The 72,089-nt window shown below is 37.0% G+C and overlaps 1 protein-coding gene across 1 annotated transcript; it reads right to left on the reverse strand.

Moving 5' to 3' along the window:
- Positions 1–19,914: 19,914 nt before the first annotated feature.
- On the reverse strand, positions 19,915–51,663 carry ELOVL4 (ELOVL fatty acid elongase 4). Its single transcript, XM_047734303.1, has 6 exons — positions 51,218–51,663; positions 29,734–29,921; positions 28,469–28,549; positions 26,997–27,168; positions 24,452–24,579; positions 19,915–21,986 (listed from the first exon to the last, which is right to left on the reverse strand). The coding sequence occupies exons 1-6, from the start codon at positions 51,315–51,317 to the stop codon at positions 21,711–21,713; spliced, it is 945 nt and encodes a 314-aa protein (XP_047590259.1). The 5' UTR covers positions 51,318–51,663; the 3' UTR covers positions 19,915–21,710.
- Between the last annotated feature and the right edge of the window lie 20,426 nt (positions 51,664–72,089).

Raw genomic sequence — 72,089 nt, forward strand, 5'->3', positions numbered from 1 at the left:
CATAATCTTATTTCCAGTAGATATGAAACAAGCTGACAAATTACCTGCTTCTTTGAGCTGATTTTATTCACCTCTTTCCCATGTAGTAATGGCCTCTAATTATTTAAGGTGACAGTACAGATCAGGAAAGAGGATTCTGAGATTCTGGCTGGCTGAAGAGCTTGGTCAAATTTTTCTCATTTGTACTGTATTTTTTTTAAACATAGCCAAAATAAGGTGATTCTTAAAAATTAAATGTCTTCCCAGATTCATGTTTCCATTAACAAGTTTCATTCAATGAATTCTTCAATTAATTTATAGAAAAGTAGCGTGTTTAATTAATGTTGCATCAACAGCTTCCATTATATCTGTCACATATGAGACTTCAATGGCTACCATAAATGTTAAATACAAATATCCTCGTGTCTAAGATATGAAAATATTATTCCCAATAGCTCTTCACAAATTGGAAACAATCTTTCCTGAAGTGGTTAAAACTCTCATCTTTGTCCAGACCTCTATCTTAGCACGTTTTATAATATAATTATTTGTTTCTTTGCCCATCTTCTCCACAAGTCTGTGGCTTCTTCATAAGCATGGGATGTATATTATTATCTCCCTCAGCCTAGTACAGTAATTGGTACATAAAATTTGTTTTAAAAAAGAACGAATTTGTTAAGTATTTGTGAAATGAATATATGCGACAATAATGTTAGTGTATAAAGTGAAATTACCATAGAAATGATAGTCAAAGTTCTCTTTATATATATATATTACAGGTTCTGACATAACCACACTACTTCTTGACAAGGAAATGTTTCCAGAATTACATTGTTGCCTCTGCCCAAATGTTTATATAAATTATGGTTATAATTTGGAAATCTCTGACTTAAATCTGAATATGAAAGGGTAAAATTTGCATTAATTGTTGCAATTTTAACCCTTAAACAACCTTTACAACTTTTTTAAGTTGTAATTTTTTAAAAAGATTGTATTTATTTATTTGTAGAGAGAGAGCACAAACGGAGAGCAGCAGGCAGAGCAGGCAGAAGGAATGCAGTCTCCCCACTGAGCAGGGAGCCCAATGTGGGGACTTGATCCCAGGACCCTGGGATCACGATCTGAGCCAAAGGCAGACACTTAACTGACTGAGCCACCCAGGCGTCCCTTAAATTGTAATTTTAATAATCTCTGAAGATGTTAAAAATTAAGTCTTTGAAAGATAGCTAATTTCAGGTGGTAATAGAATTCCATAGCCACACCTAGTTATCTTAAGAAGCACTTAACACCACAGTTTATCTATCTATCTATCTATATATATCACACATATATGTGACACTTCCAGATTAAAATTTTATATATAAATAAACTTCCAAAAACTAAAACAATATATTGTTTTATAGTAAATATTTAACAAATCTATGAGAAAAATATTAAATGACATGCATATCTGCTCTGCTTTTTTTACTCTTCCCCATGTTACTATCACCCCTTTCCCCTTATTATAAAATAGTTAACATTGTACACCTGCAATGGTAAGAAGTCCCATTAGGTCCCGGTGATCCACTTTATATAATTCCATGAATAGGAAGATCAAACTTTCCTCCATTTGCATATGATATGCTTATTAGTCATCCTTGAGGCTACTGCCTTAAACAGGCTCCCAATCTACGGTACGTTGAAGGCAATCCCTTTCCTGTACTGAGCTGGTCACATGGGGCTGTGAACTTTATAGCAGATGAGCACTGCTCCCCAAGGTGATTTATGTTGATATTTATTTATGTTTGTCCCAACTATAGTTATATTGATAAATATAAATCAAAATGAAACAAGTTATAAGTCAAAACACTTATTAAATAGGATTATAATTATATGACACTAATCATAAGGATTACTATGATAGCAATATTATGGAAACCCTATGATAAAATTGACTATTTTTTGAGCATTCTATATGTGCCAAGCCCTAAGCTAAATGCTTTTCAAACATCTCATGAATCCTCATCAAAACCAGAGCCACTCATGGGGTGCCTGGGTGGCTCAGTTGGTGGAGCCGCTGCCTTCGGCTCAGGTCATGATCCCAGGGTCCTGGGATCAAGCCCCACATTGGGATCTCTGCTCAGCCGGGAGCCTGCTTCCCCCTCTCTCTCTGCCTGCCTCTCTGCCTACTTGTGATCTCTGTCTGTCAAATAAATAAATAAAATCTTTGGGGAAAAAAAAAAAAAAACAGGGCCACTCAGTTATGATAGAGAAGTAGAAAAACTGGCATGAATTTTTAATACAGAAATGAAATATGAGGTGAACTCAATTTCTCATTGGAAAAAAGAATTCCTCTGTCCCCTTTCCCTATCCAGTCTATAACACACTGATGGCACAAAAAAAAATGATGATTCAATCAATAATATCTACATAAAACTAAAGGAGTAAACGAGGAACATAAATAATTAACTTTAAATGTCTGTGACTGTTTACTCAGAGAAGCAAGTGATATTGCTTAATAATAGTTTATGGTTATTATGACAATATATTTATAAAATCACGACTTGTCTCTACTAAGCAAGAATGACACAATTTTGGAATATATTTGCTCCAGGTCATGTCCCTTTAAAAATGATACCTTACTGAATCCAAAAAAATAGAACTTACCAAGGCTGAAGGAAGACAAGTCACAGACTGAGAGAAAAAAATTGCAAAAGAACACATCGGATAAAAAACTGTTGTCCAAAATATACAAAGCAAAACCCACAAGAAGAAAATGAACAACCCAGTTTTTTAAATGGGCAAAAGACCTGAACAGTCACCTCCCCCAAGAAAATGTACAGATAGCAAATAAGGATATCAAAAAAATAATCCACATCATCTGTCATTAGGAAATTGCAAACTAAAACAACAGGGAAACATCACTACACACCTATTTGCCCGGCCTGACAACACCAAATGCTGTGAGGAACTCTCATTCTTGGCTGTGGGAGTGTGAAATAAAACAGCCTCTTTGGAAGACGGTTTGGTGATTTCTTTTTTTTTTTTTTTAAGATTTTATTTATTTATTTGACCAGATAGAGATCACAAGTAGGCAGAGATGCAGGCAGAGAGAGAGAGGAGGAAGCAGGCTCCCTGCTGAGCAGAGAGCCCGATGTGGGGCTCGATCCCAGGACCCTGGGACCATGACCTGAGCCGAAGGCAGAGGCCTTAACCCACTGAGCCACCCAGGCGCCCAGTTTGGTGATTTCTTACAAAAGTGAATCTATTCCTACCACACAATCAAGCAGTTTGCTCCTGGGTATTTACCAAGGACTTGGAAACTTACCTCCACACAAACCCTACCTATGGATTTTATAGGAGCCTTATTCATAATTACACTTGCACTCAAACTGTAGGAGACTTATAGATGTATACGTCGATGGTCATGGTATTAGTAATGGTTCTTAATCCAGGGATCCATGGCAGGTCCCTCTGGATTTAAAGTCATTAATTTCTATTATTGTCACAGTGCCCAACCATGAGACCGTAATCTGATTATCTCTCCTGTTATTCTAACCATAGCTATTGCAGCACTGTATTATAACAAGCACAAATTAATTCCCAATATAAAACAATAAGAGCTAATATAGAAATTTATTACACTACTAAATAAACTTCAAAATGCTTCTGTATTTGATTAATAAATCATGCTCTTTCCTTTAATGATTTTCTTTGCCTGAATTCAAATTATAGTATACTAATTCACTATCAACAATGTCAGGACAGCAGAGGTACAATTAAAACCCCAATAACTCTTTAATTGGAAGGTCTCCCTCTGCACTAGAGATTTTATTATTTGCATCTCATTATAAACATTTTCCTAGGGGGCCCCAAATTCAGAGCATCACTGTAACTGGTTTATAATAAATCATAATAACTAGCTATGCTATGCAAATAACAATGCACTGAATTCTTTACTAAGCAGTTAATATACACAGTGTCTTATGTTATCTTAAAAAGGTTTAATACAATCAATTCATAAGAAAGGCTCTGCAATTTTCTAAATACAGCAAAGCCATTTGAGAAGTAGGTTTTAAGCTATAAATAGAAAACAAGAAGAAAATCATAAATTATCTTAAATAAATAATGACTAGTTTGTCTCTTTGAGGGGAGAAATAATCTTTTTTGGAGGTGAATATAAAAACAGATTGTGAATACTTCCAATTAAAGAAAGCCTAGGGTAGTAGTCTTTTTCCTTTTATAACTGTGGAAAGAATAACAGTTCTGAAAATGGCTAAATTCTCCCCATTACTGCCACAAAGTAAATTAAGAGATAAAATAAAACAATTCTTCCAGATCTGAGAATGAATGAACTTTCAAGGAGATGCCAAGAAAGATGCAAGGAATTCACATGAAGCAGTTTCTATGAGCAACGTACTGCACCAAATACTTTATATACATTTTTATATTTAGTTCTTATATATTTACTATCTGAGTTAGATATTGTTATCTCTGCTTTACAGATGAACAAACAGACCCAAAAATATTAAAGAACTCGTTCAAGGTTATATCAGTAACAAACCTTGGATTTGAAGTCCCATTTGCTCTAAGAATGTCTTCAAGAACGTTTTCTTCTTCAGAAACATTAAAAAGCCCTCTGACTCAAGACAACAGAGTGAGCTCACCTATTTATTCCACCTATTTTTTTAAACCTGTGTACCTGTTTTATAATTAATACCTACCATTTATCCCTCTCGAGGCTCTATTTAAAAGATAGTAGGGTGCCTGGGTGGCTCAGTGGGTTGGGCCTCTGCCTTTGGCTCGGGTTGTGATCTCAGGATCCTGGGATAGAGTCCCGCATCGGGCTCTCTGCTCAGCGGGGAGCCTGCTATCTCCTCTCTCTCTCTCTCTCTGCCTGCCTCTCTGCCTACTTGTGATCTCTGTCAAATAAATAAATAAAATCTTTAAAAAAATAAATAAAAGATATTAAAAGAGTAGTAAAATGTCTAAGCCTACAACAGGGAGAATATGAAGGGGCCATCGCAGGAGAGAGATTTCAATAATTTTCTGGAAGATGGAAAGCACGTAGTTGAATTATTGATGCACGAGGTAAGATAGAGGAAGCTGTTCCTGAGTCACATGCAGGGTTCGCTATCGTGAAGAAGGGACCCAACATTCCCTCACAAGGCCTGGAAAATGCCATCCCGATGGACACTGGGCATGAGAATTTGAGTTAAAGAGACAGGCTTGGAAAGCCTGTGTATGGCACAATGAAAACACCCATTCCTTTCTAGCACTTTCATCCAAAAAATTTATAGCACTACCACACCAACCTTTACTTCTTATGCCCTCCCTGAAAAAAGCAAAGTTCTTATCTTGGACAAAAAAAAATTATGGTGAGAACTGAGGCAGCTAGATAAGTATTGGCACTTTAAATTATAGTCACCCTCATTCTGGCAATGAGACCCGACCCCTGGGGTGACAGCCCTGTCCTTGCCCACTCACAGTAAAGTAGAGCTTACCAGACAACACACCCTGCCCTGAGCACACAACTCCAAATGAGCCTTGGTCTGGGGTCATGCTCAAATATGAATGACAGCATAGTATACAGCTCTGACATAGTAAGACCAAGATAGAAACACTGAAAATTTGACTTGAGAGGAAATGGGTAACTTGGGGAACAAGAATAATTTTGAAAAATGCTTTAAGAATGTTAGAAAGATTCCAGAATGTGTTGCACCTATAAAACAAAAATAAATGCTGTGGGGAAAATAAATAATCAGAGAATATAAATGTTGTTAGAAATTTTAAATGTGATTGATGAAACAATAGAAAGATGGGAATATACAATTAAGGAATGAAGAAGAAATAAAAGGCAAAAAATATATATTAGTGAAAACATAAGGTATTCAGAGGATCAATTCAGGTGCTCTAAAGTCCAAATAATAGTTTTTAAGAAAGACCAGAAAAAAGATGAAAGGGGAAGGAATTGTAGAAATGGTAGAGAATATTCATTTACTGAAAAGAAACATATTTGTCAAATTAAAAGAGACTTCTAGGTGTGTAACAGAATACATAAAAAAAATAAATAACCACACCAAGACAAATTACTGTGGAATTTCAGAAACCGAAGCATAAAGAAAGGCTTTCAGACAAGGGAAAACATGTCACTAACAAAGGAATAAAATTCAAACTGGCATTTGATTTTTCCTAAACAACATTAGTCACATGAAGACAATGAGTGTTTTCTTTCCAAATTCCCAAGGAAAAAATACTGATATTCAACTTAGAATTCTGCCCTTGGCTGAATTATTAAGCACATGAATAGACAATTTGAGGGATATAAGCACTCAGAAAATATACCACCCACATAACTTGTCTTAGGAAAGGACATGGTCCAGAAAAATGAGAGAATGAACCAGGGAAGGGAAGACATTGACACAAGAAACAGCAGTTTTAACCCCTGGGAACCATGAAGGGAATTACTAGAATGACAGCTGTATAAAAGGCCTAGGGAGGACATATTCTGCAAACAACAAGGTGTGAGACAGCTAGGGACAAAAGGGCTTCTGTAGATTTTGTAGTGCCCTTGAGACACTGGAAAACAAAGAGGAAATTCAAGAAAACAGAAAGGCAATCCGAAGGTCTAAGAATAACACAAAGCTATATAAAAAAGGAAGTGTGATCAGGACATAGTACTTGGTTTTAAAGACCACTGAATTTACATACTCTAAATAATGCAAATGGATTTTATTGATTTTTCAACTTCTAGAATAATCTTGAAGACAAAACATAGGAGACCTAATTATTAGCACCACGTTCTAACCAACTGAGCTAACCCGCCAGCTAGTAGGAGACCTAATTACGATAACAGAACAGAATGTAAACAGTATCACCGTTGACAATAGAAGCCAAAAAATACAGACACAGAATACAAACTGGGGAGGAACCGAGAGAAAGAAAATAGAGGGGCATTTATACTCACATCTTACAAAATGTGGGATCACAGACACTTTCTATAGCTCATGTAAAGAGAAGTAGAGGCGCAAGTATATCATTTGGACTTAAACAAGGTGGGTGTGATATAACGGAGCTCAATCCTCATCTATGTGAGTGGAACTCGGTATATAATCCCCTTGAGTTGGCAAATCTTGGAAAACTGTATTTATTATTTAGAAATATAAATATTAGACCACCAGAAGATAGGAGATCTTCAGAAACACAAATAAGGGGTGTCTGGCTTGGTTTCAGCTCAGGTCATGATCTCAGAGTTGTGGGTGGGATCCAGCCCAGGTTGGACTCTGTGCTTTGTGGGAGTCTGCTCAAGATTCTCTCTCCTCCTTAGCCTCTCCCCAGCTCGTGCGTGTTTTTTTTTCTCTCTCTCTCTCAAATAAATCTTTTTTTTTTTTTAAGATTTTATATATCTATTTCTCAGAGAGCGAGATAGCACAAGCACGGGGAGCAGCAGGCAGAAGGAGAAGCAGGCTCCCCACTGAGCAGGAAGCCCTATGCGGACTCAATCCCAGGAGCCTGGAATTATGACCTGACCGAAGGCAGAGGCTTATCTGACTGAGCTACCCAGGTGTCCCTCAAATAAATAAGTCTAAAAAAAAAAAAAAAAAAAAAGGAAAAGAAAGAAAGAAAAGAAAAAAGAAACACAAATAAAAGACCACAGAAGAAATCAAACAGAAAAGTCAAAAAGTGTTGCTTCTGTAACAGAACTGAGGCGGGAGAGGAAGGAAGTGAGGGACTATTAATTTAAAATTACAAGATTCAGGGGTGCCTGGGTGGCTAAGTGGGTTAAGCCTCTGCCTTCGGCTCAGGTCATGATCTCAGGGTCCTGGGATCGAGTCCCGCATCCGGCTCTCTGCTTGGCAGGGAGCCTACTTCCTCCTCTCTCTGCCTGCCTGTCTACCTACTTGTGATCTCTCTCTGTCAAATAAATAAATAAAATCTAAAAAAAATAAAAATAAAAAAAATAAAATTACAAGATTCTGTATATTTTTTAATTGTTATATACATAAAATTTATATCTTAGAAATTTTTAAGAAGTCAATCCTATCAGATGACTACTTGTGACAAGCAATGAATGAGAGTTATACAAATTCTCGAAGCAATTTGCTATCACAACACCTGTAATGACCCTTAAAAAGCACTATAAACTACACGATGACTTTAGAAGCAACTGCACATACTAAAAACTACACTATAAGCGAGTGAGAGTAACCTCTTTTTTTTTTTTAAAGGCAGCCTTCTTAAGAGTCAAGTCAGATATAGAAGAAGCATTTGTTGCTAGAACCACATTCCCTCAATCTCTCTCTAATTTCAGTTCCAGAAGGGACAGTTCCTTAAAAACAGGCAGTGTCCCACTTCAAGCTCATTTTGGTTGCTTTTCTTTGTTTCTGCCTCAGGGCGGTGACACTGAGAACAGACATGTTGCAGAAGTCAGGGGGAGGGGGGACAGGCACACAGAACACTCTCCAGTGTAATCAACGAGAGACAGAAATGGACAGATAGATGCCTGGGTCTCCCATTCTCCAGATAAAAAAATTCTAAGATTTCTTTATGGTTTGTCAGAGAATTCCCAGCAGAACTGTATTCCAGTCACCCGCCATGCTAACTAACCTATTTGGAGCCTTTATTGGTTTTTCCTCTGTGCCCATCTTACTTTCTTTACACGCTCACTCCAGCTTCTTGGAATCAACTCTCAAATTATCTGTATCTAAGACCTTGTCTTAGGCTTTTCAGGAACCTCCCCCCAACTGCAAAAAAAAAAAAAAAAAAAAAAAAGCAAGAGGTCTAGGAATCAAGACTGCTGAAACACACAGATGCCCAAGTTAGGCCAATTATTTGGCACCCCTTCAAATATAGAGAAACATTTCAGTACTTATTTTCCAGCACGCCTGGATGCAGCAAGGGAAAAGGTCATGTGGAAGATAAGAATGACCATTTTAGATGCTAGAGCCGTATGAAATTGTATTGCTGCTGCCTCCTTTGAGTGGTTCATATCATACTGTACTTAAAAATGTAAGTACTTGTGAAATTTCTCAGTACTCATTTGTACTATTTAGGGTTCTGTGCAGGAAACAGAAACTCGTGTTTTCAAGCAGAAAGTGTTTTAATAGAGGAAATCAGGTGCTCACAAAATGGTGGAAGTCTGGAAGGAGAGAAATTAAGAGGCCACCACTCTATTTTGTAATCCAAGGAACCACTCCTGTGACTGGGATTCAGGGTCAGGAAACTGCTTCTGCCATTGCTCCCACCAATGATGACATCACAGCGGCTCCACAGTAATGAAGCTGATGATGAATGAATGTACACGGGATCCAGCTGTTATCAATGTTAAGGTTTGGACTGCCTTCTCCCTCCAAAAAAGCACAGTCATTAAAGGGCATTTCATTGGCATAATATAAACCAGTTCCAGAACTCTAACTTCAGAGAAGTCTGGAAATGTGGCTTTTAGCACTCCAGCCCTTGCAATACGTGATGAGGGGAAGAGGAGGATGAAGGGATGGAAATGGATGCCATATATCACCAGGCAATATTGGGCACAGTCCACCCAGCATCCATAATCTTCTGCCCATGTTTAACTCCCAAACACCAGAGCAAAACCAACATGTTCTCAATCTTGCATAATACAAGTAGCCTGCATATAAACAAAAATGTTCTCACTGTATCCCAAAAGAGAAGATCTAAAGTCTGTTCATTGTACTCAACAATGTAATATTCATTTCTCTTCTTGGTCAGTTATAATCCCACCTTGATATCCTTTATAATAAAGAAAAAATTATACATTTTACCACCATTAATATGCCTTATTTCAAGTAGAAGTGAAAGAGAGCAGGAAATTTTTGGTTAGGATATACAAATATATACATCAAGCAAGAAAAAAATATGCAAAACAATCTCAGATCTTATTCCTGTAAGAACTGGTCATAAAACCATAAACAGTATGGTTAACTTAATTTTTCCACTGCTCCTTCCAATTGTGTTTTGTCTGGGCCATAACTTAAGTTGTACAGGGTCTTCTCATGGCAAGATAACCTGAACCTTTATCACTGAAAGGTTGGAGCACTTGATAGCCCTGTCACTTGGGATTGCTAAAGGAATCCATTAAATTTTGCCACTGGCCACGTGAATACTTGGATCCAACAAAGAGAGTCGGTTTCAGATATAATCCTCTTTTCTCCCTTTTGCAACAGCAATTAACCCAGCTGGTGCTATGTTCCCTTTTTTGCCTGCTTGCTCAATGCTCTAAGAATCCCTAAATTTCAGGTAGCAGTTTCAACTTCAAGTTCACTGAAATAGTAACTATATCCCTCAGTAAAGACGCTCCTTGTATGGAAACTCAGCTATCTAAACCAATACAGCACAAAGTTGCAAAGGTAAAAAAATTCTCAGTGTTGCATGTAGGTGTAATCATGAAAAGATCCACTTACAAACCTATGCCTTGGTTTCCAAACCCAAATATTCTGGCTAAGGGAGGAATATTGCCATACATTTGAGACTGGCTCAGAGCATATACTGCATTGAGTAGAAAAGCACTGATGTTCTCGAACTATTGTCTTCATCTATAGCTGTTATAGTCTTCAAGAGAATCTTTTACTGTTTTAAAGGTCACATGCTTCAGGGAACAGAGTATGAGTATATGGGATGTTGCAGATAATGGCTAGAAGCTCACAAACACAGCTCCTCCTAGAAACATACTTAGATTACACTTCTCGGTGTCCCTTGCTCTTAAGTGCTGTAATTGAATGAGTTCTTACCAATGGAGTATGAGTTGTATTTGATGACTGTCACCTCCAAACTAGTTCCAATTACAGGCCACTCCTTCCATAAAATCTTCTGAGCAATCTCTGTCTAATCCCATTTCTGTGACTGAATGCAGAAGGCTAGTGGAAGGCAGGAGACTTGGGGTCCCTGAACAATTGCATGGGGTCAGAGCCTTCCACCTCTACTGCCCTGCCCTGATGATTTCTTCTGGCTTGTGGAGTGCATGCGAAATAGAATTTTTTAAATTATCAATGTATTGTATTTATTATCCTCTCATTGGGTGTGTTTGTTTTAGTAGTTGCCTATCCTGAAGAATAAATGGAAGTATAATTGAAATCCCAGAGATGCAAGCCCATTACCCCAGTTCTTCTATTATATAATAATTTTCCAGATGAGAAGCAATGTATTGTGGCATACCATTGTGTTGAATAAAACACTCAAAAAGTTTGCAGCTGGATGGTGTTTCCTGGAAAATACACTTTAGAAAAAGTGTTATTCTAGTAAGAATTAATGGATGCCCTCTCCATAGTGGAGCCACCAAGTGGATGGCTAGTCCAGCCATGGTCCCATACCACAAGCACTGTGTTGGTCTCTGCTGTTGGCAGGTTGGACACTCAGTAGTCCTAGACACATCAGCCTTGCTGGGAAGTCCACACTGTTTGAGTCCCAGTATAACCTCCCTCCCTATATATATTAGTTTCCTGTGGCCACTTAACAAGTTCCCACACTACTGTCAGCTTAAACAACAGAAATTTATTTTCTCACAGTTTTAGAGGACAGAAGTCTGAAATCAAGGTGTCAGCAGGGCCACATTTCTTCTAGAGGCTCTAGAGGAGCATCTGTTCCTTATCTCTTCCACTTCTTGACCTGTATCACTCTAAACTCTGCCTCCATCTTCACATTACCCCTCCAACTTGTGTCATTTCTCTATTAGAGGAACAATTACAATGCATTTAGGGCCCACCTAGATAATCTAGGGTTATTGTCTCACCTCAAGTTCCTGACTTAATCACATCTATAAAGACCCCCCCCCCTTTTTTTTAAATCTAAACAGGGTAAACTTTTTAGGTCTTAGGCATAGGCCTTGATATCTTTGGGGCCACCATTCAGCCCATTACATTCCACCTGGCTTATTTTGTTCATGAACCCACTGAGCAAACATGGGGTGGCTCGGAAAATAGACTAACTGATATCCGTAGAGTCGGTCTCTCTGTCCCTCTGTTTGTTGAGAACCTCTTCTGTAGTGGGTGCCTTTGGTAAGCATTTACATGGGACACAAATAATGTTACATTCAGAGCTTCTCAGAACTTCTTATTACTAATCCTCAATTTTATCTCTTCTAAGCCCTTGAACCTTTGGCCAGACCATTGTCAACAATCCAAAAGCCAATGTATATTTATAACTCTGGTAATTCTTCCTTCTGGAAAAGTGGGCAACAAGATGTACTGCTCAAAGTCCTTTCATTGGGAGCGTTTTCCTTCCACGTATCTTTCAGGGTCACTCCTAACTAGAGCTGAAATGCCACCACAGTCCATTTCCAGCTTGTGCTTGTATATTATGTGGAATAGTTAGTAAACTGGGATCGATTATTTTCTTTTCCAGTTTCTCAATCAGGGTTCCAGCATAAATTAAAATTTATCTTCTGTGGTTTAAATGAGCTTTCAATGAAGAATTGCTTCTAGAGGTATAGGCAAGGTCAAAGGATCAAAGGATGGTGAGGTACCCAAATGCCATCAAGAGTGATATTATCATTTCTAGAACTGAAGAAACAAGAGAAGAAACGTGATCCTGGAGCTCAATGAGAATTAAAACTATGGCAGGGACTATGTTTGTGGAGGGAAATACCTAGAGTCAGAGATAAAACACGGAAGTAAGGAGACAGCATAGAAGAGATGTCCTACCTACTCTATCCATCTACCTATTGGTCTTCTATAGATTTCACCCAACTGGAAACCAGATGGCAAGGAAAACAAGGTGATACAGTGTCCATATGGGTCACTATCTTAGGACACAAAACAAGGGCAAAATGAATCAGAGGAGGTGTGCACACACAACCAGCCAACATTTCATAGCAACTTTCAAGAGGTCAAGCATGTGGGTTGAGGGAGAAGTGACAAAGTATCAGGAGTGATGCAATGGTACTTAGGCACTGATCCTGCCACTTACCTGTGCCTTCATAACCTTCCGCTTGATGAAAGAATGCTGCTGTGTATGCCCTAGTTTATTACATGATGGATCAGATAACACTCAATCCATGACATGCAACTCAGCTTACATGATCATTTGATATTCTGTGATCAGAAACGCAAATTTCTACCATGGTCCAGAATCAACCCAGGATCTGTTTCTTAAAAGAATCATTATCAGGAGAATAGGTCACAGCTTTGCTCTACAGTGTAATTCTAAATCAAGACTTTCTTTTCCCTAGAGGATTGCTTTCTGCCAGACACTTCAAGCACCATTTCATCTACTGGATCGTAAGGCTCAAATGAAGGACAACTTGCACTGCAGTCCACAGCAGTAATGAAGACTTCTCATAGTGTGGCCCTATGCAGAAGTGGCAGCCCTATGGGGTTACTTGACAAGTGAGTCATAGCAGTACCCTGAAATGTATATATGTTGTTTCAAAAGTCCAATGAGATTTACTAGTCTAAGAAATTCACTTCTTTAACAGTGATGGGTATACCAATCATCTTTCACTGAGGAAGAAAAGTCTCAATCTCCTATAGATCACAGGACTACCAAAAACTTTATTGATGTCATGACCCCTGAATTCATATTTTCCCTTCCTGCCCTCTGGTATACCAGAGGTATCCTTACCAGGGAATCTATGATACTTGCTACCTCCTACTCACCAAATGCAGTCAGCATGATGGACCAAAGCAGTGTCTTACCCCACAATGAGACAAACGAGGTTCCTAGATTATTAAAAAATACTGAATAATTGATACTGTCCTGAGGCAAGACCATGAAGGAATACAGGTTAAAGAAACTTGTGTAATCTCTTAATTGGAAAGGAGAAGAAAGCATTTAACAGATTGGTCACTGAGTATCAGGTGTCAAAGTCATGTTGATTTGTTTCAGTTAATTGAGTACATCAGGAACAGCTACTGAACTTGGAATTACGTGGTTAACTTAATGATAATCCACTGTTATTCTCCAACATTCTCCAATTTCTGTTCAAGTCAAGCAGAAGAGTTATTGGGTGTATGATTAATGACCATCTATTTCAGTCCTAGGAACATCATAATAAATTAGCCACCATCAGAACTACTCATATACTAAGCCATTCTAACAACCACTCTGACTCTGCTGCCCATTACTGTAACCATACCCCTTTCGTCTCTGGCATCTAAGTACGGCCATTTGGCCTCTAGTCTTCTGTAATACCATCATTGCTACTGAAGTCAAAGAGCCCAATTTAGAGACAGCATCCTCCCACCCTCATCATCCTGAAGGTGATCAGAATATGTCACCCTGCAATGTGCTGCTTTGACAAAAAGATTATTTTGAGCTGAAGGCAATTGAGAAAAAGCAGACAGAAGAAGAGCTCTTTGCCCTCCCTCTATATGCCTAACAGCAGGCCATAAATTTGTGAAGCTGTCCCCCTCTCCTGTATCAAGAAAAAGACAATAAGCCTTATCTCTGGAAACAATGATGGCACTGAGGAGAGTCTGCCCAAACAGAAGCTTATGAAATAACCCTTATCTACCATTAGTTCCCACCACATTCCCTCGTCACTTTCCCACAATTTATCAGACTCCCTTTCCACAATGGATTGCCTTTTGTTACAATGGTATGTAAGTCCATAAGGATAACGACTTCTTTGGGTTTTTCACTTTTTTTCCATGAAGCCCCCATACACATAAAATTAAAAATATTAGTATCAACAAAAGTGATAAATTTTTCCTCCTATTGTCTTTTGTCAGTTGAATTCACAAGTCTCAGTCACTAACCTAAGATTGTGGGGGAAGAGTTTTCCTCCTTATAGTCTCCAGCCTACAGGAAATAGCCACTAGAGAATTTTTCAAGCACCTATTACCAACGTACATTTGCCTATGTAATTCTCATAGGGAGGGAGTGGTCAAGTGTGTTGCACAGGATAAACCATCTCCAACATTCCTTACTCCCAAGCTTTACATTATTCCAATGAGTCTCTAGCATATATTTCATTTTAATGTAGGCCACCAAGGATTTCAAATTTCTGTTAAAAACTGCCAAGTCATTATAGCTACTTCTGTTCAGCTATATCCTCAAATTAAGAATTTCTGGTAAATATACCTATATTAATAATTTCAGTCCAATCTAAAGGTATGTTTCTTTCTTCTTTGTTTAGCACTCTTTGAATCTATTCCTATGCATTTCTGCAGATGAAAACTAGCCAAGTCCTATCATTCTAAGCCATCTCCTCCCGAGGTAGATTTTGTACTTGTCTCCCTGAGGCAGGCTATGTTCTAATTAAAGATCTGATGGCACTGAAAGAGTAGAAGGCAGGCATAAGGAAGATCGGTATCCCTTTGGTATACCTTGGTATACCTTGGTATACCTTGGTTGAAGCCATTACAGGATCTCAAGCAATAAAGAACTGAGGTTACCTGACAAGGGAGGATGGGCTGCTTTTCTTGGCCAGGGATATTTAATGGGATTTAGAGATTCAGATTCATCTCAGATGAATCAGATTCATCTCAGATTCATCTCAGTCTATCTAAGTGTCCCCATTCCAATTCTTCAGGTACCTACCCCCCCCCAACCCTTCCCAATTAGTGCCACAACTTTTGCATAGAAAACTTTTGAGGCTGTGAATTTAAGTTATAATTCTGCAGCCCACTTTGAATCATCACCCTTTGGATCTTGTCTTAAGATGTTTCAGAACTGTACCTACAAAATACAACAGGGCCTTGTAGGGCAGCCAAGAATTTAAGACACAAGCTAATTTTTTTTCTGTAAGCGCTGCAGGGCAATCAGAATCAACTATCTCACTCAAATCTCTATATTCCTCATTTCCATCACAATACTACAATGCAGCAGTCACTTGTTTGGCCAAAGGTTTTGCTTGCAATAATGATTTTTTTTTTTTTAAGATTTTATTTATTTACTTCCAGAGAGTGAGAGACTACAAGCAGGGGGAACTGCAGGCAGAGGGAGAAGCAGGCTCTCCACTGAGCAAGGAGCCTGGTGCATGACCTGAGCCACCCAGGCATCCCTGCAATAATGATTTCATTCCACAAGGTCACAGGTGAAAATCAGGTATTTGCTACGTGGAAAACAGTATCCCATTTCCCAGTGGTCATTAAGTTATCACTGTCTGTAAACTCAAGTAGGTCAATAACCAATTTCATAGTATCTTCAACAGTCTCTTTCCTGATCAAATTCTGGCACTGACTACTTAATTAGATAAGGGTCACTGTATAAAATAGATACCCCTCAGGTATTTCAAGCAGAGAGTACTTTAATTCAAAGGATTAGATTATTGGTGACTTGGAGGAGTGAGTCAGAAGGCCACCCTAGTCTTTGACTTCAAATTAGTATGACCACATCTGCCATGATCACTGTCACATTACCACCGCCTGATTTATAAAAGTGGTGTCAAGGGGGCGCCTGGGTGGCTCAGTGGGCTAAAGCCTCTGCCTTCAGCTCGGGTCATGATCCCAGGGTCCTGGGATCGAGCCCCACATCGGGCTCTCTGCTCGGCAGGGAGCCCGCTTCCTCCTCTCTCTCTCTCTGCCTGCCTCGCTGCCTACCTGTGATCTCTATCTGTCAAATAAAAAAAAAAAAAAGTGGTGTCAAGACAGTGGATCACGTAATTCAGGGCTGCCAACACCTATGTCTGTAAGGAGCCCATTTATATAATTGCATTACTACAGAAGGATGGCATCCACCTCCCTTATGCCTTCCAAAAATTTCACGAGTGCCTCTTGTTGACATAACCTAAGTCTGTGAGGGAATCTGAGAAATGTAATTTTTATTTCTTTAGACTCTGTAACACTGGGGGAGGGAAGAAGGGAGACATATTGAGGGGATAGAGATGGATTCATAAAACCAATTAACATCTAGCAAACTAACGTGGTGCTGGCTTTCTGAAGTAGTTAATATGTAGGATAGACACTCGTATGTAAACTCCAAATCTCTACTGCAATTATAAATTAGAAATGTGTTCCCCAAATTCTTCTGTCTTTTCTTTTTGCCTCACAGCCTCCCATAATCTTTTTCTTTCTGGAAAAAAGACCAGATGCCACGTTTACGTGGGCCGACAGTAATAATTCAAACATAATGAAAACACTTACATGTTCGCGAATAAATACAGCTTTTAAGAGTAGCTATTTGTTCTTTTGTGATCGTGTAAATCTTTATTAAATTTTCACTATGAGGACTGAACTAAAAACATATTTAAAATCCAACTGAAAAAAAATTTTTTAATTTAAAATCCAACTGTATTTGTACAGCTGATAAACCCCAACTATATAACATACTTATAAAAATGTAAACATTGTATTTGATTCCCAGAATAACTAAATTAGAACACAAGCCACTTTCAAAGGTGAGGTGTGAGTGTCACTAACATAATGCTACCTCCTGTGCCAGACACATAATCTACCACCCTCTCATTACCAAATAGCTAGGTAATCAGTATTCCTGAAAGACTGGTTCTTAGGATAGCTTCCTCACAGGGAGGAGAAACTCAGTTTAAATATGATGCATCAGGGATGACAAGGAAGGAATTTCAACTGGGCGCTTTCCTTTTTCCCAAAGGCAAATTCAAAGAAAAACTTTAAAACTGAGAAAAAGAGCAACCTAACTAGCTTCTCTCAAATTGCAGAGAAGGTATCCAGGGATTCCTGGAGAGAGACAGAATATATGGAATATGCATGTGGATTGACAAATTCTCTTTACAACTCAGTCTTATATTTAAATTGGGAAATACCCAATAATTTCCACACCCTTTTTAGAAATGGCTGTATTATTTAAACCTTCCAAGATAATTTAGTTTTCGAATGGCTTTTAATTTGGACATATTCTTTGTGTAGATGTTCAATTACAATGTGACCTTCTGGTAGCTGCATTAGATTATTATAATTAGGTAGATAGATATCAAATGGTGTGTTTCAGCATGTATTTATTCTCAAAGGAGATACTACTTTAAGGACACAAGCCCTGGGAGAACCTCATCTATGGGAGTGAGAAAAAGAGAAAAAATTCTGTTGAATTTCTATTTAAGACAGGACGGATCTCCAAGGAGTGAAAGTATGAAGGAAATCTGTTCACATGTGGACTTGTAAACATGCCTTCATCTGGTAAAATGAAGAAGACAAAAAGAAAAGGAGACCTAAGTTCTAGGTCTTTTTTTTCTGAACAGATAGAAAAAAGGTTAGTGACTTCAGGGTGGCTCAGTCAGTTAAGCGAACACTAAGACGTATTTACCTCAGATCATCCCTTCCAAACCTAAAATTCCCATTAATTAATCATCATCTAAAGACAGCTATTGACCACCTTCTTCGTAACTCACACACTCTTTTAACGAAATAGTCTAGAATCTCAGTCTTTATCTGAGTGGTTCTATACGTCAATTACAATTCTTAACTTATACCCCTGAATCCCCTTCAGATATGTAGAATCATGTTACATCCTCCTATTTTTAAAACATGAAAAAAAAATGTATGCCTTTCAATTTACAGCTGCGTCTTCCCTCCGTAGTTTAGGAAGGAAATTAGGAAATTCGGGAGAGAACTAGGAAAACCAACTTCTAATACTTTTATGATTTTGTTGTGTTTTGAAACAATGAAATCTGTTTATATTTCTCTGCCTCTTCATAACTGCTTTTCTGGTTCAGATGGCATCTGCCTAAAATACCTAAGGTTAAGCATGGATTCTAAAATATACTATTAAGGACTTGATTTCCAAGGTGACTTGTCAAAATCGCTTGCATGCTGAGGGGGGTGACCGGATCAGGAAGCAGGTGTTATGTTCCTGTGTGTGTAGCTCAGCACCTCAGCCCTGCAGCCCTATCGACCACCTAGCAGGATCCCAAGTTCACCTCACCCAGGTCTGTACCTAGCACTCCATTTGAGCTCCTACACAATCTGTGGCCATCTTTTTCTCGAGAAGGACGGTGTTAGGCATTCAGCTGGCTGAGCTTTAGGCTACAACAAGACATGAGCTGAGAGAGCAGGACAGCTCAGCATGATGTCACATTCTCACAAAGGTCCCAATCATCAGTATGAATGTAATGCCTGGATTGTCATATTATCAGATGGACAGGGCAGCAAAAATCACTTCCACCTCTATGTTCTCATTATTTATAGGATAACTGAGCTGCATATCTGAAACACATCTGTAAATTAAAATATTCCTAATAAACTACAAAACACTAGATTCTATGTTCTAAAATGTGAATATAAAAGTCCATATGAAAATATTTTTGAATACCCAGAAGTATGCAAAAAGAGAGAAAAAAAGAATGACTGAATTAATAATGCTAAAACTGAAACCAGTCATCATTCAGTATCCATCAGCAAAACAAAGTCAAGGGTAACACAGAAAAGAGAAAAAAGAAGATACAGAAATTGATGATTCTACTGGAAAATGTACTGTACATGCCTAAGGTATTTCTAGCCATTGAAAATATTTAATAAATTCCATTTTTCTGTGTAAGAAAACATTTCTTTAGTTAATGACAAAGTTTTACCAAAAGGAAGGATGCAGTCCACTTCTACTGATTTTTAGGTATGAGGCATGCAACTCAGTGTGATACCTGAGAAATTATGAAAGCTACCAGAACAGGTTGCATATCACAGCTTAGAGTCATCTTAGATAAAGAACCTAAAAAACTGTAGTAAGAGCTGAATGATCTAATGTAAGAACATAAGACATCCTCCACCTTATTTTTGGAACAAGAAAACCCCATAGCATTAAAAAGTGTTAAAGCTTACATTTGAAATGACAAATATAAGAGTAGTTTAGAAGAAAATTATATGTTTTATGTCTGGATCCAAAAGCTCTTCCAAAGGCAACTAATTTTTAAAGCAAAAATACGCCACCATAAAAAAAAAAAAAAAAAAGCTTTTCTCCAGGAATCTTCTAGTTACACTTCTTTTCTACAGTAGAAATTAGCAGCAGAAAAGATATTTGAATATTAACAACTGAATCAAATAAACATCTAGCAGATGATTTATGTAATAAACTGATTAACAAAAAAAAAATCATTTTTCCCACAGCAGTTGTATATTTATTGTGCTGAAATCAGGTAGCAAGGAATGAATAGGTCTGGGGAACCAGTACAGAATGTTCACAAAGATTTACAGATCTCTAGTCATTACACACCGAGCAGCAAAGACAAAGGGGTTGAAACCTTTCAGGTCAAACCATTTTAAGTGTTGCAAATATTCTGTATTTCTCATGACTGCATGCCTTCAGGGGGAAAAGTGTGTAATTTTAATGCACAATAAATATTTTATAGTTAACAAAATATTCTAAAATAGTTTGTCTGCACAAACAGCATACATCCTGCACATGCAGTTTTGACATGTTGAGATACTTAGAAATAGTCATGCTTTTTTTTTTTTTTTTTTTTTGTCACATGTTCTCTTCCTGTAATGATCCCTGGTCAACATCTCTTAACAATTTAACCTATGCAATAAGACAATGTACAAGTTCTCTTTGCTAGTATATTTCCAGTTGTTCATTTATATTACATGAAACACTTCATTTGTAAATAGTAAACTTCATTTTCTGGTTCTGACTACTCTCACTTTTATTCACTTTGCATCTTAACAATTAACACCTTGTAACAATCACACACTAAATTTAATGATCTTTAGCACCAAGGAGTCAAGAATATTGCACCAAAATGGGTTTACACTTCATGTCTAGTTAATAAATAAGATCTTGAACTTTGTCATAAGGAAAATAACACTTCAAAATTAAACACATTGAAAGAGAAGGATAGTTTCACAGGAAAGTTGGGTGTATGCTATTTGTAAAAAAAAGCAAAAAAATACTAGTGGATTTGAAAGTTAATATTAAAATTTACATTAAAGGACTCCTTGATTTTTTAATTAAAATTTATTTAATTTTCAATATTCTTTCCAACAGAAGAGGTAGGTATATTTCCACATATGAAAAATCGGTAACAGCCACAAATCAAAACAAGGAAAGCCTGATAAAAATCAACATACTCTCTTCTAACAGCACATAAATGTAACTCTTTTATGATGTTACTAATAAAGACATGAGTTGTTTCATGTTCCAATCAGACAATCTTAATTTTCATAATATATTTCTGATAGTAATAGGAGTATTGAAAGGCTGCCTTTTCATCACAAAAATTGTTTCCTACAGTGATTTGTGCCACAAGTCATGGTGACCTTTGGGTCGCTAGACAGGATTTTACTGTAATTCTTTCTTATTTTCACCAACACCATCATCATCAAGCCTCTAGGAATCTACAGAGATCATCAGATTTTTTTAAATTTAATTACAACCAAAAGGGTATATTCAGACTAGAGGTGGAGAGATTCGACCATTCCAGTCAGCAAATGAATTCAAATGTGCAAATTTTAAAGTATCTACAGTTTCAGCTTTGGACCAGAAAATATAAGGTAACTGATTGTAATCAGTAGGTAATAGTAATTTAGCCAAAAAATTCATACTGTGTTTCTGTGATCATCAGACTAAAGAATGACTGTATATAAGATCCATGAAAAAATTTCATGCATTAGACAAATGGATGTGAACAGAGGGAGAGCCTCCAAAGTCACATAATGATTGCTTTGGTCTGGACAACATCAAAGCTAATAAAAAAAAATGTTTAAAATAAAACTTCATAAATAAAACATTCGGGCATTGCATTTAACACTTTACTCTATCTAAAGATTACTAAGACATAGAGCACATTTGCCTTTTTCTCCCCACCCCCAAACCCTCATTTGCTTGTTTTCCCTGAAATTTCATATGAAATGGGAGCTTCCTCACTGTCAACAACAGTTAAGGCCCAGTTCAATTTACTCTCCTTTTGCTTTTCCGTTTTTCAGCTTTTTTCCATTTTCTATCACTAGTTGTTTCTCTGATTTGCTCACACCATTTGCTGAAATACCATTCACAGCTGTTTTTCCAGTTTTGGCTTTCTTAGGCTCTTTGTATGTCCGAACATAGAAGTTAAGAAAGAGAAATATGAAGCTGATCGCGTAAGCGATGAGGGCCCAGTGCATCCATTTGGGGAAGGGACAATCCGTGTAAAGAGATAGCGCTGTGTGGCCAATGGTCACATGGAACTGAACCTGAAAAACAACAATGTAGGAATAGTGAGTAACTTTTAACAAATCAGAATCTTCTATCTAGCTAAGATAGGCCTGAATCTTGCCACACTGTGCAAAGTTCAATAGACTCCAGCCCCCTCTCATCCATCAGGTGGCAGCTCAGATGTCATTCCCTCAGCAAAGGCTTCCTACCTACAAGGACCAAGCAACTGATCCACCTGGCCCTCTCAATCCCATTAATGTGGGCTTTTGTTTGGTGTGGGCTTTTTTCCTGAGAACAAAACCATCTGGACTTCTGAACTTTTTGACTGTCCATCATTCCAAGAGTATATAACTTCGGAGAGTATGATTCTGTGCTGTTCCCTGAGGAGTCCTTGGCACAGGGTCTGGATTCATAGAATATTTGTTGGATAATGTTAAATGATGTTATTAGTAAGAGGGAATATCAATCGCCTAAGAGAATAAACTAATAGTACCATATACTCTTGTTGTTATTTGCTTTCCTCCCATATTTTAGACTGACCTCTTTCCACAAAACTATCAGCAGAATGGTACATATGCTTTTAAAAATGAATCTATCAAAAAGATTCATTATTTATTTCTTACAAAATAGCACACAGGTAAAACTGTATTTGAGTTAACACGATCTTTGGGGCAACTGGGAGGCTCAGTCGGTTAAGCGTCCAACTCTTGATTTCAGCTCAGACCATGATCTCATGGCTCATGGGACTGAGCCCCATTTCCAGACTCTGTGCCTGAGTCTACCTGAGATTCTCTCCTTCTCCTCCCTCCCACCCACACCCCTGGCCCCAGGTACTCACTCTTTCTCCCTCTCTAAATGAATTAATGCTATCTACAAATTAAGATTTTTGGTAAAATTTAGTAGATATTTGAGAATAAGTGCAGAAAGACTCACTGTCCACTTTAGAAGTTTTTAAAAGAAGAAAAACCAAAATTAAGATGCTTTGTAGTTCAGATAAGGCAAATCAGTTGAAATTTTAATATATCAATAAATGAGTGGTTCTCAATACAGGAATTATGAATTCCACAGTGTTAAACAAGGGTAACTTTTTACAAGAATAAGTTACATGATTAACCGTTGTGGGAACTTCTGGCTTGGAAATATTCTACTCTTCATGAAACTAACATCCTATCTGGAATGGGCAACTGTGTTTTCTCTTTGAAGCATAGCATTATCCATATTAACTATTATATTAAATATGATTAAAATAATTTATTCTATGTAAGCCCCAAATTTAGATCAGACTAAAAAAACCTTAAATTCTCCATGGCAAAATCCAGATTTTAAGAACTTCTGCTTTCACAATGGTTCTTAGAATCTAAATCACCAAAAGGATTACGTATATAGATGTGACTAAGAATGGCCTCACTCAAGGAGACTCAAGTGAGGATTCCAACAAAGTAGACACAAAGAGTTCAGATGACTTTTGTCATCTCTTCATTTTCTTGTGCCCATTTTCTAATTACTGAGAGAAACGAATTACACAAACTATATAAACAGCTTACACAAAAACTGGAGGAAGCTTCCTGTAGCATTTTAGTTATAAATGAATCTTTCCCACCCAGCATTCCCCAAAAGTTGTGTTTCCTGTTCGGCCAGCCAGCTGTTTAGCAACTTAAAGCAGAGATGAATAATATTTCCAAATGTGATTCCACTGATAAATTGTGCACATGCTATGATTATAGCAAATTATAATAAATTCCAAGGCTTGAAGAATAGCTACCAGGTTGGTTTGGGATTTCCAGTTTGATGACTGGGCCAGTACCTTGCTTGAATATTTCACTGAGGTACCCAGATGCTACAAGAAGTCCCACTAGGGGTATGTGCTGAAAATTATCTGCTCTAAAGGTTAGCATTTAAAAATATCTAACTCTGTTCTCTAAGGACTATGTGTTAGAGAATTAAGAGGAGTTCCCTTGTCTCTGTTCCTTTCCTTTACCCCACCCCTTCCTCGGTTGTCTGGCTTCTCTTCAACTTTTATATCCTGAATGTATGGGATCTGTTAACAGGGGCTGAAATAGAATAGAAAACAAAATTCAAGCAAAAGCAGGATGAAGAGAGGTAATAATAACATTTTAAGTCTTAAAAAATCAGCTGAGAGAGAACTTCTATTATTTTTTTGGTTATATATGAGTCTATGTACTTTATGATGTACTTAGATCTTGACTCATCCATTTCACAGATATTTCTAAACAACATTTCTCTTAGATAAGAGTTGTGTTTAGTCTTTTAAGAACATTAAAAAAATTAATGGCAGTGACAACTAGGTCTATGAACAAGAAGCTCAGAGCCAAGAAGCCTCAACTTCCACAGCTGGAACACACAGAAAGTCAACTTTGTAAAAGAAAATTGTCAAGGATAACTTAGCCGTTTAAAATCAGCAAAATTCAAATATATGCAGTGTTTCACCAGAAGAAACCTTAGAGTGTTTCACCAGAAGAAACCTTAGAAGCATTTAACTCACCAGCTGCAACATGGTCAAGTATCTTTTCCACCAAAGATACTTCTGAATCCATGGGCCAAATGCAGTTAGCCCATAGTATGAGTACATAATCACGTGGATAAAGGAATTCAGCTGTGCTCCAAAAAATGCTTCAGAAAAACAGAGTTAGAAGATACAGAAACATTTAGTAGTCAATAAATCATCTGGACATAAAATAAATGAATTCACATTATTTTCTAAATTTTAATCTTGAGTACAGATTAGGGATAAAAATTGTAAAGTAGGGGGCGCCTGGGCGGCTCAGTGGGTTAAAGCCTCTGCCTTCGGCTCCGGTCATGATCTCAGGGTCCTTGGATCGAGCCCCGCATTGGGCTCTCTACTTAGCGGGGAGCCTGCTTCCCTCCCTCTCTGCCTGCCTCTCTGCCTACTTGTGATTTCTCTCTGTCAAATAAATAAATAAATTCTTTTTAAAAAATTGTAAAGTAGGAATAATGGAAAAGATTTCTCCTCAGATCAAGTTAGGTACTTTTACAGTTTAGACTCAGGCTTTTAGCATATGACTAAAAATGAGTGTTCTTCAAATGCAAAGGACCTTCACAGTGGCAAGTTTCCAAGTGGAGTACCCCAGTGATTTAAGCATGCCATAATACAGAACTATTGTCTTGTATTATTTTTCATGCTATTATTCTTGGGGAAAAAAATCATGGTACATATAATTGTTTAAATAGATATTTAATGGGGCAATGGGCTGGCTCAGTTGGAAGAGCATGGGACTCTTGATCTTGGTGTGGGTCATAAATTCAAGCCCCACGTGGGGTATAGAGATTACTTACAAAAATAATAATAAAGTAAAAAGGACCTTTTAAAAAAATGGATTTTTAAAGCCTCATTATTGCCTTCAGAGGGCATATCAACTTATCAACATACATATATCAACATAAACATATCAACAACAAAATATTATTTATTTCTTAGGTCTCTAAACAGTTTTAAACTTCTAAGAGTAGAAGGTAAACTGTACTACTATAATGACCTGTACCCTGGGTCCACAATAGAGAAATAATCTGTTTCCAGCTCAATCACATAAATCATCTTCAATTCAGGCATCTGAAAAGCTGCAGACTTATCTTGACCAAACTGTGAATTCAGATCCTCTTTCACAAAGCTATTTATAGTTTCCTTTAAGTAAGAACCAATAGGTTCATTTAAGGCCCATTTTAGAGCAAGAGTGGGCTCTGGGCTTGGACTGGTGATGGAGGCTTCAAACTGAGAAGTTAAAGTTTAGTATCCTTTGTCACTCTTTCTCTCTTTTTTTAAGTAGGCTCCATGCCCAGTTTGGAATCCAATGCGGGACCTGAACTCACGACCGTAAGATCAACACCTGAGCTAACCAAGAGTCAGCTTAACAGACTGAGTCACCCAGGTGCCCCTAGCTCAGTATCCTTTGACTCAAAACTACTACAACTGCTCCACATCAAAATATTATTTGCTACATTTTATAAGCTTAGTTTATGCTTATCTCTGAGGAAAATCTTTTGGTATTTAAGTACCCACAGATAAAAAGCCAAAACTTTACTTTCTTCAAATTTCTTTTTCTTCTTCATATTTCTTTAAAATGAAATTAACCCCAATGTTCATAGCAGCAATAGCCACAATCGCTAAACTGTGGAAAGAACGAAGATGCCCTTCAACGGACTAATGGATAAGGAAGATGTGGTCCATATATACTATGGAGTATTATACCTCCATCAGAAAGGATGAATACCCAACTTTTTTATCAACATGGATGGGACTGGAAGAGATTATGCTGAGTGAAATAAGTCAAGCAAAGAGAGTCAGTTATTATATGGTTTTGCTTATTTGTGGAGCATTAGGAATAACATGGAGGACATGGGAGATGGAGAGGAGAAGTGAACTGGGGAAAATTGGAGGGGGAGACGAACCATGAGAGACTGTGGACTCTGAGAAACAATCTGAGGGTTTTGGAGGGGAAGAGTATGGGAGGCTGGGTGAGCCTGGTGGTGGGTATTATGGAGGGCACATATTGCACGGAGCACTGGGTATGTTGTATAAACAATGAATTCTGGTACACTAAAAGGAAATTAAAAAAAATAAAATTTTTTTAAAAAGCTAGAAAAAAATAAAATAAAATTTTAAAAAATTTAGTCAGATTTCTTATAAAATTTTAGGCAAAATGATAGAAAATTCTGTGTTAAATGTACATTCTTGTTGCATCTATGCAATAATCAGACAGAATTAATCATGACCATACTTATTTAGTGATCCTAATGATCTTTTTTGAGATTATTTTGCTTCAGAAGAAAATTCTACATTGTCTGGTATCTAGAGGACACATTTCCAGATTTGCCACTGGATTACTATATAGCTTTAAATAAATTACTTCTCATCAAACAAATAAACAAACAAAAAAGAAAAAAATGAAATATAACAGAGAAACAATTACTCAAGAAAGCAAGTTAAAGACCAAGTCAAATTTCCAACTTCTCATTACTTTTCCACCCAACATATATACATAATGTATGCAGATATGTCCCAAAATGCTCACCTTGTCCCCCTGCGACCCACTTAATTCCAATCCACCACAATGTAAACATTGTACAGTGATGGTATACATGAAGGAAAGAGACTTGGTTGTTTTTCTTCCTCAGGATAAAAAACACCGTGTCCAAATACTCAACCCCTTTAGATACAAAGTACCACCACAGAGCAGCAGCTATCTGTAAAAAGAAAGGAAAAGCAGAGTGACACTATCATATGGTTTTCTATTTACTGTTAAGTTAGTCTAAGTAGTCTTTATTGCACAAAATGTAGAAGGCACAGAATCATTTTTGCCTAAGTGGGTGTGAAACCGAGGCATCTATCCATGGGGGGAAAATGGGAAAGAAGGAGTCCCAAATCCCAAGTGGCAATGATTTAGAGAAAATGTTTCGTCTTTTACATAGCTAGATGTCATGAAGTACAAAACTTCTGAACGTAGAGCTATAAACACCTTCACACTGCTGTTTTTCAGCATGGCAGAAAAACCGAGATATTTACTTTGTAAAGGTATTTCAGTTGTTCGTGCTTAGCCTACATTCTATCTCAGATATTCTTGCAAGCACGTTTGTGTAGCAACTGGCCTCTGTTGGCTTCTGTCTCTCACTTTAACACGTGCAATAAAGTAAATACCTCATCACAGTACTTTGTATTAGGCGGTAAAATCCTTAAAGTGGTAAATTAAAACACACACACAAACAATAACAAATATTTCCTAGGTCATAAATATAATCCTACTTACATGAATAAGTCTTTTCTTTTCCTGGGCTCTAATTAAGACACCAGATGGTACAGAAAGATTATGTTACAATGCTGAGAGATTAAGGATCCAAGGATCCAGTGAGAGGTGACCTCTATAAATGTTTTAAAATATTTTACAAGAACCCAATTATAAAAGTAACCTAAACTCAACATTTTTTATGTTAAGTACTTTTATGATGTATGTTCTATGTACAAACAACAAAGAAGACAGTATATAACTGAAATCTATAAATCTTTGTATGTTAAGGGTGACTAGAAAGTAAAATACAACATTATATTACCTAGTTTATTTTTCTGCAAACATAATAAAAACTGAGTTTATACCTGTACGTATAGTGCTATGCTTAACTTACTACACATTACATAGTTTATAGAACATTTGTTTATCCTCAGACTCTTAACAAGTGAATTAGACTCTCTTTATGAGTTTCTATTCTTGACCCAAAACACAAAAATCAAAAATATCATCTTTACATTAAACATGGAACTTTAAGTACTGCATTCTAGTAATCCAACACATACTCACTCTCACACAATCATATAGGACACTATAGCTATGAAAACATTTTTAATTATGTACTTTTAAAGAGAAGCATAGTTTTCCTGACTCAACACAATCTTATACACTTTTACACCATTTTACAGAAGCATGTTTTTCAGACTGGGGATTATAAAATTAAACCCATTTCTATTAATTAATGGTATCTTGAATGTACTTACCCTAACTTCATTAACATTATCAGAATAATCCACACTCTGGCAAATATAGCTGTATCCTGCATTATATGATCCCATGAATAACTGGAAAAAAGGGGAATAATATTTAAAATAAAGTTTTAGTAGATATGGAATATAAAACACTAAATATAATATGCAACCTTTCAAATTATTTTAAAGAGCAATCTTGTCTAAAAAAATTGAAATGCATTAAACATTTAATGTGTTGGAGTGTCTCAAATTTGCTCTGTGTCAATTTATTCCAAAGTTGAAATCTAAATTAAAAATCATATGTAACTCTTGGACTGAGACTTCAACTCTTATCTACTTTATAATATTAAGAGAAATTTTGATTAACCATGACTCAGATCTAACACTTGCATTGATTTCTATTCTTGATCCAGAGTGGTTTGCATCTAACAAACAAGGTCAAAGTATCCAAATAAATTAAAGTTTTTATGAAGTTGGGATTCTATAGACTAAGTTGTCAATTACAGATTTCTTTAAAGGAGAGTAGTGTTTATCTTCCTAGTATCACCAGTCCAGTTCTCTGGGTTCATACAGAATTTCAATGAGGAATCTCTTGGGAAACAACTTCCTTCCACTTGGGAAACAAATTCCTTCCACTCTTACAACTTAAAAAATGTCTATGTCAATCTAATCTTTAGGATTTCTTTTCAGAATGTCATAGAGAATTTGCTGGATTCCAGAAAAGAACAAGATGATTAGCAGCAACAGTGTATAACAGTGAACTCATTTTTGTTAAAATACAATGACATTATGTAGTAGGATTTAACTCAAAATCAGTATTTTACATCTGCAAATTTTGATCAGTTACCAAAGCTGAAACTGTTGAATAAGAATTATGAAAAAGAGCTACAACTATTTACCAGATACTTAATATGTTCCAAACACTATGAAAAAAAATCACTTCACTTATCTCTGATCTAGAAGGCAGGTTATTTATCCCCAGCTTACAGATGGGGAAAATAAGTCTCAGTAAAGTTAAATAACTTCTACTGTCAGTTAATAATGGTTATTTTGGAATCTAGTGTGTCTGCTTCAACATTCCATTTTAAACAACTGTCCTATACTTTCCATAGGCTTCATATTTTTGTTGTCCAAACATGAAAAGTTTCAATAAAGTGAAATTTACTTTCAGAGTAGCCAACAGTTATCTTGGGATACAATATACAATGATGGCTTTACCTATTCTAATTTCTTTTCAATAACCCTGAGGAATAATAAGGTGATTTTAGTAAACCTACCTCTCTGAAGATAAAAAGGTTAAGCAAAACCATTCCAAAATTATAGATAATGAGCACTAAACGCATCTGGAAAGGTTCTCGGTCCTTCATCCATTTTGGACCCAGCCACACGAACAGGAGATAAAGAGTACTTATACAAAGTGTAGGCAATGGAGACTGCATCAGAGGCCAATTCTCCACACGTTTATCTAGAGAGAACAAAATAACATTAAATTTATTAAACAATAAATTTGTTTGGAATGAACTTGTTAGGAATTAGAATACTTCAACTTAGCTTTTTTCCTAATTTTACCAAATGCAGGTCAGTTTTCCTTGAGTCACAACAAAAATACATGGCATTTAAACTAAAGAGTGAGACCAATTCTTGTGAGTAGCTTTTGAAAATAATGTTTTATTACATATAGCACACATTAAGTTTTATAGAGACCTAGAAAACAAAGCCCAGAAATAAAACCTGCTAGAAATATAGGACAAGCTGGGCATGAAAAGTTGATCAAAGACTTCATACACAGAAAATAAATACTGTAAGGAGAAACTTGTCTTTTCATATTAAACACGTGAAATATATCAGTACAATTTGGAAGCTGTGTCCTCCTTGCCAAAAGCAGGAAAAGAATAGTAAACTGAAGAGGTAGAGCAATGGAAGCTATTCCCTGGAATATTTTTTGGATACTGAGGACAAGAGTAGAGTTATATTTGGAGGAAAAAATTAGGGGGATTACAGTTCTATGATTTCTTTACATGGAAATCACCATATTCAAGACATTTTCTTTTTTCTTTGATAGCATGAGCCTATTTTGCTATGAATATAACCAACTTATGTGCTTTTCTTTAAAGCTATAAGCATTTACATCACATATGTGTAAATATTTCATTTAAAATGAGTCAACTGTCCCTGATATTCAAATATGCAACTCTGAATAAATTTTATAATTAGAGTTCTGCCACAAATAACATTTCTAAGAAAAGAGCGGTAATGAAATATACGGCTAACAAAAATTTATTTTCTAATACATTATAAAAAGATACTAAAATTTATATTTCTAAAACCTAAACAGAATTTTATAGGTTGTGAATCTAATATCTAGTTTATGCTTAGTAATACAAAAACATTTCTATGTTCTATGCTGAGGAAAAGAACGTATTTTTAAAACAGCAACAACAAAAGATCCTACCTTTCAGTTAGTTCCTAAGACCTAGCTAGCCTAAATGAATTAAACGAAATTGCTCATTATAATGTCCCAACATCTAAACTGTCAGTTTTACTAAAACTATATATGCAAAATAGCTCTGGATTAGATAACCAGGTTTCAAAATATCTTACTTAAAATTAGTCTGTTTCTATATACTACTGATAGAAAATAAAACAAAGGGAAGGAAACAAATGGAACAATGTGGAAGGAAACAAGAAGTGACATAACTATGGTTTCTATGAAATAAGAGTTGTTAGAAAGATGTGCTAGTGACTTGAAAGAAGAACACATATGAAAACAAGAAAAACAAAAACTAATTTTATTTTAGAGTTTACAGGAGAGGCTTACTATCTATATTTATGTAAATTATGGTTCTGTTACTCAAATCAAAACATATTCCAGAATTAAAAATAAATGAAGGGGCGCCTGGGTGGCTCAGTGGTTAAAGCCTCTGCCTTCGGCTCGGGTCATGGTCCCAGGGCCCTGGGATCGAGTCCCACATCGGGCTCTCTGCTCAGCAGGGAGCCTGCTTTCCTCCTCTCTTTCTGCCTGCCTCTTGGCCTACTTGTGATCTCTGTCTGTCAAATAAATAAATAAAATCTTTAAAAAAAAATAAAGTAAATGAAAACACAAGACAAGAGAGAATAATCCTCTTATGAGAGGGTGTGGCTTAAAAGATGAGTGGCTGACTTCTATTGAAAGCATTGTATCACTATGGTCTTACTAATGATTGTTTGCTTTTCTTCATTATCATATTATCCTGCTATGTACCTCTCTATGACAAAGCCTCCCTTAAAACATGGAGTATTTATCTACTTACATATTTACTTTCTATAGGAAAAATACTTAAGACAAACTCCTAAATCCTAAAGGCCTGCTCTACTTACTTCAGGAACTAGAGAAGGAGTAGCTGTGGCTTCTTATTCCTATCCAGAAACTAGAGGGTAGACACTGTTTTTTCCATGCTCTTTGATACAAAGAGCAAAGGAATCTGTTATAGGATAATCCCATGTAACAAAGAAAGGAATACAAATTTAACGGTAAGGAGATTCTAATTTCTAATATCACGGATTAGATCACACTTTTTTTTAAAAGAAAAGATTTATTTAGGGGCACCTGGGTGGCTTAGTCATTAAGCGTCTGCCTTTGGCTCAGGTCATGATCCCAGAGTCCTGGGATTGAGCCTGGCATCAGGCTCCCTGCTTGGCAGGAAGCCTGCTTCTTCCTCTCCCACTCCCCCTGCTTGTGTTCCCTCTCTTACTTTGTCTCTCTTTGTCCAATAAAAAAATAAAATCTTTTTTAAAAATTTATTTATTTTAGAGAGAAAGGAGAGAGCACGTGCATGAGTGAGGGAAGAGGCAGAGAGAGAATCCTCAAGCAGATGCCCCACTGAGCACAGAGCCCAACGAGGGGCTCGATCCCAGGACCTTGTGATCATGACTTGAGCCAAAATCAAGAGTTGACTGCCCAACCCACTGAGCTGCCCACCCAGGTGCCCCAATTCTATCACTCTTAATCACACACAGGATTCCTGCTGACTTCAAAGTAAGTTCTGAACAAGTAGAAAAAAATTGAGAGAAACAGGTCCAAAAATTTTCCCAAAATCAAGAATAAATAAAAATGCTCATTCTTTTTGATGTATAGTGTGGTTAACCCATGCCATTCTCTCCTTCAACAGAGAAGTTTAGAGAGAGAACTAAGAAAGACAGTGAGAGGAAGAGAGATGAGTAAGAAGCTGAAGATCTGACACTGTGAAACACTAACAGAGGCCAACAGAAGAATAAAAAGGTAGAGGGAAGTAGATAAGAAATAACAGAGATATTAGAAAAGGCATTCTAGACTCCATGAGTAAACAGATGGCCTGAGTTTTACTATCAGCTCTGCTAGTGCACATAGGGCTTAAAGGGCACAATCTGTCTTAGATCCCTTTACCTGTAAAACCTGCTCAAGAGAAGGGGAATGAGTTAGTGTTTCTCCAACTTGCATGACAAAAGGAATCACAGGGGAGAGGGGTATAGTCAAAATGCAGGTTCTGACTCAGTAGGTCTGGGGTGAAGCCCATTTTTAGGAAGATTCTGCATTTTCTAGGAAGCTCCAACTGATGCTATGTCAATATTCCATGGACCACCCTCTAAGTAGCAAGAAACTAGATAACCCTTTAGGATTTTAACTTCTGAAAATCATTACTTTTAAACATGATAATTAGGAGGAAGAATGGAATTGAAGATGAGGAAAACTGGATCCAAAAAATGGTAATTTTCATTGGGCAAGGGGCCCATTGTGCTCACAAGTTCCTGCACATTTCTGTTCCACTACAGCACTCATCACACATTATATACTTGAAAATGTAATCTCCCTGAAGGCAGGGACTGGGTCTCTTGTTCATGTACTGCAAGGCTTAGCAGGGTGCCTAAACAACATGTATTTGATGAATAAATAATGAGTGAATAATTTTTTTCATATTAGTCCTTTATTCTTTATCCCTTCAAATAAAATCCAACAGTACATTTATTGATAGTCCAGGTTTCTTCGTGCAGCAACCTTTTCCTACAGCTCTTCCCAGATCCTTCTTTATGCTGGCATACAACTTGAACCTGCTGTCACCAACACTTCAGTCCAGTTTTTAGGGGTACAGGCACAGTGTGTTTACTTCATTGCTTTCTCCAGGGAAAAAAAGCAAAGCTCCCATTTCTTTACCCAACAGCCCAAGTCATGCATTCAGTCAGCAACCACTTAACAAAACCCTATCTCCAGCTTATAAAAGGCCTGGTTCACACCATCTCTTTCTCAGATTAGCCCTTCCAGTTCACCAGGGTCAGAAGGCTCTTAAAAATTCCACCTCCAATGAACACTATGGACACTGCAGTAACCGTCAGCTACCTGAACCACAGCATCACAATCCCATCCCATGATAATATTTGCATGATATTTCTCCATGTCTTTGCTGTTATGTGTGTCTTTCTAAATTTGCACAATTTTTTCTTTAGTACTTCTGACAAAATTCAAATATCCATGCTTCTTTTTACTTGTTCCCTTTTCCACTTAAAATGACTGAGTGAGTCACTGTAGTGCCATACAATGATATGAAAATTTACCATTAATAACAGATACACCACAAGTCTTGAACCAAAAAAAAAAAGGAGAAAAAAAGATGTGGAACTGAGGAATTAGAACAGTAAAGGAATATCATGAGTACTGAAGCTTTATGTATTTTATATAACCTTAAAATAATGAATTATCCAGCCTTTCATGAACTCAAATGATTCAGTAACATATTTTTAAGATTTTATTTATTTATGTGACAGAGAGAGATCACAAGTAGGCAGAGAGGCAGGCAGAGAGAGAGGAAGGGAAGCAGGCTCCCTGCTGAGCAGAGAGCCCGATGCGGGACTCGATCCCAGGACCCTGAGATCATGACCCGAGCCAAAGGCAGCGGCTCAACCCACTGAGCCACCCAGGCGCCCCAGATTCAGTAACATATTTTTATATGTTGCCTTTCTTCAAGATGAATTTGCTTAGATTCCTCTCCCCAGTTTTTTTTTTTTAAAGATTTTATTTATTTATTTCACAGAGAGAGATCACAAGTAGGCAGAGAGGCAGGCAGAGAGAGAGATAGAGGAGGAAGCAGGTTCTCTGCTGAGCAGAGAGCCTGATGCGGGACTCGATCCCAGGACCCTGAGATCATGACCTGAGCTGAAGACAGAGGCTTAACCCACTGAGCGACCCAGGTGCCCCCCTCTCCCCAGTTTTATTGAGATATAATTGACAAACTTTACTGTGTGAGTGTAAGGCATGCAGCATGATGGTCTGATTTACACATATTGTGAATGATGACCACAATAGGTTCAGCTAACATCTATCTTCTCATATAGTTACAAGAGGAAGAAAAGAAAGAAGAAAAAAAATACAGAAAAAAATAATTTCCTTGTAATGAGAACTCTTAGGACTTACTCTCAACAACCTTCCTGTGTGCCATCCAGCAGTGCTCTAGTCATCATGTTGTACAGTACATTCCTAGTGCTTCTTTAGTTCATAACTGGATGTTTGTACCTTTTGACCACCTTCCTCCAACACTATCCTCTCCCTTCCACATCTAGTAAAGACAAATCTGATCTCTTTTTCTATGAGTTTTGTCTGTTTATTTATTTCAAATAACATATTTCAATGGTAAATTTTCTATTCATTTCAGTTAAACTGAATCCGAATATAGATTATGCACATTAGAGTAAAAAGAAGACATATTTCCAGTATACTGTCACTATCCGAATTCTACACAGTTATTTTTTAAAGATTTTTTAACTTATTTATTTTTGAGAGAGCAAAAGAGAGTACGCACAAGTGGTGGGGAGGAGCAGAGGGAGAAAGAGATTCCCCGGTGAGCAGGGGGCATGATGATGTGGGATTAGATCCCAAGACCCGAAGGCAGATGTTTAATTGACTGAGCCACCCAAGCGCCCTCCATGCATTTATGAATAGGATTCCATTTATTAGGGGAATGAATTTATCAGGGGGAAAAAAGAGAGAGAAAACAATTCAATGAAATGCTATTCTTCCTACCACCACTGAAGTCAAACTCTGTCATCAAGAAATACCAAGACTCAAATAGGTTTTATATAACATTCTTAGGAATTCTCTATTTGTAAAGCTTTGGGTGGACAGAGAAGGGAACAATATGTGGCACAAATATAAATTGACTCTAGTTGATTTGTCAAATTGTCCTATATTTTATAACTATTAATATGTTTATTAACATGCTTATGCCTTCATGTGTTAGTGATTTTGCCATTATTTTGAGCTTATTAACAATTTTAGGCCATTACATGTAAACCTTTACCTAACCTGGGGCTGCAGAATTTTAGATTTAGATATGATCTCTTTATCTTAACAATGAGATTCAGAGAAGTCAAGAGCCTCATGCATCCCACCAGCTCTTCTAGTACCACTCAGTCTTTAATTTTAAGGGAGATAATTTCCATCAATTTCTTTCTCAATCATTGGTATAAGTGATATTTTAAGATAGAACTATGACTACCAATCATGTTTCTTCAAAGGAAAGAAAAAAAGAGAGACCTACAAAAGTTCTCTTAGTAGAAAGAAGGACAAGAGATACACTTCCTTAGGTGCTGCATCTGACAGAGCTGGTCTAGGATCATGAATGCTTTGGAGGCCATGCCACAAAGAAAGTTGGGAAAAAAACTAAGGATCTCTAGCCTGGAGAAAAGAAAGAGGCCTCATCAATTGCTAAAAGATCTAAAGAGAGCTCAGATTTATTCTCTGTTTCTAGAGTGTAGAATTAGAAACAATGAGAAGTTGTTTTAGGAAGCTGAATTATACCTAAATTCAGAAAATTTATAAGCAGTGGGCCTTTCTGTAAGTAGAAAGAGCTGTCTTCTTTGGCAATGAATTCCTTATCTTAGTTATAAATTAAATTTAAACAAACCTCAAGCAAAGTTTTATAGGAAACAAGTTCAGGAGCAAGAAACTATATTTTAATAATAAGAATTACTAAGACACATTACCTTAACCCTTCTGGATCCTTAAGGTGTATTCCATTTAGAACATTTTTATTATTTCATAAAGTTCATGCCAAATAGGATTGATTTACTTGCAAACATTAGTTAGATCACAAATCAAACTATTTTATCCCGTATGATAAAGGTCATATAATGCTTACACAACTGTATGTAATGGTCATGTAATGGTTACATGGTTACAACATACAGTGGTGTTTGTCAAAACTCACAAACTTGTTAACTAAAAAAGATTTAGTTTTATTATGTATAAATTATACCTTTATACAAGTGGGAGGAAAAATGGTATATCTGACGTGGGGCTTCCTTCAAATACCCTCCACCAACAGGTTTTTATTTTCAACCTGATCTGCATCTTAAAATCACACAGCATGACAGATGGATAGAACAGACTTTCAGGTCAAACTCTCTACCCCTTCTAAGCTAGGTGATTTGGGGCAGGTTATTTGGTTCTTGACCTTTCAAAACTCATAGGTTTTGACAAACATAAAAGGAGAGAGACATAGAAAATCTACTGCTTTGCAGGATGGTAAGTGTAGGTCTTAAGAACAAGGGATCAGGGGCGCCTGGGTGGCTCAGTGAGTTAAAGCCTCTGCCTTCAGCTCAGGTCATGGACTCAGGGTCCTGGGATGGAGCCCCACACTGGGCTCTCTGCTCAGCAGGGAGTCTGCTTCCCCTTCTCTCTCTGCCTGCCTCTCTGCCTACTTGTGATCTCTGTCTGTCAAATAAATAAATAAAATCTTTAAAAAAATAAAAAAGAACAACAAGGGATCAGTGTTAAGAATAATGGAAGGGCAGGTGAGAGGGGACAAGATGGACTTCAAAAACAGACATTTGAATTGTTTCTTGAAGAGAGAACCATATATATAAAATAGCCCCAAAGCAGGAAATAACACACTTATTCTGGAAACTAAGCAGGCCTGAGGTAGAGGATATTTACAAAGGAAGATGACTGGAGCCTTATGGGTAGAGCAGACCTGGGAGAGTCTTACAAGCTATGCTGAAGAGGTTAGAATCTGTCTGGTAGCTAACAGGGAGATGCTTAATTGCTTAAAAATAGGGGATCACATTTAGCTTTTGAAAGATAATAGCAGAAGCAATGGGAGATGGACTAAAGGGGAATAGGAGATATCACAAGGTGGGGAAACCAGTTGGATCAGTGGTTCTCAAACACCTCTATGTTGCTGGGCCACCCACATAAGAACCGTCTGCTTGTTAAAAGTGAAGATTGTTGGGCCCCACCCCAGATCTACTAAATCAAAATCTCTGTGGACAGGGCCCAGGACTGTGATCTCAAAGTTCCTCTGGTGATTCTGGTGGGCAACACGAATGCTGCAGAGTTGTTCCTTCTGTTGTAACCCATCCCCTATCCATACCACATTTTCACACAGGTGTGATCTTTCACACAGGTCAGAAATAATCTGAGCCCCTTCCATTAAAAGTCAAGTCCTTTGATGTCTTCTAGGCCTTTTCTTCCTGATCTAGAGAAGTTATCTAGGTTCCAAATATTGACTCTCAAGTCAGTCTACCAACATTAGAATCCTAGCTTTCTTTTACTAGGTAAATACACTGAGTGAATTACATTAACTCTCTTTGGCTTTATGGATGTTAACAGGGTTGTTGGAAGGAATAAGATATTGCTAAATGTATGGTGCCTGACACAGAATAAGAGCTCAGTAAATGTTGGCACTGGTATTATCATTGATAATAATCAAACCACTAAATCCTCTTTTCCAAGAGAAGAGTTTAACCAATTAAAGAGAAAGTACCATTCATAATTATAAGAGTTTAAACTGAGAAAACAGAACATTTTATAACTTATATACTGAGAAGACAGAACATCCTATAATTTATGCAAGAGAACAATACATAACAAGTCTAAATCTGAATTTTGAATTAGAGAGGCTGTTTTAAAAAAACTCTTTTTTAAGAAAATGTAAACCAAATTTTAATAAATAATATTTGTACTCCAGTAGTTTTGAAGTAGTTCAAGTCTTTTAGAAATACATACTTATATACAAACAACTGTAATTAATTCTTACAACAAATTATCCCTATGTATATTAAAAGAACTTTCTTAAAAATCTCTAATAGGTTGGGGTGCCTTGGTGGCTCCAACAGTTGAGGGTCCAACTACTGATTTTGGTTCAGGTCATGATCTTGGGGTCCTGGGATAGAGCCCTGCATAGGGCTCTATGATCAGCAGGGAGTCTGCTTGAGGTTTCTCTCTCCCTCGTCCTCTGCCCCTCCCCCCACTCATGCTCTCTTTGTTGGTCTCAAATTTAAAAAAAAATCTGTAATAGGGCTCCTTTTTGTTTTGGAAAGGCTGATTTTCTGAAAGCTTTTTAAAATTCAGGGTATCTGCCAGTCAGAATGAACTTTATCCCCTAAGTAGTCTAAGCTAGTTATCATTTCCCAAAAGAAAAATCAGTAAAATTTTTAATTTTTAGGACACCAAATTCTTAGAATTAACAAGAGTAAGCACAAGAATAGGAAGTAAATCAAGTCAGTGATGACTTAAGACACAAAGAACAGAGGGAGTGTCGTAGAGGGGCAAGAGATAAGACTTAAACTAAGAACAACCGGATTCCAGGTCTATCCATCATGTGCTAGTCCCACGACTTGGACCTGAAACTCTTGGAGCCAAAAATCCTGCTATGTAAAATGGGAGTAATAATAAGATTATTCCAATCACAGTCTTGCTTTGAGGTTCAAATTGATAGCCCTCTGTAAGAAGCCTCTCCAACATTAACTCTTTTTTGCACTTGAAAGTACTGAATATGTATTTTCTTTGTAACCTTGAAAGCACACTATGATTACCTCTATCATACCATGCAGCTGCCCTTTTAGTCTGTTTGAGTGTGTCCCACACAGCTGCGCAGGGGCCTTATTGTTATTTCTATAGCCACAAAGGCTTGCAATACTGGATGTACCCAGCAAATGGCTGAGGACTAGCAGACCAAATGAAGGCAACAAAGGATCTAGAAAATAAATATTTTGGCAACTACCACTGTGAGAATACATACTGGAGACATTTCTCAACTGTCCTTTTGATTCAGGTAAAACTAGCAAGAGTTATTGATCAATATGGTTCTAAAAGATACACAAAGTTCCTGTGGGGGTAAAAAAAAAAACAAAAACCTAAATGCTCTATAGAAATGTATCCCATTTTTTGGTTTTCTTAAATATATTTTTAAATCTATAGCTTAAGAACATTTTTAATTCTTCTTTTCCCGTATTAGTACATAGTAGTAGATTATCAAAGAAATTAAGAATCCTCTATTCCCTTCCTATTCAAAGTGTGGTAGCCCAGCAAAAAAGTATGTCTACTAGAAATGCAGAATCTCAGGCCTCACTCCAGACCTAAGCCAGAATCTGTGTTTTAGTAAGATTCCCAGGAGATTTACACATTAAAATCTAAGAAGAACCACTCTAGTCTACTCATAAATGTGAGCCTGTTTTATATATTTGTTTTATTTATTTGTTCCTAGAGTCTACCTGAATGAATCAGTCACTTATTTTTTTTAACAATATCTACATCTATTTAACCTGCCATAACCAAAAGAAAAACACATGCCTAACAACCAACTAGAGATACTAAGTAGCTTCTTCTAGGTTTTAGTCTAAAATGTGATGCATAATTCTCCAACCCAGTAAGATCCTAGGTATCAGTGAGGGAAAGAAGGCAGAAGTAGAGGAGTAAGGGTCTTCATACAACTGGGTACAATGGACATGTAACGACCTGAGATATACGCTAGAACTAAAGCACAGATTCTGAAGAACCACTGATCCAACTGGTTTCCCCACCTTGTGATATCTCCTATTCCCCTTTAGTCCATCTCCCATTGCTTCTGCTATTATCTTTCAAAAGCTAAATATGATCCCCTATTTTTAAGCAATTAAGCATCTCCCTGTTAGCTATCAGACAGATTCTAACCTCTTCAGCATAGCTTGTAAGACTCTCCCAGGTCTGCTCTACCCATAAGGCTCCAGTCATCTTCCTTTGTAAATATCCTCTACCTCAGCCTGCTTAGTTTCCAGAATAAGTGTGTTATTTCCTGCTTTAGGGATGCTATGAACATGCTATGAACATTAAATAAAGTGTATAAAATGCACACTACAGCATGTCATAGTCCATAAGGGTCCCATACTAGAAGCTCAATAAATAGCAGTGAGTTTCACCATGTGCAGAAGATATCTAAATCCATGGTAAAAAAAACAAACAATAAAAAACACAACATATATATAAGGGATCTATATATACATATTTTGGACCCTTGAACATGGGTTTAAACCACAGGGAGCCACTTAAATACCTGAATTTTTTTCAATAAATACAATACTATAAATGTATTTTATGTTTTTCTTAATAACATTTCTTTTCTTTAGCTTACTTTATCATTATGAATACAGCATATAATACTATAAGAATGTATGTTAATCAACTGTTATGGTAAAGTTTCTGGTCAACAGTAGGCTATTAGTAGTTAAATTCTGAGGGAGTCAAAGGTTACACACAGATTTTTGATGATGCAGGGGATCAGCATCCCTTAACTCCTGCATTATTCAAGAGTCAATTATATATTTTTTCCTCAGACCTATTATTTGCCCCAGATTCCCCTGCCTTTTGGAACTGTTTTCCTTTTCCCTATGAATGGGATTTTATGAGTATATCATACATACATATGTGTGTTTGATATAAAAAAATGATGCCTCACATCCTGGAAGCCAAGATAAAAATGCAGATAAGTGGTTTCCTTCTCACCCCACTTTCATATTTTGTTTGACTTCTCAGAAAAAGCAGTCATAAAACTTCCTCCCTTTGTTAATCTGGGAGTTCAAAGTCCAAACATTCCCCTTAGTGCCACTTAATGACCTTACAGATTTAAGAAAACTGAAATGGGAGGTGCCTGGGTGGCTCAGTGGGTTAAGGCCTCTGCCTTTGGCTCAGGTCATGGTCCCAGAGTCCTGGGATTGAGCCCACATCAGGCTCTCTGCTCAGTGGGGAGCCTGCTTCCTCTTCTCTTTCTGCCTGCCTCTCTGCCTACTTGTGATCTCTGTCTGTCAAATAAATAAATAAAATCTTAAAAAAAAAAAAAAAGAAAAGAAAGAAAGAAAGAAGAGAAAAGAAAACTGAAATGGTGTTTCCTTTTAGCAATAAATAAATAAATAATAAAAAAGATTGAAGCTACCATTGGAGCGTGTGTATATGTATATATATATCGGAACTGTGGCCATAGTCTTCTCTTGCTTACAGTTCTATAGGCTGAATATCCAATGGGTAAAGTATTATTTTACCTGAATTTATTCCTTTTCACTAATTACCAATAGTTTCAGGTTCTTACCCTGTGAAATTTAGCAAACATCTCCATAACTCTCTTTGAATATACTTTCCTTGTCCTAGCCAATCCATAATATAGAAGTCAACTTCATCTCAGGCTAAATACCATTTTTTATACTTTGTATATGTATATCCATGTATATGATTCAAATAAATAAATAAGTTTCACTTTTTAGTTTAATTGAATACAACAGCCCTTAACAGTACCTTTGAGTATTTCAGTTGTTTTTCTTTAGTTTACCTCTGGTGGTAATTGTTCAGATTTAATATTCTAAGTAGTGATACTATATAGATAAGATAGCACTATAAGACAAGGTAAAGTAAGAGAAAATATATAGGTCAGAGGATTGATTATTGCTTTCCTGCTTGGCTAGTGTGATGGGGAGACAAGAGCGCTGAGCTAAGAGACAAAACAATTTGTTAAGCCCATTTTCACTACAGTGTTCATCCACAAGTGACTTAATCTCTGTGATTCTCAGACTTCTAAAAATATGAAAATAATAATGCCTTCCAGGCCTATCTTCCAGGGTTGTGAAGTTCTTGGTAAAATTGTCCAGCAAAAAAATAACAAATGTTATTTGCTACTTTTTAGCCATTGGGTACTTTTTTTTTAGGCAACAGTTATACATTCTCTTTATAAAGCCATTTTACTGTAAGCTGAAAAAACAATAAAAGACTGTCAACAAAAATAAACTAGCCAGTTTATCAGCAAAATGAGTTTATGTGAGGATAGCAGAGGAATTACAATTTTGGACATGCAAACCATGGTGAAACATCAGCAAGCCCTGAGAAGAAAGGAGGAGAGCATCCTTTTAATAGAGGGAAAAACAAGTTGGGAGGTGTTGGTTAGAATGATCCATTGGAAGAAGGTGAGAGTTCAGGGTTGTGGCAACTTCTCATGGGCTGGGTAGTTACTGGGCAAGGGGAAAATCTTCCTCCTGCTGAGGAGTTAAAGTAAGCCTCTTCCTGTGGGTTAGAGTATGTAAAGTAGGCCGTGACAAGTGGCACTTGCCTGAGAGTTCTCCCTTCAGAACTTCCCAACTCCATTTTTAAAATTGTTATTTGTTTTTTTATTTTTAGTAATCTCTGCACCAAACATGGGGCTCAAACTCACAATCCCAAGATCAAGAGTTGCATGCTTTTCTTGTTTTTTTTTTTTTTAAAGATTTTATTTATTTATTTGACAGAGAGATCACAAGCAGGCAGAGAGGCAGGCAGAGAGAGAGGAGGAAGCAGGCTCCCTGCTGAGCAGAGAGCCCGATTCGGGGCTCGATCCCAGGACTCTGAGATCATGACCTGAGCCGAAGGCAGCGGCTTAACCCACTGAGCCACCCAGGCGCCCGGAGTTGCATGCTTTTCTGACTGAGCCAGCCAGGTGTCTCCCAATTCCATTCTGAATGGCTTTTCCTTTACTCATTTTCATAGAATCAATGGTTTTACAACTGAACACTGAAGAAAGATCATATCTAGAGGTACTATATTAATTTTATATGAAATGTTTTAAAAAATTATGGTAAAAAAGACATAATGTAAAATGTACTTAACCATTTTTAAGTATACAGTTCAATGACATTAAGTTTATCACATTGTTGTACAACCAATTTCCAGAACTTTCTCATCTGATAAAACTGAAACTCTATACCCACTGAACAACTCCCCATCTCCCCCTTCCTATAAACCCTGGCAATCAACACTCTACTTTCTGTTTCTGTGAATAACACTACTTTAGAGACCTTATATAAGTGGTATCATCAAGGCTCACCCATATTGTGGCATGTGTCAGAATTTCCTTCCATTTTAAAGCTAAATAACATTCCATCGTCTGTATATACTACATTTTGCTTATCCATTCATTCACCGAGGGATATTTTCCACCTCTTGGCTACTGTGAATGCTTCTATGAACACTGGTGTGCAAAACTACATGAAACTCTTTAACAATATCTATCTGTGCTTAAGTTTTCATTTGATAAGTAAAAATGAAAACAAAGCTTACTCCTTTGAATACTCGAGTTCAAAAATCACAAATGCCTTTCTGAGTACATCTAACAGGGAGTAGATGATTCCTTCAGTGGACTAATGCATTTGCGTTTCAAATTCCAAGACTTATATTCTAAGTAAAATGCAATCACAAAATATATTGAGAGCTATTTAAGAATAACAATATTCCATAAAGAAAAATATATGACAAAAACAAGATTTTTTAAATTAACATTTGGTTAAGGAACATACTTATACCAAAATTATTTAATTTCTTTTGTCTCCACATATGCTACAACCTATATATTTGCAGCAATTTTACAAGAATTTTAAGCCACACTTCCAAATATTAGAAATGCTCAAGTGCCTATAACTGAAAATCTTTTGTAATGACATAGGACAAAATTTTGCATTTCTTGTAGAAAAAAATATAAAGTAAGATTAAGGAGACACTATAGGAGACGTTATAAGGACTCAATAAAGTGGCCATAAGAGATGATATAGTTTCAACTACCTCAGGGGACAGGTAGCAATATGAAACCCAAAGGATCAAGAATAACTTGCCCCAAACCACATAACAAGCCATCCTTAGAAGTGGTATGTTACATAATAAATATAATGTATAATAATATATATTACATAAATAATATATATTAACCTAATTATTTAAAGTTATTGCTATTATTTTTTACAAAATAGATAATGCTTGGTTTTTCAAGAAATATCTAGATAATTAAATAGATACAGTATTATGGCAACAAACAGTGCTATGTCAAAGCAGATACTTAAATATCTGTTTCCCTTGTTTTTCTATTCCTTTACCTATTTCTTATAGAGCAGATAAGAAAGTAAAAAGGATTAAATATGAATCTTTTATTTGTTCTATCTTAGCAAACTAGTAACAGGTTTGTTGGGAAAGACTGGAATTATTGCACAGAGTGAGGTTTTAAAATCACAATCAATGTACGTTTACTTGAAATTGCTTGACCTATGTAAATTTTTTTTTAATTTCACATATACCCAGAATTTAAGAGCCAGCTGAGACCTTAGAAATTACCTAATTCAACTCTCTCAATTTATAGATGAAAAAAGTTGAGTTTGGAAAAACAAAAGGACCTGTCCAAACTCTCAGAGCTAATTAGTGAGACTAAAGCCTAGGACTAAAGCCTAGGACATATAAATTCCAGTCCAGTTTTCCTTCCATTCTTTATTTCATGCCGCCCTCTTCACTTCCACACCCATCACAATATTTCTGCATAGACAAGGAAGACAGAATTACATCTAATTTTATGTCTCTTGAAAGTAACTATTTTGTGCTAATAAATGATTTAATAGTTTGATTCCTTCATTAAATATATCAACATCAGCTGAATTTATTGCTAATTTATGACAAAGATCCTTAAAAGGAAAAAAAAAACACTCCTTACAACTTAGTGTGGCACCAAACCTTGTTAGTGTTTAGCAACCAGAATATATCACTATTTGAAATTATGCTAGATTATGGGTGCTATCTCTTGATACATATTAAAGCAACAAATACAAGAGTACCCCCTAGTGTTGGGGAGTAAAATACAAAGCTAAAAGGCAAATAATAAAACAAAGTTAAAATAGTTCAAGACAATAGAGTTACAAAAGGAATGGCACAAGGAAGTGCACTTGTAGTTGCTGAAGGGAAAGGGATCCAATGAAGAAATGAACTGCTCTAGGGTACCATGGCCAAGAAAGGCTTTGTGAAGGAGGGTTCCTGGAAAGATGGAGAGGAGAAAGGGCAATGAAGGCAAAGGGAACAGTGTGACAAGAAAAACAAAGATAGACACGTGCATGTTTTACTCAGTAGGGAGGTATCCAAGTTGCCTGGAACTGCATGTCAATGGGCAAGGATACACTGGCTGACCAGGTTAAGAAGGAATTTGTAAACTTGGTTTGAAAGGCCATGTGTTTCCTCCCTTCTCTTTTTTTAAATTCAAAACCCTGATGAGTCTTAAAACGTATTTGAATTCATTCTCATTCCAAGGGAAAATAAAACAATAGCATCTTGATTTTTAAAAGGGGAAATGTCCTGATCACGAAAAGGAAAAAAAAAAAAAGAGCCATCTACAGTGAGAAAAGACAGATTCTGACACAACACTTCTCTATGTTCTTATATGTCTAATTTGAAATAATAAATGACTCAGTTAATCCTAAAATAATACTTAGGTTAATAATATTAAATCACTCACTAATGACATTATCATGTGACTTGAGAAAAAAATCTAACAAGTTCAATTTTAAAAGGATGACCATGTCTTTGTGGCTCAGAAAGCCATCGTCTGATATAATCACATATGTAATTCTTAAAACCCTGTCTTCCTAAGCCAAAAAATCTAACTTTATAAAACTGTGTCCTGACACCAGTTTTAGAATTTGCATTGTTTTACCCTTCTGTAATTTCATCTGTGATTGGACATTCTATGATGAGGCTGCTGAGGAACAGACAAGAGTATCAGATATTAAAGTCTAAGAGTCTGCCATCAAAAATAAAAACCAACCAAACAAACAAAAAGTCCTAAAATGGTATGGACCTCCTAGAGGTTTCAGGGAGGTAATGAAAGAGAAGGATAACTCTAGAACCTCATTGAAAACATGGGTAAGGGAGATCCTAGGTTAGGAGCTGATGTTCCACATATTTCTCTCTCTCTTTTTTTTTTTTTAAAGATTTTTTTTTTAATTTATTTGACAGAGAGAGATCACAAGTAGACAGAGAGGCAGGCAGAGAAAGAGAGAGAGAGAGAGAGGGAAGCAGGCTCCCTGCTGAGCAGAGAGCCCAATGCGGGACTCGATCCCAGGACCCTGAGATCATGACCTGAGCCAAAGGCAGCGGCTTAACCCACTGAGCCACCCAGGGGCCCCACATATTTCTCTTTAATTAGCTGCCTAGAATTTAGAATTTCTTTTCTCAAAGAAACATTAAAAATAGTAACTAGGTTTCCAGACTAGGCTAAACAAACAAACAAAACATAATTTAGACAATAACAGATTAAAGACTATACATTGACTGTGACAAATACTAATACTAATATAAATATACTGTAAGACACATGTTCCTCTGGGACCTCGAACTCCCTGGGACAGACCTTTTACCCCAGCTTATTTGAGCTGAGTTAAATGTCCCTTCCCACAAGCCCCCAGTTTCACCAAGCAAGGGTGACTCACTGACTATTAAAAACATTCCCAGTTTCCATGAATTTTTTGTCTTTGATGCCCTTCTCCTTAGTCCATCTATCCAAATACTCTCTGACAATATACACATCAACTCCACATGGTGACAGTTAAAATATTCTAATAGAATCTTACAACTCAAGACTGTGGTGCAGGTAAAAGTGAGGATAAGAATAGTAAAGAAGGACTCTTCTGTCTTCCCTATGTGCCAGCAAGGCCTGATTCTGAGATATCACAGATCATGCCTTCAGACCATGATACCAAGCAAGGTGGAATAGCCATGACTTCATAAGTGCATGGGTGGCAGTGACCAAGTGTGCTCATTCTCTCCCCAGAGCCCACAACTATTCCACACATAGTAAGTGATGAGGAAAGAATAAATTATTACATAAGCCTTGCTTCCAAATTTCATCATCATCCTACAGCAGTCCTCCTCCTTCCTATACTACTCATCCCCTTCTGCCCCTCCAAAGTGAATTTATGGCCAGCTTAGTTGGCCTTCTATTCTCTAAGTTCAAATCCCAAGTAGACACAAATTTTGCATCAAAATATGGGCTACTATATCTGTGAACAGAGAGTAATGCCAAGCACCATCCCATACACACACACACACACACACACACATATATACACACGCATATGTGTGTAAATATTTCATGAACAATGGCTGTTTAAAAACATGTGGTCAAAAAGAAATACGGCAGCTCAGGAGATATCTGGCCTTATTGTAGGCAGCCTGACTATTAACTTTGCAGGATGCTTCTTAGCTAATTTCAGTTACACAAAAGGCTACTAATAAGCATTTATTAAAATAAATACAATGGATAATGTAGATAACTTGGGTATTTATAAATTGGAGAATATTAAGATTCACCAGTTTTAAAAATTTACATACAACTTTGAATATATATATAGAAAGAGAGCATAGAATCCCAGTCCTAATAATTTTAATGTACTCATAAAGTAAAGGAATAGAAGAATAAAATACAATGAGATCAGAGTTCCTACTCCCATGCCACTAGCAGGTATAAAGTTCTACATCAGTCTATACTTTCCTATTAATATAAACTGAGATTAACTTACTTGTTCAAAATATCTAAAAATACATGGAAGTAGAAAATTATTTTTCTTGTTTTTCTAAAAGTACAGCTTTTTCAGAGTTTTAGTATCATTGTATAAAGTATTAACAATTACAGTAAAAGTAAATTTTCTGTATTAATACTCTATGGGTCATATTGTATACTTGCTAGAGATGCACTTTTGAAAAGCCCACTTTTTTATACTTTGCTTTGAACATTGTTTTGTGTTTTATTAAACAGCACCATTTGATTAGGATAGCACAAAATGGTATTTTCCTAGAAACTGTTTGCCCTAGGTCATAAATCTCTGGAATCACCAAATATACTCTACAAAATCTATAACTATTCTTATCATGACAGTCCAAAGTAGATATATACTCCTTTACACTTAGGTAGAAACTTCAGTGAAGAGACATAGTTAATGAACAAATAAAACAAAGGCAGAAGCATGGAACTACATTCTAGGCATGAAAGCACTCAAGGGCACAGAGCCTAGTTCATATCTTGTTCTCTGAATAATCTGTATTCTTTTGCCACAGTAAGATTTCTCAAGACCATCTTTCTCTCCACCCATCTTTATTTCCCCCTCTTTCCAAACATCTGACTCATCAACTTTTTATTCAGCCTCATGTAATAAGGCTTCGAAATTCATTCACTCAGATTTTTGTGAAATTACAGCAAGAGGAGATCCTTGTGGAATCAGAGCATTGTGAATGAGTCAAAGAAAGGGAACATGGAGAGCATGGGATAGGGATGAAAGGAAATGGGAAACCACAGGGTACAGGTCCATTCTGCCTGAATCAATAAATATTCCTCTTTTCACTTTTTCACAGTAGCAAGGCAGAACAAACTATATCCCATTAAGCCTCTAAGTTGTTTTAAGAAATACCATCTACCAACATGGGGGGTTAAGGGGGTAGGAGAAGAATAAATGTAACAAGATGGGATTGGGAGGGAGACAAACCATAAGTGACTCTTAATCTCACAAAACAGACTGAGGGTTGATGGGGGGAGGGGGGTTGGGAGAGGGGAGGTGGGGTTATGGATATTGGGGAGGGTATGTGCTATGGTGAGTGCTGTGAAGTGTGTAAACCTGGTGATTCACAGACCTGTACCCCTGGGGATAAAAATATATGTTTATAGACTCAACAATCAAAAAAATAAATAAATAAATAAATAAAATCTTAAAAAAAAAAAAAAAGAAATACCATCTACCTACACTAGGTAGCTCATTACAGAAAGCACGGAAGCAGTCTCAGGTTTCGTAAGTGGATAGCCAGAGCATGGGTGAATACCTCCTTCCCTGTGACTTACTAGTGAGAGGTCACTTGTGTTCCAGTGGCCACTCTCATTTCTCAGGCTTAGCCTACAGTTATTATTTTATATACCCTTCCCAGGGTAATAGCAAGTTTTCACATGAAGCAACTACATAAAATTTCCTATTTCATTCGTGATATTTTTTACACCAGCACCATTAGGAAGGAATTAACCAACACAGAAAGGTGTGTTCTACCTTTGTGCTAAGTTTGTTTCTTTCTGAGACACAAGAGGTAGAAAAGCTCTGAGATAGGAAGGGAATGATAGACAGGAACTTTGGGGTGTGGCTCTGACTGCATGGAGATTGGAGAACTTTGACAATGTCTGAACTCTGAAGTATGCAAAGTGCAATTATCTGCCAAAGCTGATGTTCAGCTCCGCACAGTTGTGTAATGGGAAACCCTGATGCAATGCCTAAATAACCAAAATCACAGAGATGAAGGGAAGGGTATATCCTACCCAGTTTTTGTAGGTGCAGCATAACTTCAGTGTAACAGCACACAGAAGAAAGATTAAGGGAAGATTCCATTAAAAACTGCCTTTTAACCACTTTCAATTGCAATGTCTAATTAAATAGCTTATTTCTCAGTGCCAAACTTGAGATTCCTACTAACGAAGTTAAAGCCACATCAATGTCAAAGAACAAATTTTGTCACATACAGAAATAATTCCAGCACACATTTTCTCCACAATACAAATCCCACATATGGTAATCATGCTGTAACCACTGCTCCATTTACACTAACAACAAATACAAAACTACAAGGATATATTTTCACTTCTAGGGAAGGGAGGCAGAGTCACAACATGTAACATTAGTCTCTTCGGCTACTGGGAGGCAGTGCAATACTGCAAAAGGACTAGGTAATTTTAAATCATAAGAGCATTTCTAAAATCCTGTTGGGCTAACTTTTTATTTCAAAGGCCTTTAGATGCTTTAAAACCAAAAGCAATTGAAGCAAATTAAGAAAATAAATGGTAAAGTGTAAAAATAACATAATAGCACAACTACTTCCACTAGAAGAAATCAACCAACTGAGGATCCCTATCAAACTCCAGCCGCTAAAGGGAAAAGTTTGCTAATACAAGAAAACTATATATATGTAGGCTGCTGGACAACCTCTAGATGCTGCTGTAGAGACCCCCTTCCTAAAGACTTATTTCTTCCCCTCTATTTTAGCCTCCCCCTCCCCCTAACCGCACTGCACTGCGCAAAGCCATTACAATCACTTCAAACATATTTGCTGTTGAAAAGGCCTCAGAAACTGACATTCTTCAAGGTTCAAGAAACCATGGCTTTTTACTTTTTACTCCAAATTACACTATAGATGGATGAGCTAGACAAAATACCAGCCAGTTAGCAGGCTGTGTCAAAGCAACGAGGAGGCCGAAGAAGCAAAAACACAGCTACCACCAAAGCCCTCCTCCTTCCCCGAACGCCCCCCTCCCCCCGGCCATCTCGCTAAATGGACTATTACTAAATGTTAAAAATCAATCCTGTGCCTAAGTTAAAACTGTCAGATGAGACTGGGAGATGTGGGAGTAGGGCGGAGTGGTTCCTGCGACGAGCTCTCAGCAGCACAGACTCCATCTGATATGTCAGCTCCAGCATCCGAGAAGCTGAAGAGAGATGGAAGCTCAGAGGAAAACCGTGCAAACGTCGCGGGGGGAGGGGGAGGCCTTAACGTTCGGATCAGATTAACCAGTGCCGGATCGCGGGCCCCGCGCCCCGGCATCTCCTCTGATCCGCAGCATCCCAACAGCCGCAGGGAGCGAGGGACTGCAGGGCCCGGGACAGGTGTCTCCCCGCAGGGCCGGACGAAGACAGGGAAGGCAGCCGCTTTACCTGCGATGGACCAGGTCCAGCGGTAGAACTCCACGGTGTCGTTTAGCGCCGTGGACACCGCGTTGAGGACACTGCCCGGCTCCGAGTCCAGGAGCCCCATCCCGGCGGTAAGCGGGCGCCGGCGGCAGCGGGAGGAGAAAGCGGAGACACCGTGGGAGGGTTGACCTCGGAGGCGACGGCCGACCGAGTGAGCGGCAGCCGGGGACCCCTCTAACGGCGGCGGCCCAGTTGCGTCTCCTCCTCCTCCTCGGGGTGCCGCGGCGACAGGGATGCGGCGGCCGCGTCGACTAGCCGGGCGGAGTAGACGGTACCGTCCAGACTCTTAGGAGAAAGCGGAGGAGGAGGAGATCCCGCCGTGAGCGCCAGGCGCTGCACCAGTCTGTCGCCTCGCGCGGCCGCCGCTCCAATCGCCTCGGCCCAAGTCACGTGGCCGAGCGCGAGGCGGAGGGGCTACAGCCCCTCCTCCCGCCCGCGCGCTAGGACTCTGGCGCAGGGATGCGGCTGTCGTGGGACCGCGAGAGTCAGGTCCGCGCAGGCGCGTGCCGTCCCACACCTCTCGTCTCTCACCCTTTCCCCGGTCGCGCCGGAGCAAGACACTCGGGCCCCTCTTGGTTACCTACAACAGCCAGTCTCTCCAACCCTCTCCTTCTCCGCCCACAGGAGGAGGGTACGCCGCCCCTGCGGAGGGGTATGCTGCCTTCCCACGGGTGACCTCGCATCCGCCCCTGATACATCTTAGGAAACAGGACGGGGAAGAATGGGCGTTTTGTGGGCAAGGATGAGGTAGGCGAGGTGCTTTGGTCCTTACCTGTCATTCACTTCTATCTCCTTTGGGTTCTTTTTTTTTTTTTTCACCCCCACCGGCACATGCCTATCATGACAGGAGAAATGCACAAGTTACCCCTCTAAGTTAGCCAAGTGATATTTGTCTTCCAAGCAGCCGTGGTGGAGAATGATGGACTGTGGGGTCTACTCATTAACCAGTTTACAAATAATTTGACTGAATGCTTGCTTGTGTTTTGTAAACTCTTTTAATATACATGGAATAATCAAAGCAATATAGTTGTATTAAATAATGTCGTTACAGCTTCAGAGAAGAAGTAGGACCGAGAGGGGATTTAGGATTAGAGAAGTCCTCTTGGACCTGAAGGATTTGAGATGAATGTAAAAGGATCATTGCTTAGGAGACAAAGGACAATCTAGGTGAAAGTGGAAAAAAATTTTTTTTAATTTAAAAAAATGTTTAGATGGTAAGGTGGGAGTCAACAGGATAATCTACCCCTGAAAAGTGAACCTCCTGAAAAGTAGCAAATATACACTACATACAGTTCTTAATTTGATAGTTTTTGACATCAAACAAGACCTAGGAGAATAGTTTGGTAAACTTCTCACCTATTTCTTGCTTAAATACTTGACCTACTCTCTGTTTAACCTTTTGTCCAATTGTTGGTTTAGTATGCTCCCTTTAGAGGCCACGGAGTCAGGTGTGTGATTGCGTCTGCTCTTTGACACTGTTAAAATAATGTGAATACTGTTTTTTATCACATTTATTTGTTTTCCAGTTGATTTGGTTGTATATCCTTCGACTTTATTTTATATTGGAAACATCCTAGAGAATAAGAATTATTTTCGGTTCTTCGTTGAGGACTTAACCCAGTGCTATAAATAATAATATTTATGATTATGTCAAATTTATAACATGCTTATTTCAGAACTTGAAGACTGTTATAGGTGAGAGGAGCTTTAGGAAGAGAAAAGGTAATTAAATGTAATTGATTTATTGTCTCAAGCAACCACAATCTTCTTTAATGCTCTGTTCCTGAAATTAACCAAATAAAATGTAATTTATCAAATATATTTACCAGATTAAAGTTTTTGGATTGAATTATGGTTTCTCAAGTCTCAACCCCAAGTTTTGTGTATCATACTGATTCTAGTAGATATATATAGGTATAGATATATAGATATGTAAATATCTCTCTGTATATACATACATTTTTTTAAAATCCAGTCAAGTCGTAATACCTGGAGAGTAGATAAAGATCAGGGCTCTACTCATGTACTTTGATGACCTAGCATAGTTCAGTTTAGTTTGGCCTGCTTCTAGAAAATTGATTACTACTTTTATATTGTGAAATCCTGGATGCTTTTTATGGAGAACAGATCCCCACCCTCACCTGCATTCACACGCACAAAACATTAGCATCTTTTTTCCCCAAGTTTTTAAATTTAAATTCTGATTAGTTAACATGTATGGTAAAATTGGTTTCAGGTGTAGAATTTAGTGATTCATCGCTTACATATAACATCCAGTGCTCATCACAAGTGCCCCCTCTATTCTCTGTAGTTAAGAGTCTATTATGGGTTGCTTCACTGTCTCTTTTACTTGTTTAATACAGTGTGAACTTGTTAAAACAGCTTCAGACATTTTTCTAGCCTCTTTGTAGTAGAGGCCAACTTAAGTCCCTTTATTCACTAGGGGGCGCCTGTCACATATAAGAAACTCCTAGGCAAGTAATGACCAATCTAAGTTAGGGGTGGCACTTAACATTTCCTCCACACTACCTGGAAGAGTAGTAGGTTTATTTGCATTTATGAGCTATTAAATATACATCAAGAACAAGAACCCTAGAACTTACTCACTCAGAAGCTCTATTACCCAGCATAGAGACTAACAGTCCAGTACATACTCAATTCACAAGTGGTTTACAAATACTAAAGGCTGACCAAACCAAAGTCTAGCTAATCTGTGCAGAGGGAAAGAGACCTGCATATTTACTCACCTAGAGTGGCAGCCATTTAACCAAGATCTTGGTGGCATCATGACAGAACAAAATCAAATATAAGCATTCATAGTATCTGCAAAATTTTTAGGACTAGAGTTCTTTGTTATGGGTTAAATACAAGTAAGATAAAGTTATCTACAAAAACTGAGAAAGGATATGATTATAGTACAAATTGATTTTATCTAAAATAGCAAAGTATTTTAACATTTCTTACAGCCCATACAGAATTAACATAAATCAAGCTATCCATGGTTTCTCTAGTGTGTCTGCCTTTCCACAATGTCAATAATATCAGCAAACTGTGCTTTCAAAGAAAAGTGAACTTAAGAATCTGTTGAACCAGGAGTGAAAGCAGGTAGCTTGATGAAAAATTGTAGAAAGACCTTAAATCTTACAGAAGTAAACTGTAGCTAATACTTAGAAGAAAATGGAGAAAATCATTGGTAATACAGTTGACCCTTGAACAACACAGGTTTGAACTGAATGGGTCCACTTATGTGGATTTTTCCCGATAAATATATTGAATAAATTTTTGGAGCTTTTTAACAATTTGAAAGAATTCAAAGATGAATCACATAGTCTAGAAATATCAGAAAAATTAAAAGGTATGTCACGATTGCATAAAATATAGATAGATACTAATCTATTTTATCATTTGTTACCATAAAATATATGCAAATCTCTTAACAAAAGTTAAAACTTATCAAAACTTACCCACACAAACATTTAAAGACCATACATGGCACCATTCACAGTTGAGAGAAATGTAAACAAAGGTAATATTAAATCATAACTGCATCAAATTAACTAGTACATACTGTAGCACTCTAATAATTTCATAGCCCCTTCCTGCTGTTACTGTGGTGAGCTCACGTGTTGCCAGTATCTGCTTAAAACACTGTGTGATACTAATCATCTCTGTGTGAATAGTTTGTCTTTCCAGTAAATTGCAAATCACAGTAAAAAGGGATCCCTTAAGGTTCTCACATATTTTTCATCATGTTTAGCGCAATACTGTAAACCTTGAATAACAAGGTTATAAACATGGGACCTATACAAAGTGTCACTAGTGATGCTAGAAGTGCTCCCAAGAAACAAAGTCATGATATTATAAGAAAAAGGTGAATTGCTTGCTATATATAGCATAGATTGAGGTCTGCAGCTGCAGTTGCCTGCCATTTCAAGACAAATGAATCCGGTGTAAGGACTGTTGTTTACAAAAAAAAAAAAAAAATGAGAGAGAAGGGAAGTCAGGAAGCTGTTACTACAGCTCTGCCAGCAGGTGCAGAAACCTTGCATTTTTTGCAAAATCCCTTTCATCTTGTACTGAAAATGCAGCTTTTATGTGGGTTCAGGATTGATGTAAGAAGGGCATAGCTATAGATTCTAATATGATTTGAAAAAAAGCAGCTATTGTATGACAACTTAAAACAAAAGGAAGCTGCAGTATGTGATGTTGTGGAATTTAATGCCAGCAAAGGATGGTTTGATAATTTTAAAAAGAAGTTTGGCTTTAAAAATGTCAAGATACAGGAGAAGCAGCTTCTGCCAACCAAGAAGCAGTAGATGAGTTTGCAGACACCATTAAGGAATTAAGAGAAAGAAAGAAAGGAAGGAAGGGAGGGAGGGAGGAATCATTAAGGAGAAAGGATATCTGTTTAAACAGGTTTTTAATGCAGACAGAAGTGCCTATTCTGGAATAAAATGCCACAAAAGACGTATATTAGTAAGAAAGAGATGTGAGTACCAGGATTTAAAGCAAGAAGGGATAGGCTAACTGTACTGTTTTATGCAAACACGGTCAGGTTTATGCTCAAGACTGTTCGTATCTACAAAACTACTAACCCCTGAGCCTTGGAGGGAAAAGATAAATACCAGCTGCCAGTCTTTTGGTTGTACAACAAGAAGACCTGAACAACAATAACCCTTTTTTCTGGATTGGTCCCATTAATGCTTTGTCCCTGAAATCAAGAAGGACCTTGTCCATAAGGGATTGCCTTTTAAAAAAATTAACATATAATGTATTATTTGTTTCAGGGATACAGGTTTGTGATTCATCGGTCTTACACAATTCACAGCACTCACCAAGGCACATACCTTCCCCAGTATTCATCACCCAGCCATCCTATCCCTTTATTTTAGAGAGAGTGTGTGAGCAAGCAAGGGTAGAGGAAGATAGAGAACCCCAAAGCAGACTCCCCAGTGATCACGGATCCTGACAGGAGGCTCAATCCCAGGACCCTGAGATCATGACCTGAGCCAGCCACTTAACCACCCAGGCACCCTGGAGATTGCCTTTTAGCGTTGTTTTGATACTGGACAATACCTCTGGCTACCCAAAACCCCATGAGTTCAACAGCAAAGTTGTTGAAGTGGTCTCCTTGCCCCCAAACACGGTATCTCTAATTCAGCCTCTAGATCAGGGGGTCATAAGGACCTTTAAGGCTCATTACACGTGATACTCTGTGGAAAAGATGGTTAATCCTATGGAAAAGAACACTGATAGGGAGAACATCATGAAAGTGAGGAAGGACTACACCATTGAAGATGGATCACTGTTACAGAAAAAGCTGTGAAAAATGTCAAGCCCAAAGCAATAAGTTCCTACTGGAAAAAACCTTGTCCAGATCTTGTGCATGACTTCATAGGACTTATGATAGAGCCAATCAAGGAAATCCTGAGAGAGATTGTAGATATGGCCAAAAAAAAAAAAAAAAAAAAAAAGTGGGGGGTGAAATTTGAGAGCTAATAGACACCACACAACAAGAATTAACAGAAGACAACTTGATGGAGAGGAGTGCTTTTGAGCCAGTGCCAGATGGTTCAAGGAAGAAGACATAAAAGAAGCAGTGCCAGAAAACGAATTAACATTAGACAATCTGACAGAAGCGTTCGGATTATTCAAGACAGCTTTTGAGTTCTTTTATGACAGAAACTTCTATGACACATTTGCTTTATAATTAACAGTGGAAGAAAGATTGGTACCATATAAAAACATTTTAGAGAAAAAAAAAGGCAAAAAATTCAGACAGAAATTCCAGTGTATTTCTGTAAAGCTACACTGGGACACCTAGTGTGTTTGCCTCTCCTGCCTCCCCTTCCACCTCCTTCACCTCCCTCCTGAGACAGCAAAGACCAAAGCAAAGACCTTTCCCTCCTCCTCAGCCTACTCAGCGTGAAGATGTTGAGGATGAAGACCTTTGTGATAATCCATTTGCACTTAATGAATAATAATCATCGTTTCATACACTTAACAAACTTATCTGTTGTGTATGTATGTATATCTTTGTGTAAAAATCTCGTAACTGCAGCAAGAACTGTGAGTTGTTTTGTGTCATGATCATCATCATCATCATTGCTTAAGTATTCATTGTCTAAAACAAGGTATGTGGGGCTTGGACAGAGTTGGAGAGCCTATCCTTACATAGACATAAGGTGAGTAATATTTAATGATACCCCTATATACACAATTTTGTTAACTTGTCTAATTAATTTCTTAGCATAACTTTTTACAAGGAAACTTTCCGAATCAGAAAGCTTTATTTATTTGTTTGTTTATTTTTAGCGAGCTTTAGTTTAAAATTTTTGATACATGATTACTCTCTAGAAATGTTGTATCAATTCACAGTGCCACCAAGATCTATGAAAGTGTGCTTATATTCCCACACTCCATTCTCCTCACTGAATTTAATTATGCTTTGTAATCATTACCAATCTGATAGGCAAATATTATTTCATTGTTACTTTGTGGTTTATCATATTTATTGGCATTTTAGCTTCTTTCGAGAACTGCCTTTTTACATTCTTTGCACACCATTAGTTGTGTCTAATTTTCTTATTGATTTGTAAGAGATTTTATGTAATAAGGTTAATAAGTTTGTCTGCTATATATGTTGCAAGTGTTTTTTCCCAGTTTATTTGTCTCTTACTGGATTTGTTATAATACTTTTCAACTGGGCATATTGGAGGCTGGAAATAAGTTAGACTCACCTACAACCACCTCCAAAATAATTATGTATCAGAAAGTCTTGTGATCATTCTCAAACTGTAGAACCCCTGGAATTTCTAATTGACATTTCTAGAAGCATATGCTACTCCCTTTCCAAGGAGATTTCCAAGAATCTTTTTTTTTTTTTTTCCTGAGCTGTCCAAGTATGTTAACTGCAAATAGCCTGCATTAGGTAATCATCATTTTGGGGTCATCCACTATGTACACCTAGTATATAGTCTCTCTGTTATGGTCAATGCCAGTGTCCAGTCCTCCTTCACATAGCCATCCTTTCAGGCCATTTAGCCACACTTCTACTCATGTGTTACAGAACAGAGAGATAAATCTGCCAAACCATGGTATTTCTGCCAGTTTTTCCTGGCTTGGTTACACCAAGAAAAGTTCTCTCACTCTCAATTAAATATTGTTTGGGTTTCCAGTTCCTTCATTTACTACATCCTGTAACATATCCATCTTTACCAGTGATATAAACCTTGACCAAGAAATCAATAATAAATGGAAAATGTTGAGGAGAATGCTTCTTCACCCTACTCTTGTCTTCCCATTACTAAGAGTGAGTCTGGTTTTATTGTAGGAAAAGATAGACGGGCTCCTGAGGGGAAATTAATTCATTATTATAGAGGAAAGAAATTGGCTATTTTTTAAGAACTTAGTATAAAAATCTGACCCTTGTTTCCAGGCCAATGTTTAGCTAGTTCCAGAAGCCATCTTTCATGAGACATCCTGAAATTCTGGGAATGCCTTAAGGAAAATGACTGTATGTAAATGAATTTAAAGAAATTTTCTAGTAATGAGCTATAATGTTTTGGGCCCAGCAACTGTGCAGTGGGACATGCACACAAGATAAATAACTATACAAAAATGAACAAGGTCCTTCAGACTTTGTAGAAACAACTTTTTCTCTGAAGAATCCATACACAAAACCAAAAGACATAAATAGAGGGAAAGTATTGACTTTTTTTTTTTTTTAAATCTTGACTTTTGTACCATCACTTATATATCTGGTCCCTTTTTCTGTTGTTTTTTTTTTTTTTCTTTCTCACCAGCTCCTTCTCTTCTTTCTAACCTTTCAATGTTAGAGTTCTTTCTAGCTGCTTTAATTGTCTTCTCTTTTTCTTATAATCACACTTTCTACCTAAATTATTTGATCCATTGTTTTGGAATTAGTTGCCACCAGCTTATAACTCCAAAAATACATATCCCCACCCTAGATCCTTCTTTCAAGCTCATATCTTACATGACACCTTCTCTTTGATGTGCCTTAGACGTCTGAAATTCAGTGTACTAGAACCTGTTCCCCCCACACACACACATCTGTTCTTCTTTCATATTTCTGTATATTTCCATATATGCCAAAAGTCATTACTGGCACTTTATTCTCTCTTACCAATCCATGACCAACTCTCAGTTCTACATGCAAAATTTATCTTTGACTTCTTCCACCCACCTCAGCTCTTCTACATACACTTTAACCTAAGCCTCCATCATCTCCTGCACCTTAATCACCTCAATCACCTCTTAACTGAACTCCCTGCATCCATTTCTTGCCTTCGACAATTTATTCTCACAACAGTTTAAGTCCTTTTTTAAAAAATCGCACACCAGGTTATGGTGCTTCTTTGACTTAAAACTTCTTAATGCTCCCACTGCTCTCAGGAAGCTTCCAAGCCTCCACATATGCCCTGCCCCTTCTGCCCTCATCCTATGATGAAACTATTCTTGACTTCTTTCAGTTTCTTCAAAGAGCCAAGCTCCTCCTTGCCTCAAGGTTTGTACACACAGATTTTCCCTTTCTTGGAATGCTCCTTTCATAACCTCCTCTATTAAAACTAACTTCCACTTTACTGTTAACATATCACTTCCATCAAGAAGCTCTTCCTGGGGGGGGTGCCTGGGTGGCTCAGTGGGTTAAAGCCTCTGCCTTTGGCTCAGGTCATGATCTCAGGGTCTTGGAATCGAGCCCCGCATCGGGCTCTCTGCTCAGCAGGGAGCCTGCTTCCCTTCCTCTCTCTCTGCCTGCCTCTCTGCCTACTTGTGACCTCTGTCAAATACATAAATAAAATCTTTTTAAAAAAAGGAAAAAAGAAGCTCTTCCTGGGGCACCTGAGCGGTTCAGTCGTTTTAAGCATCTGCCTTCTGCTCAGTCGTGACCTCGAAGTTCTGGGATCAAGCCCTACATCGGGCTCTCTGCTCAGTGGGGAGCCTGCTTCTCCCTCTCCCTCTGCTCCTCCCTGTAGCTTGTGCTTTCTATCTCAAATAAGTAAAATCTTAAAAAAAAAAGAAGAAGAAGAAGCTTTTCCTGATTTCCATGACTAGGTTTTATATGCCTTTATGGTATCTTTTACTTTTTTTATCATACTATTTATATTATTTAGTATTATGTATGTATATATGACAGAGTAACTGCAAATAAGAGTGCTTAAAGCATGATGGAAGTTTTTCTTTTTACAACTTACTGGAAGTTTCTTTTTATGACTTAGGCTGACCAAAGCTAGTAAAGAGAAAAGGGTCAGTAAAAAGTAAGCATCTCATAACAACTTCAAAATACATTAAATAAAAACAAAAACAAAACATTAAGTAATTTTTAGACTAAGATTAAGAACTAGACAAGTTCAAAATCATTGTCAGGATGGGGCACCTGGGTGGCTCAGCGGGTTAAGCCTCTGCCTTCGGCTCAGGTCATGATCTCAGGGTCCTGGGATCGAGCCCCACATCAGGCTCTCTGCTCAGCAGGGAGCCTGCTTCTCCCTCTCTCTCTCTCTGCCTGCCTCTCTGCCTTCTTGTGATCTCTGTCTCTCTGTCAGATAGATAAAATCTTAAAAAAAAAAAAAAAAAAAACCAAAATCATTGTCAGGGACTTTAATACCCATCTCCTACATTTGAATAAATGGACCAAAAAAATAAATTTGTATCACAAAGTAAATCACTTGACCTTGCTGAAGTTTATGGGACACTAAATCCAGTTAAATAAGAATACACATTTTTTTTAAAGATTTTATTTATTTATTTCACAGAGAGAGATCACAAGTAGGCAGAGAGGCAGGCAGAGAGAGAGAGAGAGAGAGAACGAGAGGAGGAAGCAGGCTCTCCGCTGAGCAGAGAGCCCGATGTGGGACTCGATCCCAGGACCCTGAGATCATGACCTGAGCCGAAGGCAGCGGCTTAACCCACTGAGCCACCCAGGTGCCCTGAATACACATTTTTTTTTAGTACACACAGAACATTCACAAAGGTCTAGGATTTTCTGGGTCCTCAAATAATTATCAGTAAGTTTCAAAGTATTGAAATAATATACCCTATTTCTCTGGCCACAAGGGGATTAAATTAGAAATCAATAACAATAAAACACTAATAACATTGCTAATTATTTATATACTAAGCAACATAATCTTAACACATGGGGCAAAAAAAAGAATTCCAGTTAGAAATTAGAAAGGACCCCAAACTGAATAATAGTTATATATGTTATATATATTATTATATTATTATTATATATAATTATATATAATATAATTATTTATTATTGTATATAATAACACAACATACTGAAATGTGCGGTATGTACCTAAAGCAGCTGTGAGAAGAAAAATAACTTAAAACACTTTTATTAGACAAGAGGAAAGATTTACAATCAATGCTCTAAGCTTCTAACTTAAAGAGCTGGGGAGAAAAATAAAATCAAAATAAGTAAAAGAGGGGCGCCTGGGTGGCTCAGTGGGTTAAGCCGCTGCCTTCGGCTCAGGTCATGATCTCAGGGTCCTGGGATCGAGTCCCACATTGGGCTCTCTGCTCAGCAAGAAGCCTGCTTCCCTCTCTCTCTCTCTCTGCCTGCCTCTCCGTCTACTTGTGATCTCTCTCTGTCAAATAAATAAATAAAATCTTTAAAAAAAAATAAGTAAAAGAAATAGAATAATAAAGAGCAGAAATAAAAGAAAATAGAAAATAGCCAATTGAAAAAATCAGCATGGCCAACGACAGTATGCAAGTCAACTTTTGAAAATGTTAAGAAAATTGATAAACCCTGAGCTAAGATAAAAAAGAGAATGAAAGAAGGATATTATCACAGAAACTGCAGGCATAAAAAGGATAATAAAATAATATTATGAACAACTTTATGCTGGAAGATTTGATAAATTGGATAAAATGGACTAGCTCCTCAGAAAGTGTAACTTACAAAACCAAAGCAAGAAGAAATGTGAAATCTGAATAGCTGTAAACTATGAGAGAAATTAAGTTTGTAATTTAAAAATGTCCCAGCAAAAAATTCCAGGCCTAGGTAGCATCATTGCCAAATTCTATGAAACATTTAAGGAAGAAATAATACCAGTCTTACACATTTTTTTCTTTTAGAATATAGAGGAGAAGGTAACTCTTCCTAACTTATTTTATGATGTCAATTTAGCTCTTTTATCAAAATCTAACAAGGAATTGTCAAGAAATGCAAAGTACAGTCTAACATCCTCATGAACATAGATGTAAAAATCCTTTTAAAATTTATCAGAGCAGGAGCGCCTGGGTGGCTCAGTGGGTTAAAGCCTCTGCCTTCAGCTCAGGTCAGGATCTCAGGGTCCTGGGATTGAGCTCCGCACTGGGATTGAGCCCCACATTGGGCTCTGCTCAACAGGGAACCTGCTTCCCGTGCACGCTCTCTCTCTGCCTGCCTCTCTGTCTACTTGTGATCTCTGTCAAATAAATAAATAAATAAAATCTTTCCAAAAAAAAAGAGAGAGAGAGAGAACTCAAACATAAAAAAAAAAATTTTTATCAAAGCATATTAAACAAAATATAAAGAGGGCCATACATCCTAATGGGTATGCACCAAATAACAGCATGGTAAAATACATGAGGCAAAAACTAATAGAACTGCAAGAGAAGTTGAAAGCTCCATTATTATAAATGGAGACCTCAACACCCCTTTTTGAGTAGTTGTTGGGTGAAGCAGACAAAATATCAGTAAGTATACAATTGACCTAAACAATACTATCAATCAACCTGGTCTGATGCAAAGTACTCTTAACAACAGTAGCATATGCCTTCTTCTTCTTCTTCTTCTTTTTTTTTTTAAGATTTTATTTATTTATTTGATAGAGATCACAAGTAGGCAGAGGCAGGCAGAGAGGGAGGGGGAAGCAGGCTCCCTGCTGAGCAGAGAGCCTGATGCGGGGCTCAATCCCAGGACCCTGAGATCATGATCTGAGCCAAAGGCAGAGGCTTTAACCCACTGAGCCACCCAGGCATCCCCATATGCTTTCTTCTCAAGCGAATATGGAACATTCACCAAGGTAGACTATATTCTAGGCCATAAACACATGTAACAAATTGAAAAAAAGTAGAAGTCATACAAAGTATGTCTTCAAACCATCATACAATCAAACTAGAAATCAGTAACAGAAAAATAACTTGAAAAACCTCAAATATTTGTAAATTAAACAAGATATTTCTAAATAACACATGGGTCAAAGAAGTTTCAAGAAAAATTTTAAGATATTCTGAATTAAAATGAAAATATAACATTAAAACTTGTACGATGCTGCAAAAGCAGTACTTAGAAATTTTTTTACAGCATTAAATGGATATATTAGAAAAAGAGATCTTAAATCATTAAACTTTTACCTTAGGAAGCTAGAAAGAGAAGAGCAATGTAAATTTAAAGCAAACAGAAGAAAAGAAAAATTAGAAGAGAAATTAATGAAATTGAAAACAAGAAAACAACAAAGAAAAATCAACAAAACTAAAAACTACATCTTTGAAAACGAAAATAAATTGATAAAGGCCTAGTGAAGCCAGATAAGGTTTAAAATCGATAAGCCGGGGCACCTGGGTGGCTCAGTGCGTTAAGCCACTGCCTTCGGCTCAGGTCATGATCTCAGGGTCCTGGGATCGAGTCCCGCATCGGGCTCTCTGCTCGGCAGGGAGCCTGCTTCTCTCTCTCTCTCTCTCTCTCTCTCTCTCTGCCTGCCTCTCTGTCTACTTGTGATCTCTCTCTGTCAAATAAATAAATAAAAAAAAATAAAATAAAATAAAATCGATAAGCCTCTAACCAAATCAACTTTAAGGAAAAAGGAAAGAAGACACAAATTATTAACAGAAATGAAAAAGTGGTCATGGCTACTGGTTCCATGGACACTAAAAGGATAATAAACGAAGACTGAGCAAATCTATGTCCACAAATTTGATAACTTAGATGAAACAGACCAATTTCTTAAAGGATACCACCAAAATTCATAAAAGGAGAAATAGAAAATGTAAATAAAATTATATCTATTTTTAAAATGTAATTAATAATTCATAACCTTCCAAAAAAGTACACAGGCCCAGATGGTTTCACTGGTAAATTCCACCAAACATTTAAGGAGAAAATGATACCAAATTCTCTACAATCTCTTCCAGAAAATAGAGCCAGAGGGAACACTTTCTAACTCATTTTATGAGGCCAAAATTACCCCAATACCAAAACCAGATAAAGACATTACAATAAAGGAAAAAACTAGAGACCAAGATCTCTCATAAACATAGATGAAAAATCCTCAAGAAAATATTACCAAATTAAATCTGACAGTGTATAAAAATAATTAGACGCCAAGATCGCATGAGACTTATTCTAGTTATGCAAGGCTGGTTCAATGTTCAAAAATCAATGTAATCTTTCATTTCAACAAGGCAAAGGAGAAATTTTTATTGGTCTTATCAACTAATACAGAAAAGGTATTTGACAAAATCCAACATCTATTCACAATTAAAACTCTCAGCAAACTGGAAATACAAGGAATTTCCTCAACTTGATAAAGAATCTCTACAATCGACAGATAACATCCTATTTAAAATGAGAAAATGGATACTTTCTCTTTAAAATAACAAGATGGATTGCCTAGGTGGCTCAGTTGGCTAAGTGTCTGCCTTTGGCACAGGTCATTATCCCAGGGTCCTGGGATCAACTCCCACATCAAGCCCCACACTGAGCTCCTTGCTCAGTGGGGAGCTTGCTTCTCCCTCTGCCTACTGCTCCCCTACTTGTACTCTCTCTCTCTCTGACAAATAAGTAAATAAATAAAATCTTTAAAATAGTGAATAAGACAAGGATATCTTCTCTCACTACTCCTGTTCAACATTGTACTGGAAGTCATAGCCAGTGCAATAAAAAAGAAAAGGAAATAAGTGTATACAAATTGGAAAACAAGATATAACATTGATTATCTATGTGGAAAATCCTAAAGAATCAACAATAAAAAATATATTTGGCACTAATAAGTAAATATAGGAAGTTTAGAGGATACAGAGATAATATACAACAGTCAATCGCTTTACCAATAATGAACAATTGGAATTTGAAATTTAAAAATAGTATCATTTATAATGGTATCTATGAAAATTAAATATTTAGGTATAAATCTAATTTAGGTATATAATCTAAATTATATACAAGCTCTATATACAGAAAATACAAATCCCTAATGAAATAAATTTAAAAAATAGGTAAGTAAATGGAGAGAAATAATACAATTGGAGAGAAATGATTAGAAGGCTGAATGTTGTTCAGATGTCAATTTTTCCCAATTTTTACCAATCATAAACCCCAGAAAACTATTTTGTAACTATTAACAGACTGATTGTAAAGTTTTTAAGAAATGCAAAAGATTAGCAAACACAATAACTGAAGGACAAAATCAGAGAGTTTACACTACTTAATGTCAAGACTTGCTATCAAGCCACAGTAATCAAGGTAGTGTGGTATTGAAAAAATGGATGCAGAGAATAATGGAAAAAATATGAAGTCCAGAAATAGACCCACACACATATAGTTAACTCATCTTTGACAAAGGAACAAAGCCAATTCAATGGAAAAAGGATAATCTTTTCAACAAATGGTGCTGGAAAAATTGTATATCCATATGCAAAGCAAAAGAAAACACAACAAAAAATTAGAGACCATCTTTTATCAATTTAACTAAAATTGGCCATAGACCTAAATGTAAAATGTAAAATAACGGAACTTCTGGATTTTTGAAAAGGTAGGATAAAATCTAGGTGACTGGTTTTGGAAATGAGTTTTTAGATACAGCATAAAAGCATAATCCATGAAAGAAAAAAATAATGTCATTAAAATAGAAACTTCTGCTCTGTGAAAGATGGTTTAAAGAATGAAAAAAGCCACAGATTTGGAGAAAATATTTGCAGAACACTTTTCTGACAAAGGACTTGTATCCAAAATATACAAAGTATTCTTAAAACTCAACAGTAATAAAACAACTCGATTTAAAAAAGAAAAAGCAAGAGATCTGGATACCTCACCAAAGAAAATATACAGATGACAAATAAACACATGAGATGTTCAATTTGCTATTAAAGAACTGCAAATTGAAACAACAGTTGTATACTATATGCCTATTAGAATGGCTAAGTTTCAAAGAAGCCTAACAAATACCGTTGCTGGTAAGGTTACAGAGCAACAGGAACTCTCTCATTCCCTGATAGCATGAATGCAAAAGAAAAAAAAATAGTACAGTCATTTTGAAAGACAGTTTGGCAGGTTCTAAATATAGTTTTACCATATAATCCAGAAATTGTGCTCCTGGATATTTGCCCAAATAATTTGAAAACTTATGTCCAACAAAAAGTCGCACATTGATGTGTATAATAGCTTTATTCACAATCACTGAAAGCAACCACGCTGCACTTTAACAGATGAATGGATACACAAGTTGTGGTACATTCATACAGTAAAATATTATTCATCAATGAAAGTAAATAAGCTATCAAGTCATGGGAGACATAGAAGAAACTTACATGTATATGGCTAGTTGAAAGAAACTAATCTGAAAAGGCTATATATTATATGATTCCAATTGTTTGACATTTCTGAAAAGGCAAAACTATAAAAACAGTAAAAAGACCTGTAGTTTCCATGGGCTCAGGGAGATAGAAGGAAGTTGAATATGTCTAGTACAGGACATTTTGTAGAACAATGAAACTATTCTATATGATACTGTAATGGTAGATAAATAACACTATGCATTTCTCACAATCCACAGAATTTTACAGATTTTTTCTTAATCATTTAGGAGGTTGGGGAATCCCAAGATGGAATACAGACTGTGACAAAAGAATCTAATTATATTACAAAATGTATAGTATGACCTCACTGAAAAGGGGTCAGGGTAAAATTTGCAGATATAAGTAAATTTGGAAATGAGTAGAGTCTGTAAGACTAAGGGCAAAAAGGAACTGCTGATAGTCAATGTACTCTAATTGATAAAGTGGTTTCCCACAGGATAACAGGTCAACAATTCTGATAATGTTATATGTGTATACTAGAGTTGAACAATTAAGCAAATGCATGGTAAATTATATGAGTCGGGTTTCTCATTGTTGGAGTGGAAGTTGGTAGGTAAGCTAGGAGAGGAAGCTAAAATGATCCATGTAGTAATAGATTAGAGTTGGGAGACACCACTGTAAACTCATGTTTAGCTTGATATAGATGCAGATGGTTACATATAGATGTATTTATTGATATGGTTATATACACAGGTTAGTATATGCTTTATCAGCTGAAAGGGGCTTCGAAGTATTTATACCCAACTAGCAATAAGTACACTTAGTACACAGATTTTGGTCTGTAATACTATTCTCCAGTTGAAATAACCAGGGATCCTTGGAAAAATGACTGATTCTAACCCTAGGACAGGAAAAGTATATGAAAATCTCAGAACATCTTTTAGTACTAGAAATTAAAAGAAATTAAAAGGGGGAAAGCAATTGGTGTAGCTATGGCAATAGAACACAAGAGACAATTGGAAGAGCTCCCAATGCCCAAAGTTGGAACAGTTTGAGCAACAAAATAAAGTAGTATTGTATTATAACCCAAAGTGTAAAATTAATACTTATGAGTACATACTGGTATAAACAAATGATTGGATGGATGGGGAAGAAAAGAGAAATATATCTTGCACAAGAATTCCAAATAATAATGTAGATACTCCACCTTCAAGGAGGTGGAGCGTAAGGATGCCTGGGTGGCTCAGTCGGTTAAGCGTCCGCCTTCTGCTCAGGTTATGATCCCAGAGTCCTGGGAGGGAGTCCTGCATCAGGCTCCTTGCTCAGTGGGCAGCCTGCTTCTCCCTCTGCCTGCAGCTCCTCCTGCTTGTGCTTCCTCTCACTCTCTCTCTCTCTGTCAAATAAATAAATAAAATCTTAAAAAAAAAAAAAAGGAGGTGGAGTATAACACCCCATTTCTTAAGTAAGGGCTACACATAGTGACTTCTTTCCGAAGAGTGCAATATGGAAAGGGAAGGAAAAGAGGAACTTTACGATGGATAAATCTAATAAACACTACCTCAGCCAGGTGATCAGGGTCAACATCAACAATGATAACAAACGTTGATAGTATAACCCTTGCTCTGATGTAATGAAAATGGTGCTTTACCTGTGTGGTCTTTATGCTCCAAACCCATAACCCAAGTAGAATCATGTGGAAAACGTCAAATGAGTTCCAATTGAGGGACATTATATAAAATAACTAACACTCTTTAAAAATTGTCAAGGTCATCAAAAACAAAGAAAGTTTGAGAAACTGTCTAGCCAAGAGGAGCCTAAGGGGACATGAAAACTAAAAGTAATGTATTATCCTGGATGGGATCCTGGCATAGAAAAACAACATTAAGCAAAAACTAAGGAAATCTGAGTAAAATACTAACTCAGCATTGGTTCAGTAACTGAGACACATGTACACACTAATGTAAGATGTTACTAATAAGGGAAACTGACTATAGGTTATATGGGACTCTTCTTCAGTTTTTATTTAAACCTAAGCTGTCTAAAAATGCTTTTTAAAATCATAAATAAAATATAAATAAAGCATAAATAAACATAAATAAGGCATATATATATATATATCTGTATATATATAAAGAGTTATAACCTTTTGCAGTAATTTCAGTTCTAGGAATATTATCTTTTTTTTTTTTAGATTTTATATATTTATTTGACAGACGGAGATCACAAGTAGGCAGAGAGGCAGACAGAGAGAGGAGGAAGCAGGCTCCCCGCTGAGCAGAAAGCCCGATGTGGGCCTCGATCCCAGGATCCCAGGATCATGACCCGAGCCGAAGGCAGAGACCTTAACCCACTGAGCCACCCAGGTGCCCCCAGTTCTAGGAATACATCTTTAAAGAAATAACTACTATGTGTCCTGTAGTAAAGTAGGTTTTACAGTAGTACCCAGAGCATAAGCATGTTGTGAAACTTAAATGAGGTCAGCCATATACAGTAGTATGAGCACTCAATAAATATTCTTTGCTACTGCTTTTGTTATTATTCAAAGCTGATTTGACTCAGGCACAATCCTCAAAAGAACTGATAATGTAATAGAAAGATAAATAAATGAGCTTATCTACTGCCTGGGTTTCTGGCACCCGGTAAATATAGTAGTAATAATGGCATTAACCTCAACAACATTAATGGCAAATCTAAGACAGAAGTATGATGGAGTGCAGTGGAAACAGGAAGATCTCTAACTTAGACTAGAGATGCCAGTGGCTTTCTAGAAACTATAAATAGCTAAGTAGTGTCATGTAAATAAGTGTTAACTAATTCATGTGTTCATTCAACAAACATTCACTGAGGTATTACTATGTATTATCAGGCACTATTCCATTGTTTTGAGAAATCAAAAGTGACTTCCCCACAACATTGCTGCCTTCTGTAACTTGTACTTTTTTCTTTAAAATAGTTGAAATCAACCAGTATCATATCCGGGGCCAATAGGCATTCTTTGGGAAAAAAAATTCTCTTGAGAGTTAGAAAGTGTTATCCTGGTCAGGACATATATAGAATTAAATTGCATGGGTTTGTCAGTGAGTAGGACCTAAATGATCATAAACTTCTCCCCATTTCTAAAGTCCAAGTGGAAAATAAAAGAAATACTATGAGTTATTAAACCAAGAAACTAAATCAAGTCTGTAAGTAATAAGGTTTATCTGGTAGAGCTAACTAACTGATCAGCAAAATCACAAATTATAATTGCCATAGACAAATTAGGTTGAGCAACATTTCTTATATTACTAGTCAGATTTTGGTCTAGAATAATAAAAAAATATCCAAATAAAGGATGACCTGTGAATTAGTGCAAACTTAACACAATTGCAAAATAATTAGTCTCTTGGTAAATTTCTGGTAGTATGCATTCATTCTTTTCTGATGTAGGGTAAATAAGGATAAGACTGAAGAAAAGCAACACATTTTGAGCACATTTTATTAGAGGCTAACTAGTAGGTTCCTTATTTACCTTTGGTACTTTGTCTGCAACAGATAATAGATATTAAGAACAACTAGGAAGATAGTATGTTATAATGGAAAGCAGCCTGGACCAAGAATCAGGGAGATCTCAGTTCTGGTTATTTTTTTTAACATTTTATTTATTATTTGACAGAAAGAGAGGGGGGGGGAACACAAGCAGGGGGAGTGGGAGAGGGAGAAGCAGGCTTCCCATTGAGCAGGGAGCCCGACATGGGGCTCAATCCCAGAACTCTGGGATCATGACCTGAGCCGAATACAGATGCTTAACCAACTGAAACACCCAGGTGCCCTAACTTGGAATTGTTAATTGTTTTGATTGTTCTGAAAAAGAATAACATGAGCTATATTCTCTAGTCTTTGATTAGATATTATTTTCTTTCTCCTAAAGTTATTGATGGATATATTGAAAAAGGAGAACTTAAGAATTCCTTAGAATTTTTATCTGTCCGCTCATGACCAATACTTCTATCCCCTCTCCCTATATCATGTTTTCTTTTCAGTCATTTCATCGGAGGTGAGAGAAATACACAGTTCCTCTAACAAGTGGTCTTAAAAGGACAGCCCAAGAGGTGCTGCACAGTGATTTTTAGCTTCCTAGAAGAAGCAGATGTGGGTAACAGTCCTCAGAAGTATCCTTGATCTGCAGGAGCATTGAGGAGGGAAACAGCAGGTATTCACATTTTGGAGGAAATAACCGAGAAAAGAGAGAAGGTCTTAGAGATGGATTGATTCCTATACAGTAACAGAAGTTATTTGAGTAGGGACTGTATCCTATTCATCTCTATGTCTATGATGCTGTGTACAGTGCCTGACAGTGAGAAGATGTTCAATATAGATGCCACTGAATGTTGAATGGATGGATGAATAGATAATGGATAGATAAGTAGATATAATAGACTTATCTAGAAAATATAGACTAAAGGATTGTATCACAATCTCTTTCAGTCCTGTTGACGAGGCAGGATTGAAGGTAGGGGTGGGAATAACAACCATGTACACACATGCACACACCAGGCATTCTATCTCTTTGTCTAATTACTGGAGCCAGTCTCTACTCTCCTAATTACCATTTGGCAAAAATAAATAAGACCAAAGTACAATGAAAATTGTTATTTACAATTCACTAAGCTTTACTGATTTGCTAGCTAGGAAATAGTCAATTATAGTGTGTGATGAATAGTTGTAAAAATCTCTAGTCACTGTAATTGACATTCAAGCATTTTATTCAGAATTTTGGAGCATTGCAGATGTAAACAAGCAGAAATTTCTTCTGAGTAGGAATGTGGGGCAAAAGAGTAAAGTTTAATAAAAAGAAAGTCAAAAAGAGTAAGAAGGCAAAAACCCTAAAACATTGTGACAACAAAACAGCTGGAACTAAGCAATGATTTCTTGTAATGTACACATTCTAAAATATCCTTTTTATGCCCAGACTGAATATGATTTTACAGCATCTGTTCCCTTTGATATCATGCAGCAAAAATGAGTGTATCTTATAGCACTGCTGGTAAGTAGTAAAAGAAGAAGCTAAAGCTACCTTAGTCACTATTTTGGAATTTCCAGCATAGCACTTCCTGTTCCATAGGCTTTTGATTAAATTATTAATAAAAAAGATATGAATGGAAGTAGCTTATAGTAGAGGTAGCAAAGTGAAATTCCCACAACTTCCATAAAAGTGACAAAAATGAGTGATGTCTTTGTATCTTTTGACATATATATTCTCCAATAAAAAAGAAGGACTGATAAAAAGTAGAAAAGCCATGATTTTCCAACAGCTATAGTAATAGTT

This window comes from Lutra lutra, chromosome 6 (assembly GCF_902655055.1).
Source record: "Lutra lutra chromosome 6, mLutLut1.2, whole genome shotgun sequence".
NCBI classification, from domain to species: domain Eukaryota; kingdom Metazoa; phylum Chordata; class Mammalia; order Carnivora; family Mustelidae; genus Lutra; species Lutra lutra.

Excerpts from the sequence above, each read along its gene's own strand:
- ELOVL4 (XM_047734303.1), bottom strand. The coding sequence starts at position 51,317 with ATGGGGCTCCTGGACTCGGAGCCGGGCAGTGTCCTCAACGCGGTGTCC. Across the intron at positions 27,169-28,468 it reads ATAATGTTAATGAAGTTAGG|ATAGCTGCTGCTCTGTGGTG; the intron begins GTAAGTACATTC and ends TTCTTTTTACAG. Across the intron at positions 21,987-24,451 it reads ACTTGACCATGTTGCAGCTG|GTTCAGTTCCATGTGACCAT; the intron begins GTGAGTTAAATG and ends GTTGTTTTTCAG.